At 33.9% G+C, this 60,948-nt stretch overlaps 5 protein-coding genes and 1 long non-coding RNA gene across 11 annotated transcripts; 5 read left to right on the top strand and 1 right to left on the bottom strand.

The window, feature by feature from the left end:
- Positions 1-769: 769 nt before the first annotated feature.
- LOC109175826 (RNA-binding protein 8A-like) lies at positions 770-3,785 on the top strand. Its single transcript, XM_019325186.1, has 4 exons — positions 770-1,153; positions 2,310-2,446; positions 2,750-2,892; positions 3,533-3,785. The coding sequence occupies exons 1-4, from the start codon at positions 895-897 to the stop codon at positions 3,576-3,578; spliced, it is 585 nt and encodes a 194-aa protein (XP_019180731.1). The 5' UTR covers positions 770-894; the 3' UTR covers positions 3,579-3,785.
- A 3,622-nt stretch (positions 3,786-7,407) lies between these two features.
- Positions 7,408-17,244, top strand: LOC109175823. 2 transcript variants are annotated; one of them, XR_002053317.1, is made up of 14 exons: positions 7,408-7,832; positions 8,266-8,857; positions 10,542-10,855; positions 10,936-11,028; positions 11,125-11,215; positions 13,232-13,325; positions 14,103-14,200; positions 14,392-14,461; positions 14,955-15,049; positions 15,263-15,379; positions 15,535-15,611; positions 16,222-16,266; positions 16,349-16,942; positions 16,987-17,244. XR_002053317.1 is itself a non-coding variant. In XM_019325183.1 (13 exons), the coding sequence occupies exons 2-13, from the start codon at positions 8,531-8,533 to the stop codon at positions 16,869-16,871; spliced, it is 1,944 nt and encodes a 647-aa protein (XP_019180728.1). In that variant the 5' UTR covers positions 7,408-7,832; positions 8,266-8,530; the 3' UTR covers positions 16,872-17,244. The 2 variants fall into 2 exon arrangements, 1 of the variants encoding a protein (XP_019180728.1); XM_019325183.1 differs by having other exon boundaries at positions 16,349-17,244.
- A 339-nt stretch (positions 17,245-17,583) lies between these two features.
- Positions 17,584-26,653, bottom strand: LOC109175827. Its single transcript, XR_002053318.1, has 3 exons — positions 26,642-26,653; positions 23,670-23,674; positions 17,584-17,716 (listed from the first exon to the last, which is right to left on the bottom strand). It is a non-coding gene; the product is annotated as an uncharacterized LOC109175827 (long non-coding RNA).
- Positions 26,654-42,135: 15,482 nt separating this feature from the next.
- LOC109176086 (sucrose transport protein-like) lies at positions 42,136-44,784 on the top strand. 2 transcript variants are annotated; one of them, XM_019325508.1, is made up of 6 exons: positions 42,143-42,204; positions 42,235-42,731; positions 43,144-43,920; positions 44,043-44,106; positions 44,229-44,272; positions 44,385-44,784. In XM_019325508.1, exons 2-6 carry the CDS (start codon positions 42,249-42,251, stop codon positions 44,556-44,558), a joined length of 1,542 nt encoding a protein of 513 aa, XP_019181053.1. In that variant the 5' UTR covers positions 42,143-42,204; positions 42,235-42,248; the 3' UTR covers positions 44,559-44,784. The 2 variants fall into 2 exon arrangements, with proteins under 2 accessions (XP_019181052.1, XP_019181053.1); XM_019325507.1 differs by having other exon boundaries at positions 42,136-42,731.
- Positions 44,785-52,593: 7,809 nt separating this feature from the next.
- LOC109175317 (sucrose transport protein-like) lies at positions 52,594-54,999 on the top strand. Of its 4 annotated transcripts, none has more exons than XR_002053274.1 (4): positions 52,594-53,836; positions 53,969-54,027; positions 54,438-54,484; positions 54,631-54,676. XR_002053274.1 is itself a non-coding variant. In XM_019324568.1 (4 exons), the coding sequence occupies exons 1-4, from the start codon at positions 52,613-52,615 to the stop codon at positions 54,787-54,789; spliced, it is 1,500 nt and encodes a 499-aa protein (XP_019180113.1). In that variant the 5' UTR covers positions 52,594-52,612; the 3' UTR covers positions 54,790-54,999. The 4 variants fall into 4 exon arrangements, 2 of the variants coding, with proteins under 2 accessions (XP_019180113.1, XP_019180114.1); XM_019324568.1 differs by having other exon boundaries at positions 53,958-54,027; positions 54,631-54,999; XR_002053275.1 differs by lacking the exon at positions 54,631-54,676 and having other exon boundaries at positions 52,594-53,839; positions 53,926-54,027; positions 54,438-54,467.
- A 3,063-nt stretch (positions 55,000-58,062) lies between these two features.
- Positions 58,063-60,091, top strand: LOC109175316 (sucrose transport protein-like). The gene is made up of 4 exons (XM_019324567.1): positions 58,063-59,334; positions 59,427-59,490; positions 59,582-59,628; positions 59,709-60,091. Exons 1-4 carry the CDS (start codon positions 58,096-58,098, stop codon positions 59,865-59,867), a joined length of 1,509 nt encoding a protein of 502 aa, XP_019180112.1. The 5' UTR covers positions 58,063-58,095; the 3' UTR covers positions 59,868-60,091.
- Positions 60,092-60,948: the final 857 nt, after the last annotated feature.

Below are 60,948 nucleotides of genomic sequence, written 5' to 3'. Positions count from 1 at the left end.
CATTTTTATTAATCCGTATAGATAACTCAGTTGTGAACTTGTATCACAGATTACAAGTAAGGACATAAAATTAAGACAATTACACGATAAGAATCACACTAATGTGACATGCTCTTTTTGAGTACCAGACACTGGTTTTCTTACCTGTTGAGTCGTTAAGTCACTGTGATTTATCATCTCTACAAATTACGTTTAGTCGCCCGAGCAATCGTTATGCTTGGAACCGTGTCCACCTTGCAAGGTGGACACGGTTTTATGTTCATAATTACTGAATTATATCTTCATAATTATAAAGCTATATATTAATAATTTTTGAACTTCATATTCATAATTATTGAACTATATATTCACAATTACAGAACTCTATGTTCATAATTACTGAATTATATGTTCATAATTATAAAGCTATATATTACTAATGATTACAGAACTACATGTTAATAATTATGTTCACAACTCTATGTTCATAATTATAAAACAATATGTTCATAATTTTAAACTATATATTTATAACTATTAACAATTTTGAAACCGTGTCCACATTGCAAGATGGACATGGTTCCACGGCATAATTTGCCTCGTTCGAGTATGAGGGCCTCAAGGACAAAAGATTTCGCATTTTGTGGGGCATTTTCATTATCCAATTCCCAAACACACCCTACACACCCTACATTCCAGTTTCCGGGTTTCCAAGGGAAATAACCCGACCCGGACAATAAATTGACCCAAATCCCAAACCCTTCCTTTCTTCTTGTATGAGTGTGCCCAGCTACAAAATCCTCTTTTTTCGCTGTTTCACCGAATACAAATTGGCCTACTGGTCTCCCTCCCTCCCTCCAACTCTCCCACCTTCAAAAAGCCTAGTCAAAGAAGGGTAGAACGCAGAACTCAGCAATGGCGAACGCGGCGGAGGTGGAGGCGGTGGACTTCGAGCCGGAGGAGGACGATCTGATGGACGAGGATGTCGACGCCTCCTCATCCCCTAGGGCTCCAATTCCGAGGATCAAATCCGCTATCGGCGACTCTTCCTCCGCTCCCAAGAAGACTAAGGGCCGCGGCTTCCGCGAAGACGCTGCCGAGGCTGACCGGAATGCTCGTATGTCTGCTCGCTTCGACTCTCTGGACTCTGACGGTGGCCCCGGTCCTGAACGATGTCAGTTCCTCCCCTTCTCTAGCTCTCTCTAATTTTGCAATTGTACGACTGAGAATTACTTCGTTAGGGTTTTAGATACAGTAATTGGTTGGAGATTTCGTTGAACATTTCTATCTTCTTAACTAAGTAGTTCGAAGAGTGTTAACTAATAACGAGAAAAAAAAAATACTGCTAGTTTCGTTTGTAAGGGTGGTATTTGGTTGTTTAGGTACAGATCTATTTTTTAGCTGAGTATTCGGGCAAATGTGAGTTTTCATCTTTATGACTTTAGTACAGAATTTGAGAATTTGCTATTATGATAAGGGAGGCAACTGAAAAGGTATTAAATAGAAGAGAGAGACTTTTGAATGGATCCACGTAGTGTACGACAAATGCATTGCATCTGTAGAGATGTCCATGCTTTAAACCTGTTATGATAGCTTAACTATACTGTGAATTTTGGTAAGTCTTCTTTCAATCTTTTGTACTCTGAAAAAGGAGTGATGCCATTTGTTTTCTCAAGTAGAAAGCCTTGAGGCAGTTGTTTCTAAAAATGGAGATAGATGTTTATTCACCAATTGCTATATGGAGCTTGAGCATGAGATAGGTTCTATGTAGAAGTGAGATTTGCTTTGGAAGAAATGTCAAATAATTGATGATCATAAACATGTGGGTTCTCTTTCTGAAAGATTTAACTAAAAATGGGATCAAGTGTTCAAGTTTGAACCTTTGAAATAAAACTGAGATAGTTCTGATCATGATTACTCTCAAATTACCAACAAATAAAATAAAATTAATTTCAGCATGGAAAATGATTTAAAAAGAAGAGAGAAACTGAAGTGGAAAGAAAGAAAAATATGCTGGCAGAGTGGTAGGGTGACAAAGAAGATCAGAGGGAAGAGGAGACTATCATAGGATAAGAAAAAAATTTAGATGGAAGAGAGAGAGAGAAAGAAGACTAGGTTATCTAGCTTGTTTATGATCACCCTAAGTAAAGTTATAATAATGCGATTATGTGTAGTTCACTAGTTCCTCTTTGATTGTTTCAGGATTATACCTTTACTCTTATCTTTTTCAACATGTTAGTTTATTGTAGACTGAGTGCTTCAGGTGTTTGGATTTGATAACATTTATAAAGATTTAAAATCATAGATCTAATGGTGATAGATTTGTGCAGCCATTGAAGGATGGATTGTTTTGGTAACTGGAGTTCATGAAGAGGCTCAAGAAGATGATATCCATAACTCTTTTGGTGAGTTTGGAGATATTAAGAACTTGCATCTGAATCTAGATCGCCGCACTGGGTTTGTCAAGGTGAGTAGTGGCATCATAGACTCCATAATGAATATTGTGAACTCCCAAACAATGTCAGTCATTCCTGATTTGTTGCTTAGATTCCAGTAATCTGACTACAACATAGCGTTGTTCATGGCTGGTGCCAATACTGCCAAAGAATTGTACATAAAATGCTAATAATTACACGGTTGACTTTTCTTCTTTTAATGGTTATTGTTTTATGGATCAACTTTGTATTTTTATTTGTTTACTTTTTTTCATTTGGCTGTCTTGTTGCTTCTGTTGTGTTATTGAATAACTTTCCAATGTTTTTTTCTGTAGGGTTATGCTCTGGTTGAATATGAGAACTTTGAAGAAGCACAGAAAGCTATAAATGAGATGGATGGAACTGAACTGCTCACTCAAATCATTCATGTTGATTGGGCATTTAGCAAAGGTTCATTCAAGAGGAGGAATGCAAGGAGGTATCATACAAAATGCTTTGTAATTTGGATATAATTTGCATGTGGGAAGATCTTTTTCTGTTTTAAAATCCTAATGTGTGATGAATAGTGCTATTAAATTTTTTAGCAAATCTGTAAAATAAATTCAAGAAAAAGATGCATGAGCCTAGCAATGACACTGATTTTATCTGCTTTATTGCCCCTTTGATCTTTGGTCATAGTTTCCACTATCAGTAAACAGCCACATAGGTTTATCATTTATATGGAACACAACTGATTTTCTATTATTTTGATTTTATGGAGTATAATGTAATTATGTTTTTATAAATGTGGTTATTTATTAAAAGAATGGGTATAATAGTCAAAGACCACTTGGAGGTGGGGGGCAGGGGGCACATCTCAAATTGAGCGTTTGGCATATGTGACAAAACTTGGGGCTAAATTGGTTTTTCTTTGTTAGGTCAAATTTAAATACCCTTTGCTTTGTAATAGCCATTGGTCAGTGGGAAATGGCATTCAAGCCCTTTGTCTGCAATTACACTACAGTAGAAATAGTGGACAATTATAATCCTTTCTCTGACTCTTGAAAATCTTCTTTATTCACCCCCAGAATGAAAGTGGCAAATACTTCTTCTAATTGAACATTTTCATGTCTATGCAGATCACCTCGAGGTCATCGTTCAAGAAGTCCAAGGAGGAGATACTAGTTGTGTGAAATGTTTCAAGTAATTGTGGCTAATATTATCGGATTTAGAAACTTGATTTTCGAGGAATGCTGGCTGGTTTAGTGGTGTTGTTATATGTGTATGATGATTACTACACAGAATTTCTTCGGTTCTCCCTTTGGGTTTCCATGACTTGCTATTTGAGACTAGTGGTGCTGTTAATGATGGGCTTCCCTTGTATTGTTCTGATTTTTCTTTTTTATCTTTTTGGACAATGATTCCTGTAATGCTAAGTAAATACTCCATAGACCTGCCCAAGAAAAGATGGCAGTCTGGCAAGCCATTTTCTCCGAACCAAATGGAATATTTCTAAGAATGTTGTCATGTTGATTAAATGGAGAGGATTAAATACATTAGGAATCAGAAGAAAATTGTTAAATCCCCCATTGATGATCTTTTCGGGTTCCTTTCTCCTTTTTGATTTTTTTTTTTTTTTTTTGAAAACGATCACAACCAAACTTTCATTCAGTAACAAACAACAAGAAGATTTTTACACAGCATGCATCGCAAGGCCCCATAGGACCCTGCCTCTCTAGTCTCTAGAGACTAGAGCCATTGTGAGTGGCGTCAGATTCTAGTTTTCATCTAGTCTCTAGAGACTAGAGCCATTGTGAGTGGCGTCAAATTCTAGTTTTTATGTGTATACAAGGGATTCAATCCATGCCTTACAACATCATTGAGTCTTTTTCTTGTTCATATCTTTTGTCTACAAAAGGTAAAATTTCCTCGCGTCCAAGGCTTCACACCCCAGCCCGACAAAATAGTATAGTAGTAAATTACGGTGACTCCGCAGCCCATCACATTGGCGTAACTCTCACAGTGTGATTATATATATAACTTATAAGGCTCAATCTACCGTTCAGGAACTAATTGAATGCAGACTTCTTTTTCATATCTCTAATCTATGTCATTGCAACATAATATGAATGTAAAGTTTGAATAAACTCTGATATTAGTTAAAATTACAACTAGTTATATTAAACTAATGTGGGTCAATTCCTATATATGAAAGGGTTCATACTTAATTGGTATGAGGGTATTTACTTATGTGTTCTCTAAACAAATATTCCTAAGGTAGCAATTTTAAATTTTCATATAAAATAAGATAATTTTCTTAGTTTTCTAGAGAATTAAAACATTTGAGAAAAAAAAAACCAAAAAAATGCATTTACCAAGATTACATTTACGTACAATAATTTGAAAATGGAAAACAATTTTCCAATTCGTAAGGAATCAATGATATTGTGAAATCTGTTCTCGGAGTAAATCTAGCTAAAAAAAGAATATTTATGAATATGATATCAATAGAAGATATATTAATTGTGTGATAAAGGTGTTTACAAATGAGTAAAAGTTTTACAATCAACAAATTTTTTGCCTCCTTCACTAATTAATACCTATCGTTTGTCGAACTATTACTTAGTTGAATTTACAAAATCAATTTACAAGATTCCATATGAAATTTTGCCTTTACTAGATTCTCATTCTATGTTTGATTTGCGGACAAAAATAAGTCTACTAATATTAGGGTGTGTTTGATTCATGGGTTTAGGTATTAGGAAATAGAATCAAAATAAGTCTACTAATATTAGGGTGTGTTTGATTCATGGGTTTAGGTATCAAGAAATAGAAATAGAATATTTTTTTTGAAAGTTACAAGCTCTATTAGATTGTAGTATCTGTTTGTATACTTTCTCAACCTACTGAAACACAAAGAATCAATAACGCCTCCATTGAGGCTTGAACTCATAATCTTCCAATTAGAAGTCCAACCCAGATACCATTAGACCACATAGTCCTAGTATGGCCTATGGGATTTGATTACCTCTTAATTAGAAAACTCATTCCCTAATAAAATAAGAGTTTTATTCTATTATTCCCTTCCTAATTGGTAATTTGATTTTTAAGTTTGGATTAGTGCTTTTAGCTGTTTTTAAAATTTATTTTTGGTTCATATTAGTGCTTTTGATGTCTTTATATTAGAATAAATTTTCATGATTTTTATTCTTGTATTTTTAAAATCTTTATTCCCATTATATATAGGATCATACATAACCAAATAGCAATATTGATAATTATTTCAATTCCGCCTTACTATCAAACATGTAAAATATTTTCACCAAAATTTATTATCATTATCAAGTATTTGATTTTTGATTTTGATTTTCATGTACGAACCAAAACATGGATGTAACAAATTTAGAAAAAAATTAGTTTAAATATATGGATTCTCGGTATCCATTGATCTACCCAAATCCTTACCCTTTTGCACCTTAGTCTTATCTTAATGACATTTTGTACATTCACCGAATTCACGCCCCTCAATGAGAAAGATAGTCATTAACCAATCCAAGAAAGCTACAATCACAATTAATTTCAACCTTAGGAAAAATACAATATTTATAGTAAGTGTACACACCATCAGATAATACATTTAACTTTTCAAAATTAGTTTCTTCTGCAACAAAATCTTTTGTATCTTCTAATATTTAATTCCAAAATATTTACTTATTAAGCCACTTTGTCAAATCAACACTCATAAATTCCAACCTTCCATTATGAAACATTAATTAACCTTTCCAAAGCTATATCTTCAAATAATTGCATAAATTTAGTATCTCTAATACGTTTTTGGAAACTACTTTGACCACAAGTTTTTCAAAAAAATATGCGAACTAAATTAATATCATTTACGTTACCAATTATTATTAGGAGTACACATTATAGGAAACTATAGTAACACTAATATCACTTACAATATAACTTTTTCAATACACGTTTATTACATGTGATCACACTAATATCACTTATAATATAACCTTTTGAATACACGTTTATTACATATAATCGCTGATTTTATAAGGTTAAATTCTTTATATGATATCTTTTATATATATATATATATATATATATATATATATATATATATATATATATATATATATATATATATATATATTTTTTTTTTTTTTTTTTTTTTTTGGTTCCTGTAAGAACATGTCTTCTTGTGCGGTCAGTGTAGCATACATCATTAGGTATGCATAAATGCACCATACAGTGTTCGAGAATACACCAGATTGAAATGTCAAAAAATGCATCACCCAAAAAAAAAAATACACCACACATAATGCTGTATTTTCGAACACTGTGTGGTGCATTTATGCATACCTAATGGTGTATACCGCACTGACCACACGGGAAGACCTGTTCTCACAGGAACCTGACCATATATATATATATATATATATATATATATATATATATATATATATATATATATATATATATATATATATATATATATATATATATATATATACACACACACACACACACACACACACACACACACACAAAAGTTAGTGATTTTTTTGTTAACAATTTTTTTTTTAAAAGGATACAAAAATTTATGTGATATCCGTGAGATATGTTGAATCGAGATGAAAATGTAATACTTATATACTAGTCGGAAAATGTAATACTGATTAGGAATAAATCATTTGTTATTTATAAGAAAAAAGTGTAATAAAAAAATATACGAAGTAATATTTTTACATTTTAATTTAAAAATATTATATTTTCTTGATGAGTAACAAATATTTTATTCCTAATTATTATTACATTTTTCAATATAAGTCAGATAAAAATTTGTGAGACGGTTTTACAAAAGAGTCAATTGAGAAGATTGGAGTGGAGTCTAGTTTTGGTAATTGGGGAAGTGTTTAGGACGTCAGAAATGAGAAATATGTGTTGTGAACATAAATGTGTTCACACCTTTTCACGTATTAACTTACGAAAGCTAGTTTAATTTTATCAATATATCTTCTGTATATCTTCTGTATAGTGTAGCATGTCGTATGTGTTGTAACTGGCTGGGCTTGGAGCGAAGCTCTCGTTTCTCGGGGCTTTGACCAGAAGAGAAAGAGAGAGAGAAAGAGAGAGACGGCGGTGCGTCAGCCGCCTAGTCGGTTCGGTTTGGTATTTACAGCCTTACAGACCACGTTAGAGAGAGAGAGAGAGAGAGAGAGAGAGAGAGAGTTGGGCTACTCCTCTCACCGGCGCACCGGACACCGCTACTCAACCCCCAACTCCCAACGCGGACCAGCATTTGGACGCGATCAACAAAGCCTCAATCTGTACATTCATCATATTTATAATCGGCAGCTACTAGAATCCACATAGCAATCTCCTCTTAGATCCAGCTCTTCGTCTTCTTTTCTCCTTCTCTCTATCTTGGTAAACCATTCTCCAATGGAATGCTTAGTGTGTGTGTGTGTGTGCATAATAAGTCGCTCTCTTTTATCTGTATGTGTATGTGGTTGTGTGCTGGTTATTTGGATTTTGAGTTTTTCAAGTGTTCAGCTCAAATTCGAGTAATGATAGTGGAAATTTTTAGCCCCAATCGGGTACTCGATTACACATTTTTTTCTTGATACTTGAATATGATTGTGTTTCTGGGTTGACATATGGTAATAATTGGTTTTGCTCTTTGAGCTGTTTTCTTTTATTTTTTTGTTCTTTTTTTTTTTTTGGGCTCAATCTCTTTGTTCTCTAATTGTTACTATATGTGGCACATTCTTCAGTTTGGGTGGCTATTCATTTGAGCTGATTCTTGAATTTCAATTGTTTGGAGTGAAATTCATCTGTCTTGATGATGGTTTTTTTGCAGTTTGACTTTAATTGACTTGGCTACATCTGCTTAGAGTAGGGAAAGTTTGGTCAAGAACGTAGTCAAGTTCTGGACACAGACTTGAGACTGGTTTACTTGAAATCCAGTTGTTGCGCTGAATTGGTCTTATCATTGACTTCCACAAACAGGGTCTGTTTTGTACTTTGCAGCAGGCAGCTCATTTGGGAACTGTACATATTTTGGTTCTTTTGATTTTTTGATGGAAAGCTTGAGATTGAATTAGGTTAAGCTTAATTACAGCAAGATGGGTGGGCTTTGCTCGAGAAGGGCGACCGCCGAGGGTGCTTCTGCTGGTGGTCTTTCACATGTCAATGGCCACCTTAATTTTGGTGCTGGGGTGGTTTATCAGTCACGAGGATTGCCCACACAAGTGAATGCCAATCCTACACAATCTCGTGCTGTGGAAAGCTTGGATAAGCATCCAAATGATTCACCTTTTTCTTTCCCAGAGATTGATGCTATTTCCCGTGGGGCTGAAATGGATGACATCAATGATGGGATTCCTCGTTTATCTAGAACTCTCTCACAGAAATCTAGATCCACGAGATCCAAACAAGTGGCCATGGCAAAGGTATGCAGTCCCAAATATGTATGGGAAATTTTATTTATTTTTGCATTTTACTCCTCTTATTGTTAATTAATTTATGTTTCTCAAGATAATAGAAATTGTTCAGAGTTGAAAAAATTTATATGAGGGATTAAGTGTGCACATTGTTTTACTGATATTGCCAATTAACTATGCAATTGTTGGACACTATGGGTAATTATACAGTTCTGTTTCTGAAGTGCATATAGGGTTAGAAGAATTCAAGTCCTTCACTTTGACACACACACACACCCATATAGAATTCAATGTAGTGCATTATGGGCAGAAGACTGGATAATTTGGGGAAGACTGTTTTTAGTTCTGTAGTTTTTCTGTCAATGGTAAATTGGTAATGCTATAATCAGTAGATCCATATGACTGAGAATTTATAGGTTCTGACAGGATTTTAACTGCTTTTAAAGTTTTAAGGAATTGGAGAGCTAAGAAAAGATTTTCAATCAGTATTTTATCTCATTTACCAATGCTATGGAGGAAGAACATTAAACAGGCCGTGAAGGAGCTAAATAATATATATACACATATCCTGTGTTTTATTTTTAAATAAATTTTCTACTTTAATAGCAAGATGCAACTATAAGAAATCTCCAATAGAGAAAGAAATATGTAAGCACAAATTTAACCACAAATGTCTTCCAATTTCTTGGGCACATGAAAGAGCTCTTCATTAGTGTAGCTGCTTTATGTTTTCTATATGGAGGTGAAAAATACCATTGTGTTTATATTATTGCAGTTGTACACTGATGATGGGGCATGAAATCATTAAAAAAAAACTGTTTATGCTGTCAGCTAAATTAGTGTAGAAAGTCTATTTATGGTAGTTGTCAATTTGTATTTATTATATTATTACTATTTTCTAAATTAGTGTTCTAATAAATTTTGGCATTTTATTCTCATATCCTAATTTGCTTAGTTTTTTTTTTTTTTAATAAAAAATTCTGATAAGCACTAGGGTATCATTCAAATTCGTAAAGTGTACACCTTGCCAAGTAATGTGACCTTTTGTAGGGAATCTTCTCTAGATGTAACAAATCAGGTACTGTAAGATAACCTATATGTATGCGGAAAGTTACAGGAAATTAAAAAAAAAAAAAAATCATTTCCAGATATCCTTTGCTAAATGGAAGCACAACCATTTCCAGCTTTTAGAATGCTAACAAATCTGCATGTAGAATGCACTTCTGAGACCTTGTGTCATCAACACATGTTCCATCTTCAAAATTTCCAATTCCTGCCCAATCTTTTAAAAGTTTTGATTACATCATTCCTAATGGAGATTGCACTCTAAAAGGAAACCCATAACCAATTTCTTATAAAAGAGGTGTTGTAGAAATTAAAATTGAAGACCCAAACCACCTCCTTCCCTTAAGTGAACATTCCAAGTCTTGGTTAATCATATTACTCTTTTGTTATCTTTCCTTGAAACATTGTTGCATCAGCATAATTTGAAGGATCTGCAATTAATATTCAATACTTAAGTAAGCCTTAATCCCAAACTAGAGTTGTGATTAATGTTTTTAATGTTGCAAGTAATTTTCTGTACCTAATCTAACATAAGAAGTGTATTGATATAATTCTGTGAATGGCATGAAAGGTAGAATCCATTGGAATCAGTTATATGCTTGTTTATATTTTTGTCTGCTCATGACAGGTTTCAGAAGTGAGTTCACTTTTGGGGAGAGCTGGTGGGAAGGCTTATGATGTGTTGGACACACTAGGTAGCAGCATGACAAACTTAAACCTCAGTGGCGGTTTTGCATCCAGCATGGCTACTAAAGGAAATAAAATATCAATTTTGGCGTTTGAAGTTGCGAACACTATTGTCAAGGGTGCAAAACTTATGAACTCCCTTTCAAGTGAGAACATTAAAAACTTGAAGGAGGTTGTGCTACCCTCAGAAGGGGTGCAACGTTTAATATCGAAGGATATGGATGAACTCTTGAGAATTGCTGCAGCAGACAAGAGGTGCCAATAGCAGTAATCAAATAGTAGTAATTATATGCTGCCTAGGTTTTTAATTTATTTAACTTTTGCTAATGTTGCAGAGAAGAATTGAAAATATTTTCTGGAGAGGTGATTCGCTTTGGAAATCGTTGCAAAGATCCTCAGTGGCACAACTTGGACCGTTATTTTGAGAAGTACTTATGACACTCTTGGCTCTAGTTTAACTATACAGCTTCTTGTTAACTGCAAAATATGTTTTATATCGTTTGTTGTGCCTTCTATGGATGCAGGTTGGAATCAGAACTCACACCCAACGCACAACTGAAAGTAGAAGCAGAAGGGGTGATGCAGCAGTTAATGACAATGGTTCAATATACTGCCGTGAGTATTATTTCCTTGATTTCAAGTTCCTTCTACTTTTTGTCCTTTTAAAAGAGCTTGAAGGATAAAACTTGAGCTGTAGAAAAGTGGAATGTAGGATGGTGATTGGCTGAAAAGATAAATGACTATTGAAAAGGGATGCATTGATTGATTGATTTGAAAATGGCATGAATATGGGAGATGTATATTTAGAGTGGTGGGTGCTGAGGGATGCAATTATTATTGCCATTTGAGCAGAGAGTGCTCAAAGCAACTGATAGACTGTAAGGCAGATTTGATGCTAGCAGCAATTTCTGCATTATCTCTAGCAAACTAATGTTTCAAAATCAGAGAAACATGTACTTTGCTTTCTGGGTGGGGTTTTGGGGATGCGTTGTAAGCTGTAATGTATATTGACATTTTTTTTTATTATCCAAATGTCGTACACCAATTGAAGCATATCTGCTTGAAAGTTGTAAGTTTATTCTATGTTTAATATTCTATGGTATTCCTTCTGGTACATAGCAGTAAACTGGCCAATAGGTCCAGCCAGTGTGCAATTGGAATTGAAGAATAGTATCAATTGCAATGATAAATCAATATGAAATGCTATAAATTGCAGAGTATATAGTTATATACCAAAGGAGTACATACGAAATTGACCATTCATGACTAGGTAGATCACCTGAGCTTTTATCAATTATGTAGAAGCATAAAAATTATTAAGTAATGTTAGGTCACTTTTAGAAGCTTAAAGAGTAATAAAGAGAACTCTCATAGTCCAGATGTCCAGGGCTCAATTCCCACTAAATAAGTGATTAAAGGTTGCAGTGCAATGTAGCATAACCACTAGTTATTGTTATTGGCCCTGTTTGGTAAAATGGTTGTTAGCTGATAGCTGTTAGTTATTAGCTGATTGTGTTAATTAGAAGGTATAAATAGGTGATAACATTAGCTGATTGTAGAAAAGTGTTTGGTAAATAAGCTGTTAGCTGATAGCTGTTTGGTATAATTTCTTTTCTCAAAAAGCTAATTGAAAAAGTTGCTTGGAGTAGCTTTTTAAATTTTAGCCTTTTGGAGTTGCAAAAAGCTAATTAACCAAACATTTATATTGATATTTTAACTAAATCAAACAATTAATAATGGTCAAATAAGCCAAAATTGGCCTATAGGCCAATTTTTTACCAAACAGGGCCATTATCATCAGCATGTCACTCAAGATTGTATATTAGATCTAAATTTCAGCACAAGCTGGATGGCTGTGTATTTCTATTTGATGTTAGTTCCAGATTCTTTCTTGTTAACCTTTTGACTCTTTGCCTTCTATTTTGTTTTCTTATGGGTAGTTAGGATTTAGGAAGGTGTGGGGCTCAGGTATATGAAAACTGAAACTCTTTCCAGTCATCTTGTTAATTCCAATTAAGAGATACTACAATATGTGAGTAGTTTTATAATCCAAAGGGTAATATATTGTCAATTCTGCTCCAGTTCACAAAAAGACCCTTACAATATAGAAACAAATAAGCCCATGCAACTCTTATTGATCTTTTTATGGTACAAGGATGTCCAGCAGAAGAGTTGAACAGGAGGAAAAAACACTATACAAGTATGAACATATCGAAAAGAATATAATCCAAATAAAGAGCACTTGGTGTCTTTCCTTGAGTCCAAAAGAAAACAAGAAAAGAGCATGCAGAAAGAAATATGTGAATATTTCCACATATTATTCATGACCTTAAATTGGTGCATATTCTTTCATTCCAAACTAGCCAAAATAAGAACAGGAGCTGGATTCATTCTTTATACTCTTTTCTGTTTAAGATTTCAACCAGCGCTTCAATTTCTTTTGTTTCAATAAATTTTGTGGAAAAGAATTGCTGTAGTTATTGTTTTATGGAAAAGCAATGCTCGTCTCAAAATAGTTGTTTATGCTGACTGCTTGCTCATAGATGGTGTTCTTGTACGATGGTTTTCTTCCAACTAATGAACTTAGTTATTGATTTCAGATCTAATGAAGATATTCATTGTTATTTTTAGGAACTATATCATGAATTGCATGCCTTGGACAGATTTGAGCAGGATTATCGGCGTAAAGCTCAGGAAGATGATAATTCAAGTGCTGCCCAAAGAGGTAATTTATGCAGCTTTTCACTTTACATTAATTGCAATTTTATCTTGTGTTGACTTCCTTGTTGGAAGGGGAAACTGAATTTTCTTTACTATTAACAATAACATTATTATTATTGTTTCATACTACTACTACTATTTTTGTAGGACCAGCTTTATCAAATTTGGATTATAACAATTTCTTCAACCTTGAGTAGTTTTAAACCTTCTGATTAAGTGGCTGTATAGAATTGCATTGAGCTTCCATGTTTTATGGGTTGGAGCAAATTCCTTTTTATCTTTTTCTTTATCTGTAACATTGAGTCAATAAATGGCACCTGTCCGTAGGGGAATATTGCTTCTTACTATTTCATGTACTCTGCTTAATCTTGTGGAATGTGAACTGGAGTAATTTTGTACTCCTTTTTATGTGCAGAAGTGATAATTGCGCAACTTATTTTTTATTTAAATCATTTGTCTGAAACGCTCCGTGCTGGTTGCAGGAGGGAAGAGAGTATTAATTGAATATTTGCTAGGTTCCTCTGATAAAGGCATTTGAATGCTTAATACAGATCAGAATACTCTTTGAATGGTGCCTTTATTTAATTTTTCTCTATGGTCTTGTATGGCTGTTGGTATTCTTATCCATTCTCTTGCTTATTATTGCTTTATTGTCTTCCTTTTGATGATCTGCTGCTTTTCATTTATGTTCTATTGCTATATTCTACTCTATATTTTTCACTATGATTCTTTTCTTATATGTTGCTGACTGCTTTCTGTTCTATTCATTTTCTATGGTTAGGAGATGGCCTTGCAATCTTAAGGGCTGAGTTGAAAAGTCAGAAGAAACATGTAAAAAGTTTGAAAAAGAAGTCTCTTTGGTCAAAAATCTTGGAAGAGGTAGCAAGTCAGTGCTGATTTATGTTCTTTTCTTTAATTATAACTGGTAATTGCACTTTTGCATGCTAAGAACATGGCTTTTTAAAACCATTAATTTGTTTAGTATGTAACCATTCAAAAATGTTTATAATATATAGATGGTTAACCTACTTGCATCTGATGAAAGCTAATTCCTACCCTCTTAATTTAAGGTGATGGAGAAGTTGGTGGATATTGTTCATTTCCTGCATTTGGAGATTCATGCTACCTCTGGCAGTGCTGGTAATGCATTCAGAAACAATAACTTATCGTTCTCTTCTGAAGCTGGCATGCTATTATCTATTCTTTTCACATGAGAGGTGGCAAGGAGCACTTGCTGTTTTACTATCAAATTTTCAAGAGCGCTTGCAACACATATGGGAGGAGCCTTGAGCACTGTCAAGTCAAAACTAGCTTGATGAGAAAACTGTGCCAGGGTGTTAGCTGCTCTATTCTTTCAAAATCCCTTGTTTTTTTAGGGGGGGTGGGGGGGTGGGGGGGTGGTGGTATTATAGGCCTTGAACAATACGCAATAAAAACAAAAATAAAGTTTGCATGAATTCTAGGTATAGCCTGTAGCTTTGTTAATAAGTTTATTTGATGAATACTGCCTGCCCGGTACTTGGATCATGCTTGTCATGTATCATCTCCTATGGAAGTGTTCTATGTGATGGATTGCTGTTTATCTATGAATTTACACTATTCTATCTCTAATGTTTTTGCTGATACCTTGTAGATGGGGGTAAACCAATAAAAAACCACCACCTAAGGTTGGGATCTGCAGGTCTTGCATTGCATTATGCAAATATTATCACTCAGATTGATACACTTGTAAGTATTTAGTTTGTGTTAAGAGTGAATATTTTTCTGAAGATTGAATCTATTACTATTTGACACTCTTAGTTTCCTTTTGTATCATCTCTAACCACTAGCTCTTAGTTTGGGTTAGTTTTAGAAGTTTTTTTGTGTGTGTGTGTGTGTGGTTGAGCTAAATAATTGGAAGAACAAACTTCAAATCAAGTGTTTTAATTTTAATGTCATCAGGTTACTCGATCGGGTTCAGTGCCACCTAATACAAGAGATAATCTTTACCAAGGTCTGCCACCAAACATAAAGTCTGCTTTGCGATTCAAGTTACAGTCATTCCAACTTAAAGAGGAGGTATTTATTTCATCTTTCATACAATCCTGACAAAGTCTATCTTTTGAGGAACAATACTTTTCCTGTTTCATGTGAGTTTTTTGGAAAGCACACATGTTAGTAAAATTATTACTAACTGTGATCACTCTTGGCTCTCATGGATGGTCTTGATGCAGTTGACAGTCTCTCAAATAAAAGCTGAAATGGAGAAAACATTGGAATGGCTTGTACCTATGGCAACCAATACAACCAAGTACAACTTCTCTCTTACACTATATTTCTCATTTCTTATAGTGGCAATTTGTTAATTTCATTGGGTTGTGATTGCATCCATAATATTTATACTTAATCTTCGCCTTAGAGCACGGCAGTAACTGTATGTGTGTGCGCATGTATAGATATTATTATATTTTTCTATACTTAATGAGTTTGTACTAGTTCAATTTGGACTTGATAGGTTGGTTCATATTTCTTAATTTCTTTGGTTAACTATTTGATATTGACCGACAGTTGTAAACGTTCCATTTTGCATTTTGTTATGCTTATTATGATACCATGGCTAAAATTTTTTAAAGATTTGTTTGGGGCTATTTAGAGCCTCTATTTCTCTGTGTGGGGGAGAATTTCGGGATAACCTGGGTTCGATTCCCACAAGTGACGATTTCCTTTGGGCCTCTCGGAGTGAACCGGGTGGACTTGGACCGTTAAACGGACAGAGAAAGACCCGGATCACATTGTGGTTTACATCAAAAAAAAAAAATGGAGAACTTTTGTGCCTCACAAACCTTTTGTTTTGTATAGTTTCATATCTCTTTTTGTGCAAATACTTGTGCTTTCAGTTGATGAAAAAGTTTACATTCCAGGGCACATCACGGCTTTGGATGGGTTGGAGAATGGGCAAATACAGGGTAACCTCATTATATATGTTCACTTATTATTTAAACCAATTGGATTTATTTTTGCTACAACATATGCTTTGTTATATATTAGGCCTGAGATAAATCGGAAATCTGCTGGGCAGACTGATCTACTTCGAATTGAGACACTTTATCACGCAGATAAGGAGAAGACTGAAACCTATATTCTTGAACTTGTGGTGTGGTTACATCATCTTGTTAGTCAGTCAAGATCTTCTCCTAATGGCAGTGCTAGATCTCCTGTAAAATCTCCAATCCGGTCCCCTAATCAGAAGACGATTCAGTTGTCAACCCAGAAGCCAAACTCGCCATCTCCCACATTGACAGTTGAAGACCAAGAGATGCTTCGCGACGTAAGCAAGAGGAAGCTAACGCCAGGAATCAGTAAAAGTCAGGAATTCGATACAGCAAGAACCAGGTTGAGCAAGCAGCACCGCCTGAGCAAGAGCAGCAGCCATTCACCTAGTACAAGCGAGATCAAGAAAGACCCTTTCCCCATCAGGCGACCGTCTTCTGTACCCGTTATAAACTTTGACCTCGACCGAATCAAAGCGATGGACATCATTGACAGAGTGGACACAATTCGCAGCATTTAATTGAACGACGGACAGGGCAGCTTCACTAGCTTCAACAGGCGGGCTTTCGTAAATCATAAGAAACATCATTTGTTTGTTCTCTGCCATCAGATGCCAGATCAACATGAAGTGGAAGATTAGTGATCCTTGCCACCGTTTTGGTGACTGTGATGAGTTAAAACATTAATGTTTCTGCTGTTATATTCCTATTCCGTTAGTTTTTTTCTTCTTTCTTTGGTTGGGATAAAAGGGCGTTGTTAGGTCTTGTTGGGTGAAGAAATCTTACTTTATTTACATGTATAGAATTTTCCCCTTTTTGTAAGCTAGAAGTTAATTTATCTATTACTGTTTTGTTTTGGTCCTCTGTTCATTAATTAATAATTATATTATACAAGGTTTTAGTGTTTTACAATTTGTATTTGTATTTATGTGATAAAACACCATTGGAGATAGTGGGCGACTCCTTTTTTCTCTACACTTTTCTATTTTACACTTGTGGCACTGATACAGTACTCAAGCCAAGATTCTAACTCCACCACAAAAGCTAGCTCATGAGAGCCCTAACTTAAGTACCACTCCATAATCTCTTATGGAGTCGATGTGGGATCGTATCATTGTTCATCCCTTGAGAAGTTGACGTTCGCGGCGGCTTACTCTAGACGGTTCACACTTCGAACTCTTCTCGACACCAGGTAGCCCTTTTTCGCTTTAGATAGCTTCACTCCGGTATCAAGCACCAGGTAGCCCCCTCCGCTAGGCCGGCACCGGATGAGTGGACGGCTTCACTCTGGATAGCTTTCACTCCGGACTCTTCTCGGTTCCCTTTGAACCTTATCAAGCACTGGGTAGCCCTCTTCTAGGTAACCCTTTCCCACCACACTCCAACCTCTCAACAAGAGCACCAAATGATATGGTACTCAAGCCAAGACCCTAACTCTACAAAAGCTAGCTCATGAGTGGAGGTTTAGTCCCAATTTAAGTACCACTTCACAATCTCTTGTGAAGCCGATGTGAGATCGTATCAGGCACCTTCTTAAAATATAAGGATCAATGGGTTATAATTGAAGGCTCTCATTTTGTTGAAGATCATGTTTGCTTTAATTATTTACAAATTAATTCTATTTGTACTACATTTGTATATATTTCACAATGAAACAAACAGAAAATCTAAAAATTGAAATGGGAATGAAGGCACAACGAAATGAATATGAAGGCTAATAGGCATGAACTAGATGCATTCAAAATTGGGGCTACTCTCAGCCAGCTTCGTATTCAATTTGTACATAATACTAAAGATTTGAATTTGAAGAGTAGTGGTAAATTATACTATAGACCATGGTTCACATTGTAACACCACGACGGCGTGATTTGGAGTCGCGGGCGGTGGGCGGAGTTGCTTAAGAAGATGACCATGGTTCCGATCCATGTATTTCTTTGTTCGTCAGAACACTGGCCGACTCGCGAACTGTCGAGGAAATGCAGAATTGCTATACAATCAAACGCAACAAATTGTTGAACCCAGATGAATTATTAGGTAGAGCAAAGTGCTGATAACGTGTTGAAAGAATATACAGAATAGACAAGGGAGAAAGGAGGATCATCTCTTCGTTTATCATCCATCATAGTACAATGATATATATACAAGATACAATAAAGACATACAATAATGAAGAATAAATACATCCGTTATAAACGTTACAAAGCTATTAATATTAATATCCACCATAAATCTATTTATAACACATTCAATATACTAAAAATAAACTTTCAATATACTAATAATGAATTTTATGTCAATGAACTATGATCCTTACTATAATGGTTGATATATTTTTAAGTGAGTATAATTTGATACCATATATTAAATTTGATAGAGCCATACGGCTTGGGTCCAAAGACAGTTGGGCCAAAGGGTGGGGCTTTAGGAACTAATTGATATTGGAGTCTAAAAGGTTGCATGGCTCAAGTTAATAAGCTGATACAAACCTTGGACTTGTAAGATTAGCTACTAGGGTGGCAATCAATTAATCCACTTTATCTGTTGTTGAAGTGAAAACAATAAAGTGAATAAACAATACATATTAGTAAAGTTGTTGAAGTGAAAACAATAAAGTGAATAAACAATACATATTAGTAAAGGGGGTTGGGTAGTGACACGACTTGGGATGATGACAAGTGGGTGAACAATGTTGATTGAGACATGAGAATCACTCATTTTTGGGAGAAAGATACTATAAAAGGGTGTCCTATCTTGTTCCGGCCCCCTTCTAACAACATCCTCATCGAGACTTGTAGTCCAGTGGTCTCTGACTAGTCCATCCTCCCAACCACAAGACCCGTGCTTGAACTCGATCTACAGATTGCTTGTCATTTGGATGGAAAGTCAAGTAAGGGGTCAAAGTCTTGGACCTTTGTGCTTTGCTTACATATTGTAGCCCAATTGTGAATATCATTTGAGCCCAACGTCCGTTAAATATTATTATTATTACCTTTTACCTGTCCAAAATATAATTTTGACAAAGTTTATGATGGGCTTAATCCCGTAAAATCGTTATTGGCTCTGTTTGAAGGAACTGCTATGAAAAGTACGTGTCCCTAAAATCTACCCAACTTTACACTCTTTTCTCAAATTAGCCGCGAAGTATAACTGAATGGTTGGATCAGAAAGCAAACATTCCAAGGACCTATGAGAACACCTCAGCCGACAGGGAAGGAGTCAGCTGTATTCCTGGGGTCTATTTCTCACGTAGAAGAAACTAGAGCTTCAACAGGCACCTTGACTGAAAAAGCACGTGTATCTTGAAAGCAGGATAAAGCCTAAGATTCCGACAAAAAGAAAAACTCAATAATTAAGTTGGACTAGCTCCAGGATCTAATCCAGACATAATAAATAAAAGCTTATGCAAGTAATAAACGGAACCGTGCACCAGGAGATGTTAACGCAGTTCGGAGCCTCACTCCTACCTCTGCGGGGCCGCTCACGTCAACCCAAATCCACTAGACAAATAACAGGAGTACAAAAAGAAGAGATAACATTACACTTGAAGTATAAACTATATCTATTCCAGAACCTACTCCAGCGATTACGTGGACTTGATGTGCAGGCTATCTTCTTCGCATCATGAACCCTTCGTGAGATCTTCTTCACCAGTGCACCACCGATCAGATATCCAACAAGATATATCAGAATAGAGAAAGCAGAAATCTTCTTAAAAAAACGTGAATTGAAATGCTAGACAAAGTAGCATTTTATAGAGGTACTTGAGATGCCTCCTTGATCTAAACTTGCGCATCTTATCACTCCTTATTTTCAGCTGCTCTTTTGATTTAAAGATCCCTGAGAATAGGGTCTTGACTAGAACCTTTTGACCGAGAACATCCTTTGCTGTCTTACCTCCTGGCACTAATCCAGTGAAACAAACCTTAACTAATTTTTTAGCCAATTAACTACTTTAAAAGGACAACTAATTCAAGCCAACATAGTAGGATCCAATGTGTAATATTTTTACACTTACATTGACATTTAGAGAGGACACTCCAGCTACAAAAACTAGCTAACCCGAGCCCCTGGGGAGTTGGGCCTAATGTCCAGTCATTAGCCTAACAGTAGTGGGGGGCACAGCCCAGCCTGACGCAGCAGACGGTCGTTGGCCCCAACGCTCAGGTAAAGTTGCTTCCTAAACAAACTGGGAGGAGGCCAACGAGAGAATGGTTAAGACCCTAGAGCATGGGAAGGCTCTTTGAAGAGACTTCGTAATGAGTCCAATAAGGCTACATGTAGGGAAGGTGGCAAAAGATCCATGACAGACTCGCATACATGGAAGGCGGTCTAAGAAGACTTCAATATTTTCTCCTAACTATCACGCAAGAGGAAATAAGGACTCTTATTACATGCCATGTAAGTAATGTGGTTGAATTATACTAGGAAAAATATCTTAATTATTACACATATTTTACTTATTTGATTGTTCAATTGCCCATATATAATTCAATTAAACAAAAACAATAAATTTCAGTGATTTTTAAATTTAATAGTTTTTGTTTTTTTTTATTACTATTAGTTTTTGTACGTTTTGCATACTACACTGATATTGCATTTTATGGGATTAAATTAATTTAATCTTGGGTACATTTAGGATAGCATACATGTCAAGTTAAATTATTAAATTAAATGTAATTATTTTAAAAATGTAGTGCACCATACTTGATAACCATAGTGCATTATAGTTATTGCTCCAAGTGCAAGGATGATCATATCTCAATATCATACAGCCGCCCTAAAAGAAGAAAGGACAATTAAGGGAAGTAGTGAGAAAATAGAATCACTATATGAAGTGAGGAAAGGTAAGATAAATGGATAATCGAGATGCCAATAAACAATAATGAGTTGTCAAGATAGATGAGTTCGCCTTTTATAAATTCGAATTTTATCTAAACTATTTTCATGAAAAGTATTTTTTAATTTTATATTTAAAGTCATGGATATCAAATTTACTCAGGATATATATATTTTGTTAGTGAAATATTGAAATTTTATAAATTGTAATATAACTATATAACTATATATATATATAGAACTAATTTCACTTTTGGTCCCACGACTTTAGAGGTTCTATCATTTTTGGTGCACAACTTTAAATTTTTTCAATTTTAGTGTCTAACTTTGTTATTTTTATCAATTTTGGTCCTTTCGACCAAATTGACTGCGAAATATTGCCAGATTTTACATTTCAGGGGCAAAATCGTCATCCAAAGGAAAGATATTCAATATCTAAACAAAAGAAAAATCATGTTAAGAGAAATATAAGAGTTTGGCAATCGTCGATGCTATAAATCTCATAGATCTGTGTCTAGCTTCTGTCCGTCTTCCCAATTATTCTCATCGATCAAACACCTATAGATATGATTTTAGAGTGATTTTGTTTAGATATTGAAGATGTTTCCTTGGGATGGCGATTTTACCCCTAAAAATATAAAATCCGGCAATATTTCGTCGTCAATTTGGTTGAAAGGACCAAAATTGATAAAAACAACAAAGTTAGGCACCAAAATTGAAAACTTTTAAAGTTGTGCACCAAAAGTGATAGATACTCTAAAGTCGTGGGACCAAAAGTGAAATTAATTCTATATATATATATATATATATATATATATATATATATATATATATATATATATATATATATATATATATATATATATATATATATATATATGCTTATTATAGAAAATTTTGTAATGTTGAAAAGATATTTCACCTATTACTATAAATTACTATAAATATAAATAGGAAGAGATTGTTACATTTTTGTTAACATGATTATAGTCATTTACAGAAAGTATCGACATTTAATAGGGTGTTTTTAAATTTATTTTGTAAATAGAGATTATTTTTGTCTTGTCATTCATTTGTCACCATTTTTACTGGCATTGCCACCTTATACATTATGTCGGACCATTACCGCAAGTTCTTCAATCTCCTGATGTATAGTATGTCAAATCATTAATCTTATGTCAATTTTCTGACCACATTATAATATATTCTACAAAATAAAATCTTAAAATGTTGTAAAAAATTTGAATTTTACTCATTTATATTACAACATTTAAAGATTTTATTTTATAAAATATGTGATGATGCATGTGGTTGTTAGTAATAATATAGTATATGGTTTATTTATCTGTGACTAGTATTATATTTGACTAGTCAATCCTATTGTACAGGAGCCTTTAGTGGTAGCTTTCTATAGGACTCCTCTGTGTAATATTGTTTCTGATTGAATGAGAATCCTGTTAGTTACCACTTTCGTCTTTTTGGTCTCATGTACCATATAATGTTACATATAAGAAATTGAAATATAAATAATAGTTAATAAAGAAACATATTATGTTACATATAAGAAATTGAAATATAAATATATAGTTAATAAATAAATAAAAGAATAGTCAAATTAATAAATAAAAGAATAGTCAAAGGAAAAGAGTTGTCATATAGATTAGATACAAAATATACAAATACATAGTCGTAAAAAAATGAGCATTTTTCGGAAATGCTCGGTAAGAGGGGGACTGTCTTTTTTTTTTTTTTTTCTGTTTTATGAAAAGGGAAATCTTGTTTACCCGGTCATTGTACATTTTGAATTAGGAATTTAGGAATTCGGTGTGTAATAAGTGGTCCTTACCCACATATGTATCTGATCATATACAAGAAATTGAATTACAATAATAAAAGAAAAAAGGAGGGTTTTCGATGCGAGATTTTAAAACATATCTCTCCGTATAATGTTACAGGAAAGTTGACATGATTGATGATATCATACTATACATTGGCGATTGAGGAATGAAGTGTCATAGTGTGTGAAGTACTGGCAGTGATAATGAGTAAAAAAAAAGGATGACATAGCGATGGCAAGGCTGGTGAAAACAACCCCTATTTGGTAAATAGCTTTAAAATACCCCTATTTCAAAACTAAGATTTAAAACTATTATATGTTTGTACTCTCCCCTACCCACCCCCCCCCCCCCCAAAAAAAAAAAAAAAAAAAAACTATTATGTTTGAAAGAATTTAAAAAAAAAAAACTTATTTTTTTGACATTGTAAAGTTTTCTCAATTATTGATATTATAATATTAAAAAATGTTATATTGCCAAAAGTTATAAGATAATAGTAGAATTCGTCCTTAAGTGTTGGTCATACTCACTTTTTGAGTTTTTGTCCCTAAACTATCATTGGCTTGCACTTTTCTCCCATTTACTAACAAAAGTTATGGACGAAATTTGTAATTATAGTATAGCTTAGGGACGAAAAGTGAACATGACCCAAACTTAGGAACGAATTCTACAATTATCCTATAACTTAGGGACGAAAAGTATAATTTTCTCTTTTATTTACAAAAATACAATATATATTTTTATTTGTAATAGTAGCTACAAGACTTTTTTTTTTTTTTTTTTTTGATATCGTAAAATTAAAATTTCTAATAATATTGTGATAAGGAGAAAGCTATGGTCATTGCGTGGCTACTCTTAGTGCGGTCAAAACTTCAAGTATTTGTTTAGTTCAAAACTAACATCATCCTTTAATTTTTTATTCATAAGAAGATTATATTCCAAATGTCTTCTAAGGAGTCATGGTGTAGTTTTCTTTTGCCGTCATCATGAATCAGTTTGCCGCATGATCGAGAACTTTATCTAATTGTTTTTTTTTTTTTTTTGGTTATATAATATAATATTTTTAAATAAATAAACTTTAGCTAATTTACCAATATAAGGGGAAAAGGGGTATATAATAAATTACTAATGTTTAATTGGAAAAGATAAAAAGAGAAATAAAAATTTCCCAATGACATAATGATCAATACAAATTTTTAAAAGTGATATCATGGTAGGCTTACTCGACATTATTAATTACTAATCTTAAATTATTTGGCCTTAGATGTAGTAGAAAATTATTCAAGAAAAACCTTAGTCACTACTCTTGAGTGTGCACTGAATAACATTCTTGATGGTGATTCTAAAAGTATGTGTATTTTGATATATCGATATAAAAGAGTTATCATTTTAGATTTAATAGTGAACACATTATGAAGAGTACCACTCATGTTTCGAGTAACCATTTTAACTCATGAAGTTTTATCACACTAATATATATGATACCTAAACAAACTAAAATATGTACTCTTTACTACAATGCTACATTTATCTAAAATAATTTTTTAAAAAATGTAAGAGTATTTTTGTCATATCAACTATATTGAGAAATGAAAGAATATAATTTTATTAACAAAAAAAATATTAAAAGTGTTGTAATAATTTTGGTAATATTATTTGATTTTACTTTTAAAAAAGTAATTGAATTTTAGAGGAAATTCACCAACTAATTGTGTGCATGCTTTTTATTTTATTTTATTTTTATTTTAGCACGATATATAACAAGAATATATATTTGCCACTGGAAAAGTAGACAAACGAATTTTATATTGTCCTCTTAATGCATTGCACGTCAAAAGTAGATATTCCATGACTTCCAATGAAAAGTGTGATAATTAGTTGATTAGCCTAAACTTTAAAAAATTGGAAAAACAAAACAGAAAGTGATATCATGTCCATGAATGCTAAAAGAGAATGGATGACATAATAAAAAAGTCGTATTTTAGTTTGTGCTACTTTCTTTTAGTGTTTAATTTGAATTTTGGGTGTGGAGTTTATGGGCTCCTTTCGGTGGGTTAGGATGTTAGGTAGGCTACTAAGAACCACCTTTAAAAAAAATTCAAAATGATAATTATCATATAATTAAGTATAGGCTAATTGTTGAGCATTGACTTGGTGGTCAAATCTAGCATTATATTATATCATTGAAATATGACGTTGATGGCTACATAAGTATAAGAAAATAAATTTATGTTTTTGCTATTAAAACTTTTGACGTAATGGTAAGTGATTGACTTGACAATTCGTATCAGAGTAAGGTCATAGGCAAGTATGTGGTATAGTTGAGGAGGGATGACAATTCAATCTGACCCTAATGAGAAAACTGGGGAAATATGGACGGGGTCGGGGACCGAGGGATGAATTCGGGGGCAGGGACGAGGACTCCATTCCCCACCCATGCACTGCCCTATTGCCATCCCTAGGTGCAGTGTGCAAGTAACAACAATATAAAGTGTGTTGCACCTTTAATACTATAGTGTGCAAGTATGTAATTAATACATTCACATTTGATGCAATTAATAATAACGTTAGGTGCACTTAATATTGTTGTACTCTATGATGTTGTTAAGTGCACTCCATATTGTTATTACTTGCACTTAAAGTTCAAGTTATTTGAGAAAATGTCATCGCGTTTTTTTTCTTTTTCACTACTTTAAAGCCGTTAGATCTTTCTAGATGAACAACTCAACTGGTTCCTAATCCTTTCCTACACGTCCGTTCTTATTTGGGTATTGATGAAATGGTACACCTAATTTATAATATATGTTCAACACATGCAGATTAAAAAAAAAAAAAAAAAACTATGCCTATTATCATTGTCTTTTTGGGAAAGGAAGATTTGGTTCTGTTTTTGAAGGTGCACTGCGCCAATGCACTAAAATTGCAGTGAAGCACACCAAGAGATCAGACTAGATCAAATCAAGAATTCATTTATGACAGATGTGACAACAAGAGGAAGCATGGATCACACCAATTAATAGGTTTTGTGTTACAAAAACTATGCTTAGGGTACTATCCAGTGATGGTACTTCCCTCTAAAATTGTTATTGCATCAGTTAATCCAACATTTATGCCACAGGTCATAGTTATGCATTCTTGAAATATTTACTTTTATGAAAAATTTAATAATCTTGCATTGATATATGTCAGGATACCGAATAATACTTTAATAAATTTTGAAAAACTAATTTAAAAATACATATTGAGCATTGGATTATTCACGCAGTGCACATGTGGTAACTAGTAACATATATATAAGTGAGGTAACTAGTAACATATATAAGTGAGAATAAATAAACATTCTTCCAAAAAAGTGCCTTTATTGCTCTTATATATTAAGAAGAAGAAAAAAAAAAAAAGTACAAAGGATGTGATGCAATAACGTACGACATTTTGAGATGTGTACGTATATATACAACTACAAGGACAAATTTATTTCATACTTCCACTCTCTTTATGACTTTCAGTTTACATACATGTTGACAAATGTAACATGCGTAACATTTTAGAATTTTATTTTTAATACAACATTTTAGAATTTTAGTACCTCTATTATATTCTCCAAGGTGGATTCTCAATACCAAAACATAATTATTGAATCAATCAAGTGTGAAGGGCATTTTGAAGATGAGCCATATATTTTTAGTGCACGCACCATGATATGTACTTATCCAAAATTTTCTTCCCACAAATGCTAGAACAATAATAACTATAATCAAAATTTTCTTCCCACAAACCACTACGTGTGCTTATCCAACTAGCTTATTCTTTACCTAATATTCAGCATTTCAGTGACACCCATTATTTGTACAATAAGGGTCCGTTTGGAAAGCTGGAAAATGACTTCTGGAAAATGTTTTCTGGAAAATGAGTCATTTTCCGGAAAACATTTTCCTTTCCAGTGTTTGGTTGCATTCTGGAAAACTGTTTTTGTGTGTTTGGTTCATTTTCTGGAAAATGAGTAGAATTGTATAATTAAACATTTTAATTATTTTATTTAGAATATTACAACATGTATAATAATATATAATAATATAATAATAATTTTAAATATAATAAAATAATAACTAATAATATATCAAAAATATTATGGTGGTGGTGGTGGTGTAGTGGTAGTGGTGTTATTTGTTATATAATAATAATAATAATAATAATAATAATAATAATAATATAAATAATAATAATAATAATAATAATAATAATAATAATAATAATAATAATAATAATAATAATAATAATAATAACTGGTAGTGGTATGACAGTGGTGGCAGTGGTGGTAGTGTGGTGGCGATGGTTGTAATGGTATGGTGGTGGTGGTGGTGGCGGCGACAGTGGTTGCGGTGGTATGGTGGTGGTGGTGGTGGTGGTGGCGGTGGTATGGTCGTGGTGGTGGCGGCGGTGGTGTGATGGTGGTGGTGGTTGCGGTGGTATGGTGGTGGTGGCGGCAACGGTGGTATGGTGATGGTGGTGGCGGCGACGGTGGTTACGGTGGTATGGTGGTGGTGGTGGCGGCGGCGGTATGGTGGTGGTGGTGGCGGTGACGATGGTTGCGGTGGTATGGTGGTGGCGGTGACGATGGTTGCGGTGGTATGGTGGCGGCGGCGACGGTGGTGGTAGTGGTGGTGGTGGCGGCGACAGTGGTTGCGGTGGTATGGTGGTGGTGGTGGTTGCGGTGGTATGGTGGTGGTGGCGGCAACAGTGGTATGGTGGTGGTGACGACAGCGGTGGTATGGTGTTGGTGGTGGTAGTGGTTGCGGTGGTATGGTGTTGGTGGTGGTAGTGGTTGCGGTGGTATGGTGTTGGTGGTGGTAGTGGTGGTGGTGTGGTGGCGGTGGTTGCGGTGGTATAGTGGTGGTGGCGGCGGCAGTAGTGGTGGTGATGGTGGTAGTGGTATGGTGTTGATGATGTTGGTGGTGGTGTGATGTTGGTGTAAAAGTTGGAAAATGACTTCCCCCCAAAAAAAGGGGAAGTCATTTTCCTCCAAAACAAGCCTATTTTCCAAAGTCAACGGAAAATGATTTCCGTTGACTTGATTTTCCAGGCACATCCAAACACTGAAAACTTGGAAAATGATTTCCAGAACTCATTTTCCAGGTTTCCAAACACACCCTAAGTTTAATAATGCGTTTTAATTAAATCCCCCACAATTACCAATTTTCATATTTGTTGGTATATATATACACTAGAATCCGATGTTACTTAATTTTAGGGACGTTAATTTGGTTCAAGAAAATTACATCATCTTGTATATATCATTTCCAAAAAGGTTGTGGGAAGATGTAAATCATGGTAACTCAACCCCTTATTTGGAGAGGTTGTTCTGACAATGCCGCTGGTGAGACTTGATCTCTGGTTATTCTTCTCAAATTTCACTCCTATGACCAACCGATTCCCAAACATTATCTTGTATATAGTCTTACCCCAAATCTTGTATATATTCTGATGATATTAATTGAAGTGACTTCCATTCATCGTATCACTATAAATTGATTGATCCCACCACTAATTAAAAAAAAGAAATTTAGTTAATAATCAAATACTGAAAAGTTCTATAAGATAATGTCACGTCAAAAAGGAAAGATTAGAAGAGAATGAAATATAAGAATGGTATGTAGCATTACTTTATTGATGTATTACAACTATAATAATGAACATTTGTTATCAAAGTAATGAATACTACTGTGATTTGATGCGCATTGACTCTGTTGGTTTGAGCTTATAGCTTATTTTAAGCTATAAATAAGCTATATAAATTATGTTTGGTAAAACATGGAAAGTTTAAAATAATAATTTATTTTGAAATGCTATACAAGTAGCGTTTCAAAATAAGCTTATGACCCCTTTTAAACCTTTTTTTAATATATATTTATTAATTTACAAAAGTGGCACCATCTACCGTTAATTAATCAAAATTCTAATGTCTTAGTTTATCCTTTTATGTCTTTTTACACTTATTAACTAAATTTAATAATTAATTTTACCAAACACTTTAATTTCAATTAGTTTACTTATTAACTACTAGCTTTTTAGCTTTCAACTAACACGTGTCAAATATAGCTATTATTTCAAATGCTACGTACTAAAGAATATTTTTGTTGCGGATATGTGTTATAGTAGTGATAATATTTGTGCATTATAACCGTGATAAGTAATTGTAACATGCATGGCACCTATCCTAGGAATCCAATATCACTTTTTTAGTACACTTTAATTTATCAATAATACTTTTAGTACACTTTAATTTATCAATATTCAATAATTCTGTCAATCCTAATTGAGATAAGCTAGATTCAAATATGAGACGTAGGGATCCAATAACACTTGTACGTTTAATTAATATATTACATTGTTTGAAAATCTTATATTATTTAATGAAATTTTAAATGCTCTTAATTATTTAAAATAATTTTGTAATTCATATTTTGTTAGATTTTTTAAATATTTCTTTTCACCCAAAATTTTGAGATAACTAGTTATAAACACACACGGTGTGAGATTATTGAGAAATGATCAATGAAAATGAAAATAGTAAAAATATATGATTGAAACACATAAATTTTACAGTTATTAGAAGATGCATGTAATTTTAATTTTTTTATGTTTTGAAATATTATTATTTCACATAAATTTCTAAAAAATATATATATTGAGCTTAGTATGTATTGTGTTTCAAAATGATTATATTTTTGACAAATGCAAATAGTTTTCCTTTGATTTTTTTTTTGTTCTAATTAGAATTTTAACATCGATATCATAATAAATGAAATGAAAGTCAACATAATTTTTTAAATGAATTTTAAACTAAAAAAGGTTAAAATAAAATAAAAGCTAAATTTTTAAATTTTAAATATGAAATTATATTAAAATAGATACACGTTGTTCATTGATTCAAAATTATTAATAAGTTAAACTATCTAAAAACTATGCATGTGTTTGTATATTTTACATTGTGAGGTTACGTTAGAATTGGTAAAAGAGAAAATATTGATGGTATAATTTGTAAGAATATATAAATGTACAACACAAAACACATGAAAGAAAAATATTCAATACCACTTATATCACTACCAAAATCTTCATTTTATTTTGAGTAATACTAACTCTGTTACAATTTAGTATCTATTTATAACTACTTTTTCAATCTACCGAAGCATAAAGAATCAATACTGCCTCGGCGCCTCCACTGGGGATCGAACCCCTGACCTCCCATTTGGGAGAGTCACTTTCAAAATCTTCATTCTAATTAAAGACTAATATTAATGGAAATGTCCAAATAAAAAATGTGAAGAGAAATTTTATTTAAAAAAACTAGTATTTGAACTCGTGCGATGCACGAAATGGATTTGTTGTAATATATTAAGAATATATGAATCGATATGTAATTATTTAAATTAGAACATCAAATATTATATAGTATAATTAAAGATATGGTTTGGATCGTTTATATATTTTGATGTTATCATTGCTTGAATTTGTGCAAATAATTGCTCAAATTAATAGTGCAGTTAATATCTAGATGTACACATGCGGTGCTATAACTTTGAAGATTTTATTTATCATTGTTTAGTATTTTCATACATTAGGCAAATATGCTCGTTCTCTAACAACTCAGTTATAGAAATGAATTGCTATCCTTATTCTTTTGTATGGAAGATATATTTTTTTGTCTAGATATATAGCAATTTTTTTTAACACAAATAACCAAAAAAATGAAAAAGGAAGAAAGACTTTGATGCAATATACTTACAACATATTTTCATTCTAGTTAAGAATTATCATTTTTTTACTCGATCTTATTAAAGTTTAAATTAGTGGTAGAGATTAGAGATATACTATGCAATATTTAAGTGAATAGTGATATAGATTAGAGATATACTCCGTAATATTTATGAGAACTTATTAACTTGGAGAACACATAACATAGCAATGATATTGATATATGACAACTATAATTAACATTTACTTTCAAAGTAATGAATACTACTTGATTTGACGTGCATTAATTCAAATGCAACGAATATAATTATATTGTGATAAATTCATTATTTGTGCATTACAACCACAATAAACCATGACAAATACCATAATTAACTAGAATTGACTTTCAAAAAAACTAGCTAGAATTGACTTTCAAAAAAAAACTAGCTAGAATTGAATTTGGGGAAAATTATAATTTATGCCCCTCACAAATATGTCAATTATAAATGTTACTTTTGAATTATTAGTGGTGTAAATATTGTCCCTCAATATTCAAAAAGTGACATATATTGCCCCTCCCCTAATAGGAAGAAGGAGAAATATTGTTGTCAGCGAAAGGAGAACACACGAAGAAAGAAAAATGGACAAAAAAAAATGTGGTCTTTAAAAAGGAAAAAAGATGGATAACCACATTTACACCATTAATAATTCAGGAGGGGCAATATATGTCACGTTTTAAAAATTGAGGGACAATATTTACACCACTAATAATTCAGGAGCGACAGATAATTGACATATTTGTGAGGGGCATAAATTACAATTTTTCATTGAATTTATGTACATGATTATATGTTCAACAATAAATATTTTAAAATATCACAAGTAATTACTCTTTATATCAATTTGTAAATAATGATTGATGAATAAATTATGATTTTGTTTTTTAAAACACTAGTAGCACGGAAAATATGTTATAAAAATATATCATATATGAGGTTTATTCATATACAAAAATTTTGTTATTTAATAATTATGTGTGAATTGCTATGATAAAATTATGAACATAAATATATTTACAATTAAAATAAGAATTGATATTTAAGGTGGGTGATTACTACAAATCTTAAACTATATTAAAAATTTAGTACATAGTATTTAATATTACAAATTTTTAATAACTTAGTAAACTACAATAGTAATTGAATTACAATTTTCAGAGTCACCACGGATCAAAATTTTTAGACCTTTGAGATTTCTAACTCTAGATGTAACAACATACAATTGACCTCAAAAGACCAAACAATTATTTTATAAATTTAAATGACTATTAATCATCATCACCATTTTCTAAATAATAATATAGAAGATCCAAACAATTAAAGAATACAATAATAATAATAATAATAATAATAATAATAATAATAATAATAATAATAAGGATAGAGATAATAATTATAACAATAATTGCTCACCAAAATAATAATTGTAACAATAATTGCTCACTGATAGTCATATACTTTGTTGTTCACCGAGCTTAGCACGAAGTCTAGCGGTCGGTCTTATCTTGTCTACGCATCAGATATAATACCCGCTCGGTACCGAGCGGGTTGTGTCGGTTGGCACGTACCACTCGATCTGCCCCGGCCATGAACACGTGTAGTATTATCACACCAGGAGTACGTGTAAGCGTTCTTTTGAAGCAGAGTGACATGTGTAAGGTCTTCCTCGGTTAGAACGCCCTTAGTTGCATGAAAACCACTTGTCCAACATGCCGGGGGTTCAGAAGCAGCCCCTTGTCCCTATAAATACCTGCATTTGTTGTGGGTAGAGGGGACTTTTTTAGACTTCGAGATAGGGACGGATCTAGCCGACCCATTGTCCCTCTTCCCGACCTCTGAGAGCTGATTACCTAGCAGTACAACACACAATACCGTATTTACACTATCACTCACCAAACCATATAGTTATATTATAGTTAAGATAAGAGGGGCGTGATTATGTACCCCAAAAAAGCTCATAACCTTACTCTATAATAGTCCTCAACCAGATCTTATCACCGTTATCGTTCTTAAGAGTTAAGAATCTGAATCCTACTGGGTTCTTAAGCACACCAAACCTCTCTCTTGCAAGAGAAAACTTGGCAAGTTTATCTATCATCAATTGCTTTGATTTACGAGAAGGTTCACAATCGCTAGCTGAAATGCACTCTAAGTGAAGTTCGATCGACTTGTGATCCTAACCAGCAAAAGATTGTAAAGAGATAAATCAACCTAGGTTACTCATAATTGAACAGCTCAAATAAAAAAGATCAAAAACAGCTCTCATAAAAAATCGAACTTAAAAGTGTGATTACCAAACTAATTATCTAATTAACTCGATCAACAACTATGTTTTGCTCCAGTGGATGTACTCTAAATAAAACTTCCCACCCGGGATTAATCAAACGGTTACCTTGATGAAGAATATGAGTAAATTATCATTAAATTAATTAAATAGTATGAGTAAGATACCCCATCACAGAGTGGCAGGTGGGAACACAAAGACGTACTGAAGAAACACACTGATATAAATAGCTGAGAGATGGAGCCCATGACCAAATTTGTCAGTGGGAATACTCCCCAAAATGATCTCTCTCATTCCAGTGTTGACTAAAGATTCTCCACTAGCTAAGTCATGGAAAATGATGATGATTTGAAGAATGTAAATGTTGGCAACTAATTAATTTGGAGCCATATGTTTGTTACTTATTTAATTATGAAGAAAGTGATTGCATTCCATCAAAGAAAAATTCCACAAACTATTTTTAAAACCAATTAACAAGTAAAGTGACTTGTAAAAAACTAAAAATACAAGACTCCCTGCGTGGATAGAGACCCCAAAGTGGATGACTGACTCATGGAGTCATCCTTTTTGAATAAACACTGCATTTATATGGTCTCTCTTGGCTTGTGCAACAACTAACTCTAAAATGGAGTGTTTGATAAATAACTATTAGCTGATTGTGTTAGTGAGTTTGACTAGTTGATATCATTAGTTGATTGTAGAAAAGTGTTTGGTAAATTAACTGTTAGTTGATATGTAATTACATGCAAATGACTTTCTTAAAAAGCTGATAAAAAAAGCTACTTTAATTTGGGCAACTTTTTAAATTTTAGCATTTTGAAACAATAAGTTATTGCAAAATGCTAATTAATCAAACACTTATATTGATTGTTTAACCAAGCTAAACAGTTGGTTAAATAAACTAAAATTGACTGATAAACTAATTATGTTACTAAACAGGGTTATGATGTTGCAAAAACTATGATTAAGTTTATCATTTTCATTAATTTTAATTTAATGGGATAATCTAACAGTACCCGGCCCCCTCAAGTCCTTGCTTGGCTAGTTGGCACGTCGTTGCAGTCAAAATCGTCTAATGTGAAGTACGTTTATTTGAAAAATTCAATTCAACTTTATATCAAATGATTTTTCACAGTCTGATGATGAGAATCACAGCTCATTATTTTTACATATGTACAATAAATTATTGGGGGCTTGGGGGTGGGTGGAGGGTGCATTGTTAAATGCACAAGTCTTGCTTTGTTAGTTGTTGTGGTGAAAGCCATCTATCTTGAAGTCTATCTAAAAAGAATAAATGGGTTCTAACTTCTATGTCAACTGATTTATTGTTGAAGTTTAATATTGTTGTAAGACTGACTATATCGTGTAACGGGTCAAGTTAATATGAAAATTTAATATTTATACTGAAAAGTGTAATACTAATCAGGAATATAGTGCTGGTTATTTATAAGAAAAAATGTTATCGGTATAAGTATTATATTTTATCTTAACTCAACTTGTCTTATTGACAAGGATCCATGAGATAGTCCCACACAAGTTTTACTTTGCTTGTTGTATTTGTATAATAAGTTATTGGAATATGGATGAAATGGGCTTTTAAGGCCATCTCCAAGTAGTACCAAAATGGCAAATCCGCAAAGGAATTCCACCATTCCACTAAAAAACTTGCTCCAATTAGCGGTATTTTTTTACGCCAAACGGCAAATAATTTGCTGTTGATGAACAATGTTGCATCATATATCGCACAACACTATTCATCCGCGGCAAAGATAAGAGGGGGAAAAAATTAACCCTTTTGCCCTTACTTCTTATTATAATTCTAAATGTATCATTTATTTGTTTTATATCTATTTTTATATTTTATTAAATATTTATATTTAAAGTTTGTATTATTAAATATAAATTATACCACTTTAAAGATTTCATTGAGACGATTAAAACAAGACTAATATTGAATAAATATTAATTAAAATTTCAAATACATAGAACATAACTCGAACATAATAAAAATTAAAATACATACGAAATAATAATTTCAATAATTAAATATACTAGATGTTTTATGCTATATTATTATTGTGGAATCAACTAAAATTTTAAAAATTTTGTTAAATTCGTTTTTTTTTTAAATTAATGTTATGAAAAAAATAATGTTAATAAAAATTATTATTTACATGTTATATTTTATATTAAACTAATTAAGTTCGAATTAAATTATATTAAACTAATTAAATTCGAACTAATAAGTGAGAAATCAAATTATTTTATTGTAGAAATTTAGTGTTCTGGTGTAATGGGTTAGAGATGAATAAAATTTGGTGTGAGAATATGTTGAGAATATTTATTTTGATGTGACATTTGGTGGAGAAATTTGATGTTTTGGTGTAATGTGGGTTAGAGATGCTCTAAGTTATTCTGGGAACAAATTAAGTCACCAAACTGTAAAAAGTTTCCATTATACACTCAAACTGGTAAAAGCGTGCAATTAAAATGTTTAACGGATAGTAACTTGTTAAACATTTTTTTTTCTTTTATCTTGCGTGGTTGGCCCTGGTTCGAAATGACGCCGTTTTATTTAAGTGTTAATTAGTTATTAGTGTGTCATATTTAATAATATCATTCTATACTATGTTCATAATATTTGTTCTATGTATCTATAAACCTAAACCTTAATGTTTATAAACACTAAACTAAATATACATTATATGTAATTCCATTCAATTTATAATAGGTTCATAATGTTTTTTCTATATGTTAACAAAAACAATATTTAATGTATATAAACATTAACTTGTATTATTCCTATAAGCATGAGGTTGAAGTTTCAATTATACAGAGCACTCAACTTGTAAAATAGTGCAATTAAAATGTTTAACCGATAGTAACCTATATTATTCCTATAAGCATGAGGTTGAAGGTTTGATCCCACCCATGTAAATGGCTAAAACCATTTGGTCAATCCCTTCGTTGAGATGGCGAATTAGTCTTCTAGCTATCGGCTAAGGATACCCTCGGGCAACCAACAAAAAAAAAAAAAAAAGATAGTAACTTATTAAATTTACTTATTGGATGACATTGTCTTCTTTCAGTCATCTTCTTTACCGATAGCTTCATCTCGTCTTCTTTCAGAGCAAGAAGAAGACGAGATTACGAAGAATACAAATCTTTCGCAATGTCTCAACTTTTAACGTTAGAGAAAAAAAATAAAAGGGTTTGGAATTTTGCAGCTTTCATTGTCAAATAAACAAAGGAATATTTTTTTTTAGGAAATTAAAATAAAAAAAGCAAAAAGATTTTAAAATAAGAAATATTGTGCCAAATAATCATCAAATTTAAATGAAAAATAATGACGTTAATGCCATGTCAACATTACATAATATTTATAGAATTATTATAGGTTAAAATTAAGGCAAAAGAATTTTTTTTTTTTTTGAAAATTAAGGCAAAAGAATTTAATTGCAAGTCTTTTTGTGAGTTTGGATATGAAATTTTATATATATATTAATAATTAGGTGCCTAATTAATTATTATTTCGTAATAATTTTAATAATTTATTTGATCTTTATTCCTAAATTATCTAGTGTGCAAACTTCTAATACCAACTGCCTTCATAAATTTGACACGTGCATGTGGAGAAGGGTATTCAATTATTCATAGAGTTCAAAATTTGTATAAATTTATGCGACATTATCTAATTAATTTGTGATAAAATCTTTTAATGCATAAATAATTATTTGATAAGAAAAGTTTACATATATATATATATATATATATATATATATATATATATATATATATATATATATATATATATATATATATATATTTGATTAAAAGGAGGGGTTACCCAAACAACACTAGCTATTGCCATTCCCCCTATCACAAGGGATTCATCTCGGGAACAGAAAAGTTTATATTTAATATTTATTATTACAATTCTCATCATTATTTTATATAATTAAGCTTGGAAAAAAATAACAATTTCCTAATATAATTATCCCAAATGGACTTCTGCTATGGATAATTAAGTTTGACTTCAACTATTTATAATTTAATTTTTTACAGTATTTAATTTTAATCTAATGAATAAAATTTATATATTTAAAAATTACATTAAAATTTATATTAAACACAAAAACTCAAATTTGAAAATGATAAAATCATTAAAGAAAATAAGAAAAACAATAAAAGAGTTATGTGGGCAATAAATATATATACTCTTCCCTCTCCCAAAAGGTTGAATCCCTAACCCCGGCTCGACAGAGCATTTGGGAGGATGTAAATCACGGTGACTCAACGGGCACAAAGAATCATCTACCCACTTTGAACATAATTTCTATACTGTCGCCACCGAAGTTTGAACTTTGATCTCTTCTCCCAAATACTGTCGATGAAACCATTGAACTAAGCCCGTGTGGGCTAAATATATATACTGACATAAAACAGGGATCGAAAGAGAATCATATAAAAAAGAATAAATGCATATGGAAAATGCTTTCCACCCCTATAATTATCGCTCTCGAATTTAACAAAAAAAAAATTATTTTTCTGAATTATTAGTGAGCTGATTGATTTTATTGTGAGTTATTAAAAATTTACATATCTTTTTCATATCTAATAAAAAAATGACACATGAGTAACAAATGGTGCTACATGCATATATATAAATTTGCACAATCATATATAGGCTATGTTTGACAAACCTAGCTGAAAATGTAGCTGAAAGCTGAAAAGTTATAAGCTAGAAGCTGAAAAGTTATAAGCTAGAAGCTGAAAACTGAAGAGTTGTTAACTAGTTCATTATGCTTAAAAGTGTTTGGTAAAAGTAACATTTTAATAAGATGATAAATGTAAAAAGACTAAAAATGACATTTTCATAAAATTTAAATGATGTGATTATTATATTGTGTTTATATTATTAAATATATGAGATATATTTAATTTATATAAAAAAAAGTTTCTGGTTTTATAATATATATGAGATGTATATTAAATTAAAACAAAAGAAAAAAAAATATTAATTGGTAAGGGTAAACAATGTCATTTATTTATGAACGAACGATTAGAGTTAGAATTTTAAGGAGTTGTTAGGTGGTGAAGAGTTACCAAAATATAAGAGAAGAAAAATACCAAAGGGTTTTAATTGGAAGGGATAAAAGATGTCATTTATTTAAAATAATAAGGATAAAGATGAAAAAAAGTTAAGAAGCTCCTAGCTTATTTTTGAAACGCTACCTAAAGTAGTTTTTTAAAATAAACTCTTATTTTAAGCTACTAGCTTATTTTGGAAATATTATCAAACAGAACTTATAGCTTATTAGTAACTTAAAATAAGTTATAAGTTCATAAATAAGCTCTGCGAAACAAAGCCATAGTTTCACTTGATGATGACTACATAGTGATGAAGTTGACATTTTTTATCAAAAAAATTAATAATTTTATATGATTATGTGAGAATAACATTTTTCTAGTCTAAAGAATATATGCCGGAATTATTTAAGTCAAACTTTTCATACTTATTCTAAACATACCTTTTCGTTTTTACCTCGATTATCTGTTATGCTAGGACACTCTTAAGTCTTACGTCTCCTTCTTCGAGTCTTCGATTTTTGTCTCTTTTTCCTATTATTTACTTTTACCACTCCCCTTTTCCCTACTCCAATTCAATAATTGCTTTTCCAATTAATAATTTATTATCGCTTTAGGTGTCTTTAGCTTATACGCATGCTCTCTTTTTAATATTAAAAATTTCCAATTGAACTAAAGTACGGCACGTTGCTTGTAAAATACATAATAATAATATATTAAAATCGACTAACATAAATATTTAATGTTTTCAAAATAAACCTTATTTTTTCAAAAAATGATTTTTTTTAACAATAATAAATATAAATGTATTAAATCTTACTTACTCAATCTTTTTTACTCCTTTAATTTATTAATTACTTATTTTTTACTTGATATTGTTTGATTATGATTTCACATCTTAACATTATTCTCATAACACATAAAATGAAATTTTATAGTTATAATTATAAATTTGTTTATATATTTACATACATTTAATTTCTTCCTTTAAAAAAGAAAAGTCTCATCTTACATTTACACTCTTAATTAAAGTGATTTATTGTTGTGCAGCCAAGTAAGAATATAATGGTCTAATTCCATACTTTTCCAATTAGAAAGCAAGTCCCTGCAAGTGGTCATCACTTGTCATTTATCATCTACTCCAAACATTATGATTTTTGTCATAACCTACCAAAAGTCAAAACACGCACAAATTTCTTCCATACGGAGTAGACTACTTAAATTGTCTATTTATGTCGTCTTTCTCGATATAATTGACATGTATTTATTATTTTATTTTATACAATAGGAGTGAAAAGCATTAATTATATATAAAATATCATAATAATTAACGCACAATCATTTTTATTAAATTTGTATAAGATATAGGAGTGTATAGTATGATATATGCCATGGAAGAGTGAATGTGATGCAATTGTAATGTTACACCATGGACCACCTTTGTCCACCTTGGTCCAAAAATTACGTTGCAGTTAATATATTATCTGGTTAATAAATTATGTGCTTGTAAATAAATTGAAGGCATAAAATTTGTTAAGTATATACACATAATATTTTAATTGCATACACAATTAACTGCTTCAGACATATAATATGTAGTGCAGTTAATATATTATGTGTATGTAGTTAACATATTATGTGCCTTCAATTTATCTGTGAACTGTAGACATAATATGAATATCATTTTGGATCAAGGTTCACAATGTAAAGTGGACCCTGATTTATGATATAACTTGCGGATGTGATGAAAAAGGCCCTACCAAGTCTATACTCTATAATTAATTGAATGGTGTGAGCAGTCAGTATTATTTGAGTAATACTATTCAACCATATACGATTTCGCTTTATGCATTACGTAAGTACTACAATTATTTAAACTCCGTGCTAAAATTCTCAAGCTGTTATATATATATATATATATATATATATATATATATATATATATATAATAAGCATTCAATTCCATTTTGCCAAAAAGTATTACTTTTTTCATTATAAGCAGCACACACACACGCACGCACACGCGCACGCGCACACATACATTAACAATAACATAATGATAGCAATAAATTATAAAAATACTTTAAGGATTAATAAATATCACAATATATAGTTATGCACTTATACATTATTTATATGTAATCAGTTAAAAATAAACAACTAATTACCAAACATCTTTAATAAGCATTATCATATTATCAAACCTGTTAACACAATCAACTAAAGCAATCAACTATCAACTATTAAGATGACTTTCAATTGCCAAACACTCCCTTAATCTATAATTTAACACATACATTTTATTTTCACCAATAATGATGTTTAGATCGGTGTAATGTCGCTTGAACAATATCAACTCTCTTCATGCTATATAGTGCAAAATTACTTCGCTTTTGAGTGTTGGACCCTAGCCAAGAACTCTTATGATCTCTCTAGTAAGTGATGATAGCTCAAGAATGTCGCTTCCTTGTGAATCAAGTTAAAATCTTCCTAAATATTTTCTCCAAAATATGTGCCAAAATCTTCTCCAATATTTTCTAAATTTATGCTAGTCAGATCGATCTCTTATTGGTTCATCTATGTAGATATTCCATATTTCCATGATTCAATTCTCATCCAAGCATAACATCGATCTCTGGAAAGTCCAAAATTATTGTTTCCCTGTTTGAGTCTTCACATATTTGGTAACTTTCAAGATTCTTTACTTTCATATTTAAATCTTCCCATCTTTGACAAATATTTTCTTCTGCTGCATTCTTCAACATCACATAGTAATATTTTCTTCATGATTTTCTTGCTCCTTAAGTAAACAGTCAACACGGAAATCTGATCTTCCTATATCATAATGCTTTCATGTCATTATTATATTGTTTTGAAGTATTCATTACGATGTAGATGGTGGGTGAAATGTATCTAATGAATATAATAATGCCATGCCAATTAAGAAAATAAATGAAATAATTATTTCATTGATTTCCTTATTTAAACCACTACATCAATTAGTTAACTCTTGACGTCTTGCCATAATTTGTGTCTTCAAAGATTTGAAAATGTTACGCGATTTAGTGGGGTGAGTCTAACATTATTATTATTTTTTTTTTATTGAAATGTAACATTGACTGTTATACAAGTTTAAATAAATAAAGCTATGAATTCACTACTAGCTATAACTTTTGGCCCAGTGGTAAGCAATTTATGCTGAAAATATATCCTCAACATCTTCTTTCCAACTTAGCATAATATATACTTAAATATACTAATTCCTATTTTGACTAATTTGCCAAAAACATGTCACTTAATTAACAAAACATAAAAATATAGCATGCACTAAAAGTCTAAAACAATATGAACTAAAAGAAGTTTATATACGATTGATCTATCTTTTGCACCAAAAAGATTTAAAAAAAAAAAAAAAATTAGAACAAACTTTAAAGCAAGATGCTCTTATTTGAAGTATTTTAATTTTAATAGTAAATATCAATTTCATTCTTATTATTAAGAATATATTCTATAAGGTTATGCCCAAAAAGCGGGCAGATTCTTTGTGCGCACCAACATTTTGTCCTGATTTACATTCTATCTGACTGAAGTGTGGAGGGTTTTGTGGTTAGGGATTCAACCTTTTTGACACAAGAATATTCTATAAGATTGATGGTGACCATATCCGATATAATTACATACAATACATAATTATACCAGATATTATTAAAAATTATTAAGCATCCTACCATACAATTATTGCAATATTATTATTATTCACTACCTTCCTACCTATTGGTCTCACTCTTCCACTTTACACCAACCATTTCTGATTTCTAAACCCCAAGCCAGGCCACCAGCCATTTCTCTCAAGTTGAATAGTCATGTACCAACCCACCCTCCCCCCCCCCCCCCCCCACCCCTGTGGCCTGGGGTCATACAATATTCGTTCTCTATATATTTCCTGCCTCAAACATTCAGTTCTCATAAGTACACTAACCCTTAGCTTTTCTAAGGTGAGATTACTAGAATATAATCATTTTCATTGAACTGTAAAAGGTTACAGTTAGTGAAATAGATATGGAGACAAACTCCGTTAACGGAAAATCCTCCCTGCAAGTGGCGAACGCGTTGCCGGCGGAGGAGGAGGCGGCGGCGGCGGGGCAGACGCCGATATGGAAGATAGTAATGGTGGCGTCCATTGCGGCGGGAGTCCAATTCGGGTGGGCCCTGCAGCTCTCCCTCCTCACCCCTTACGTCCAGCTGCTCGGAATCCCGCACAAATTCGCCTCCTTTATGTGGCTTTGTGGGCCCATCTCCGGCATGATTGTTCAGCCCCTGGTCGGCTACTACAGCGACAATTGCACTTGGCGTTTCGGTCGCCGCCGCCCCTTTATTGCTTCCGGCGCCTTGCTCGTCATTTTCGCTGTCTTCCTCATTGGCTTCGCCGCTGATATCGGCCACGCCGCCGGCGACCGCCTCGGCAAAACCTCCAAGCCCCGTGCCATCACTGTTTTTGTCGTCGGTTTTTGGATCCTCGACGTCGCTAATAACATGTTACAGGTATTATAATATTATTACATTATATAACATAATATACTAAACTAGGGTCAGCCCTTCACCCGTCCTCCGCCCAACAATCTCCCTACCCACTATATAGATGTGAGACGGGCCAATTAAGCTCTTGCTGAATTTGAACTCATGATCTGATTTTAATACCAATTATTAAGATAAAGTGCTTATCATTAAGTTAAAAATTTATAGTTTATAGCACAGACTTAATTCTATTTTCTGTCACACAATTTTCAAAATCAAAATACTGAATTTGATCCTTTATTTTTGTCCAATAATCCCTTAACCACATTAAATTGGACTAACTTTTTACTGACCTCTAGATTTCTTATGTCATCCTCGGCCCAAAACACCAAATTTTATACCAAGGATATATTTTAAGGTGGCTTTTTGTTTTTTTCAGGGTCCATGCAGAGCATTATTGGCGGATCTCTCCGGCGGGAGCGCCGACAAAATGCGAGCGTCAAACGCGCTCTTTTCGTTTTTCATGGCCGTCGGAAACATCCTCGGCTACGCGGCGGGCTCCTACTCTCACCTCTACAAAGTCTTCCCCTTTTCAAAGACCAAAGCCTGCGAAGTATACTGCGCCAATCTCAAGAGTTGCTTCTTCATCTCCGTCGCCCTCTTGCTCACCGTGACCACCTTGGCGCTAACTTTCGTGAAAGAGCAAGAGCTGAAAGACGCCGCCGACGGCGGAGAGAGGCAGCTAAAGGGGAAGAAGGCGGTGCCGTTCTTCGGCGAAATCTTCGGCGCCTTGAAGGACCTCCCAAGGCCCATGTGGATTCTCCTGCTGGTCACCGCTCTCAACTGGATCGCGTGGTTCCCTTTCTTCCTCTACGACACCGACTGGATGGCCAAGGAGGTGTTCGGCGGCCAAGTCGGCGACAATCTCTACTCCAGAGGCGTCCATGCCGGCGCGCTGGGGCTCATGCTCCAATCCGTGGTTTTGGGTTTCATGTCAATCGCGGTGGAGCTCCTGGCGCGGCGCCTCGGCGGCGTCAAGAAGCTCTGGGGCGGCGTTAACTTCATCTTGGCGATTTGTTTGGGCATGATGGTTTTGGTCACCAAAATGGCGGAGCATACCCGCCGGATCGACCCCAACGGCAACGTTCTCTCACCCACCTCCGGCGTTAAGGCCGGAGCCTTGCTTGTCTTCTCCGTCCTCGGAATTCCTCTAGCCGTAAGTCTCCATTGATGACAAAATTTTGAAACGTACTAAAAAAATATAGTATGAACTAACTAACATTATGTCGGTCCAAGTTTTCATACACTTATTAATTATTAATTTGTGTATATGTGCAGGTCACTTTTAGTATTCCGTTCGCTCTGGCATCCATCTTTTCCAGTAATGCCGGTGCTGGGCAAGGTAAAAAGAACAAAAAAACCCAAATACAATAATAAATTATTATTATTATTATATATATATATATATACACACGTGATTTCATGTCATGATAGCTGTGTTAATAATGAATATTCCACGTACAGGTCTCTCCTTAGGCGTCCTCAATCTTTCAATCGTCATACCGCAGGTACAACTTCACTGCAATTAAGGATTTTGTTAGAGTTAATTAATATCTAATTTAGTCATAAATATTTTTTTAATGGTTAATTGAATCTTTGATTTCGATGGTTTAATAATAGATGTTCGTGTCGTTCTTGAGTGGGCCTTGGGATGCGGCGTTCGGCGGTGGGAATTTGCCGGCGTTTGTGGTGGGAGCGGTGTCGGCGGCCTTGAGTGGGATATTCGCGATGACGTTGCTGCCGTCTCCGCCGCGTGATGCGAAGGTTGAGCTGTCCGGCGGTGGTTTCCACTGAAACACAAGTTTTCATAATCCTAATTATACGTATGCTGATGATGATATATATATGTATGTATCTTTCTGAAGGCGTTGAAGGGCAAATAGGAAATGTGGGTCATGCATGTTTAATATACTGTTCCCATATTGGTCTCCACATTAACTCTCCACCTTAGTTGAGAGTTGATTATTGTACCTTGTAATTTAATTTCTTAAAAATCAAGAGGGATTTTGAAATTAAATAAGACCATATATGTTTAATTCTTTCTAATAACTAACCAAAAAAATAAAGTTTATTCCATAGAATAATCACCCGGATAAAATGGATCACGATTTTAAGTTTGAACACTACTCAAACGAAAGGTCGGGCGAACTAGAACATCAGGCTGAACACCCTACTTCGTACTTTTACGGAAGTGTTTGACAGAATTTCTTTGTAAGAAAATAGTCGAGGGAGTAAAAATGAAAACAAAGATTTTGCAAGTTCAAAATCAGCAACACAACCAATTCTGCCCAAACACCAATCTTTATAAGAGATGGAGAAATAAATAGCATTAATCCATAGCATTAACATCTGAAATAAATAAGATATGTAACCCCCATAACGTGCAACTTTAATATGAAGTTTAATCTTGAAGGTTACGAGTGGTCAACCATTCGGTTGACACCGGTAAACAACGTTTTACCACTTGGGTAGTTGTTCTAGTGGTCAACCAGTTGGTAAACAACGTCGTACACGAGTCAAACCTTTTCAGACACATTTTGAAATTTGATTTTCACCCTCTCCTATGCTATACAATTCAACATGTATATATAGTGGTTCAAACGCAATGATCAACACGTGGTCATTAACTCATAATTAATCCTGAAGGTTACAAGTACGTAGTCAACCATTCAGTCAAACCGAATAGTAATGTAACTAGTAACTACTCAACCGAATGGTAAACAACGGTTTACCTCTTAGATAGTGGCTTGAGTGGCTAACCATTTGGTTAAACCGAATGGTCAACACCACTAAGTAGTTATAGTCCGAATGCTAACTAGTAACTACTCTACCGAATGGTAAACAACCATTTAATACGAGTCAAGCCTTTTCAGACTCATTTCGTGATTTGATTTGCACCCTCTCGTGCGCACGAGAGAGAGCCTTTTACAATTTAACATGCTTTTAAAAAGGCTCTTATATATATATATATATATATATATATATATATATATATATATATATATATATATATATATATATATATATATATATATATATATATATATATATATATATATATATATAGGGTCCGGATCAGGTGAGGACTTAATCTTAGGTGAGGACGTGAGGACTAATCTAGACCATTAAATCAGAATGATGTATGATTGAGATTAAAAGAAACAAATCACACAGATTAAGAAAACAAATCCCTTTAAAATATTAAAATATATAAATTTAGGATAAATCAGTCTTATTAAAAGATGTGCATTCCTATACAAAATATTGTGCATTCCTATACTGAGTGTTGTGCATCAATAACTTCATTGTTGTGCATCAATAACTTCATTGTTGTGCATTCAAACCCCGCCAAAAAATCATACAGTGAACATCCAATGTTCTACGATGCATTGAACTATGTGCTATAATGCACAACTCCCTAGCCTATAGTGCACAACTTACAACACTAGGTTGCACAATCAGCACACACGAATGCACAATCGTACTACCCAGGCATTTATACATATACACGACAATCCAAATATAGACAATATTATACTCAAAAGAACAAGCGAAAAAAAATAAAAAATACTGATTAGTTTGCATGGGCGAACACTCAATTAATGATGAAGAAATCGCGGCTCCAAATTGCAACGGTGATGATCCAAGAAAATAGGAAACCAATTTGGCCAAGGATTATACATGCGTTCACACTTAAAAAAATAGAAAAAGACACTATTATCCCACTTTAACAAAAAAAATCAATCCATGTCATCTCAAAAACTCAAATCTGGACCATCCAAATAAAAAAACAAACGCACATGATTAGTCCTCACGTCCTCACCTAAGATTAGGTCCTCACCTGATCCGGATTATATATATATATATATATATATATATATATATATATATATATATGTGTGTGTGTGTGTGTGTGTGTGTGTGTGTAAATCTATTTCTCAAACCAATGAGAGTAGTGCTTTTACAAACCCTTTCTACCTTTATTTTTCAACTCAAATAGATCTACATGAAAAATCAATTTCTTATTCACCTATTACTTGAGCGTACAATATATAATCTCTTCGTCTCATTGTGAATAACCTGAATCCTCTTTAACCTGACTCAAATAAAAAATGGACCCTACATATATTTATACCACAAAATAGGCATTCGAATACCATTTTATGCTAAAAATTTCAACAAAGAATCCTTCTACACAAATTTATATTTTCTCTCTCAAATATCGTACTTCTAAGCTGTCTTCACACAATAGTTATGTTGTGCATCCGTATGCACCATGCATGGTGCATACGGATGCCAAAACGACGTTGTTTTATTAAAAAACGCGCGTCTCCCCTTTAAAAAAAATTCAGGTTCTATTCCCTGCAACAACATTATATTGTTCATTCATTCTGAAATTTTAGTTCATAGATTATGGAATTATAGTTCATTGATTATGGAATTATAGTTCATCGATTATGGAATTGTAGTTCATCGATTCTGAAATTTTAGTTTATAGATTATGGAATTTTAGTTCATTCATTCTGGAATTTTTAGTTCATAGATTAGATTATGGAATTATAGTTCATCGATTGTGGAATTATAGTTCATCGATTATGGAATTATAGTTTATCGATTATGAAATTTTAGTTCATATGTTATTGCTGGGAACCAAACTTGATTTTTTTTTTAAGGGGAGACGCGCGTTTTATTAAAACGACGTCGTTTTTGCATGGTGCATACGGATGCACAGCATAATTTGCCGTCTTCACAAGAAAACAAGGAAAATCAACTGGTGGGGCCAATGATTTCAAAGTCTTGACTGAAAGTATGCCCTCAAGGAGTATGTATAGTTGAGGAAGTAAAATGTTTTGCTCCGATCCCTTCAACATGTTCCAATATAAAATGTAAGATTTACATAATTTGAATCTAACATTGTTTCACATCTCACCGCTTTAGTTGAGATTGCACTTGAAAGCCAGTCTAATATTTTACGAGTTGTTTTTTTTTTTTTTTTATAATTCATTTTCGACCTTCCTCACGAATTAAAGGATTCCAGCGATACTGCTCTTTACACTCTAGCGATGACTACTTTTACCATTCATAAATATACGATATTTAAAATTGCTATACGATATTTGTGTATAGGCACATATCATAATTGTTTAACGCTATACGAAGTGCAAATTGTGTTGTTGGACCACAAATTAATCCTCCATTGTATTCTTGCTTGTATATATATACATACATGATGTTAACTCCATTCTTGCTTGTATATATATACATACATGATGTTAACTCCTTCCGGCCACATTGTTTAACCCTAAGTAGTCATCACCCAAAGACTTGATAATTTGGAATGTACAATAATGGTGTGTGCAAGTATATATGCATAATTGTGTGTGGACAAAAAATGATAAATAGAAAGGTTTGGCATGGACGCAAGAGCAGAAGGACAGGACAGGCCAGCTTATCCACAGGATGGGCTACTCCGTCCATACCCAAAACCTCCACCAAAGAACACAAACCAAAATTGTCTATTTCCATGTGCGCCGCCAACCATGACTATATCATAAAAATCAGCTTCGAAAAAGGTGATCGAGTGGGTGACATATAATTTTTATATTAAAAAATTTAAATTTAACTCTTATATATATTTTGTTTTCAGTTTATTGCACATAGTCTTCTTAATATAGTGTTGTTTATCTCTTTATATAATTTACTGGCTATTATATAAGAGCATGGCTAATTTACTCACTACACACTCTCAAATAATAGTTACATATATTTCTCTTTAAAAACTAGAAAATATGAAAAGATCAGAGTATCAATCATCAGTTATCTCGTCTCATTCATGTCATCAATCGTTGACTTGTACGTCTATTCAATGCAGTGTTCTTCTTCATTCAATTCCGTCGTCGGAAAATGTTTATAACCCTCCGCTCACTTATATATCCTAAATAAATATATATAAATTTCACTTCACGTAAATTAAGGTGACTTAATAGCTCAAGAAATCTGTTAATTTTGGACATAATCTCAACCGGCAATATAAATTTCACTTTCTTCTCTCAAAAGGTTAAATCCTCAACTCTAAGAGCCCCCACACCCTGACCCGACATAATATTTGCATATATGGATGTCTATCCAAATTAAAGATAAATCAATTAAAACATGTAATAAACAAAATATCTTCAATATATTTGTTAGATATATATAGTCTAGGTGCAGTTATTTAAAATATCGATCTTTAATTTGATTAAACATTAAAAGGCATGATACGTTATAGAAGAAAAAGATTTAAGGTAGGACATTAAAGATTATGTTGTAATTCATGGAAATTAAAGACGTACTTTTTTTTTTTTTTTGAAAGGAAATTAAAGACGTACTTGATGAAGGGAATTACAATGAAAATCGGAAGCTTATTTTTGAAAATCGGAGGCTTATTATTACCTTGTACTAGGGAGATAATTTAGGAAGTAAAACTATATAATGAGTACTGACATTTTGATAATACAAAGTGCGTTGACCCGTTATATTTTTTTATGTTTTTTTTTTTTGAAAAAATTCATAATTGAAGAAAGAAATGTCTTCGTATTTAATGAAATTTCAATGATTTTTTTGATAAATGACCAAAATTGATCATGTCACAATAATACTAGGACCAAAAAAGAATGTTCTGATAAAAAGGTTTAAAAGTGGGCTGCCACCTATAAATCTAGGACTAAAAATAAGATTAACACAACACAACATAATAAGAATTATATTCTTAATTTTACTTGGTTTTAAAAATTGAAAAAATAAATACATAACGCATACGCCAATGATCTTGTGGTCTAGTGGTCTGAAGTGGCTCTTCTAGATGAGAGGTCATGGGATGGAGCTCACAGATACGTAACACATAAATTGAATTTGTTTATTAATTAGGGAAAAAAAAAGGTTTGGCTATAGCCAAAACTGAGCAAGCTAAGGGATCAATTGTTTGGACAAACCAATTCAAACAAAGGAATTGTATAGTATAATTCCGTTCTCTCTGTTTTCGTTGAGCCAAACATGTCGGAAGGGCCTAACTCAGTAGTTGGTAGGCTGATACAAAACTCAAATTGAAGCAACAACGCACGATGAAGGTGGGATAATTTCATTAATTTCAACCTTGTTTGACTTGAAGAGGGAGCTGAGACTCACATAAATGCAAGGATGCAAAGTAGGACATAGTGTACAATAATACAACTAGATTTTTAATGTCAAATCACTTAAAATAATTTTTTTCTAATAACGAAAAATCATATATATTCTACACATAATTATGCACAACGTTAGACTAATTTTAAATCCCGATCGAGAACCCTTGCCCAAGGGTCAGTTCTCAGTTTCCACTCATGTCTTTAGTGGGTGGAGAAAGACTTTCAGGGTGATGTTTGATCCATTGAGTTAAGTCTTGCAGGGCTATGATGTATATATTATTTAAAAATGAGGAATGGTAGTATTTCATTGTTAAAAAAAAAAAAAATAAGTGTGCATTATATGATTTTAATTAAATCAATTTCACAAAATATGTCCAAATAGTTATATATGATTTATTGTAAGGTCCAATAAATTAATTAATATGTAAGCAGAGAAAATTGAGAGAGGGCCTCCGCTAAGGCATGCATCTAGGCAGAGAGACATAGGGTTGTTTGGTAAATAATTAACTAATTGATTGGGTTAGCGGATTTGACTAATTGATAGTATTAATTAATTGTAAAAAACTGTTTGGTAAATTAATTGTTCTCTAATAGCTGATTACATACAAAATGATTTTATCAAAAAGATGTTTTGAACAACTTTTTGAATTTTAACATTTTGAAACAATAAACTATTATAAAAAGTTCATTAATCAAACACTCATATTGATTGTTTAACTAGGTCAAACAGCTAATAGTAATCAAATAAACTAAAATTAACTATATTATCAAACAGGCCATAGTGTAGGGCATGATTTAGGATTATGCGGTGAGAGATCAGGGATTTGTTGGGCCAAATCATAGGATGCATGCATGTATGGATTAAATTGAACATAGAGAGTGTTATAAGACAGAATTGAAGGAAAAAAAGTTGGCTGTGGAGGCCAGGTGCTCTTTGGGTCTCGAGGGAGCTGAGGGCGAGTGGATTGTGGCAAATTAAACACAACGTGTAGTTTCAGTACAACACAATTGCAGTATAATTTCTATTCAATTACAGTTCTATTTGACAATATACACTCAATATGTGAAACATATTATTCAGTTTCATTTTATACATACTGTATACAGTTTCATTTCAACACAACTAAAGTATCATTTCAATTCAAATACAGTTTCATTTAATAATATAAACACAATATGCGAGACAGTTTCATTTTAGATATACTGTAGTTTCATTTTGTTATGAATACACAAAAAATACGGAATCTGTTAAAATGTAACGGCTGCCGTTTTCGAATTATGGTCCAAAAAGAACTGTGGACTATGGTTCACTGTAACCGTTGGATTGTGGGGTTCATATACAACATTGGATTACATATGTCGTGCTGCGGAAGCGAAAGATGGGCTTTTCCATATGGTCTTCAGATTTAAGGGTTATCGTGGAGTGATATATTGTTGAGTCTAACTCTCCTCTAATTTGGTGGTTAAGTAGTTAAAATATTGAATTGAGTAGCCAAACACCTTGTGTTCAGATAGCATGTTGTAACATCTCCCATATAGAAAGTCATGAGATCAAATCTCAGTAAAAATGAATAACAAGGTTTGCGTGATGCATATATACAAAACACCAAAATTCCCCAATTTCCTAATTTTAATTTCGTAGAGTGGAAGGAGTACAGTAACTCAAAATTTTGACCAAACTCTTGTTAGTAGCCAAAAATTTTCCAAAAAGTATGCAAATAAATGTTGTACACAAAACACTAACAAATATATACAAACATAATTTTTTCATAAACTTAATAACTCTAGGTAGACAAAATCCCCTTTATGCAATAATCAAGAATATAACATCTAGATTGATAATACAACCCTAACCTAAGTCCATAAACTACTTACTCACACATTTTATTAAGTATAAACTTCATAAAAACACAAGAATAAATCATGAATAACATAAATGAAACATATATATGAAAAGAAATTAAAGAGAACTTTATCTATTAAAATGAAAGTGATATGATGAAAATTATACTTCAAATCCAAGATTACAAGCTTTCAAAATGTTAAAGAATATAAATCTAAGTCTATTCTAATCTAAAAAAAAAAAAGAGAAGAAATGCTAGAAAATGGTTAGGGTTCTTCTAAAGGTCGGAAAGTAGAAATAGCTCAAATCATGCTTAAATACAAAGCTGTCAAAACCGGCTTAGCCCGCAGAATGGGACGAACTTTGAATTTTATCGCCCGTATTATTGACGAGGTAGATTCGAGTTATTTACAAAGATGTAATGTATTTTTTTTTTTCTAAAATTACATCTGATTCATTGATTCTTTCAGATGGACGACTCAAACTAATTCCTAATTTCTCTCATGAGCAGCGGTTCATACTTGAGTGCGCCTATAATTAATATTTTTTCTTCGTCATTCAGATAGCATTTGATATATACATGTAGATGCCACTTGTATATATATTCGAACATGTCTCCGGGAAATTGGTCATGTGTAAGGAAGACTTCAAAACAAATAACTGACTATATGCTTTGTAGGCGATCTTCGCGTAGAATGTTTTATATAAACCCTCCCCGGCCCCATTTTCTCTTACATAGCACACAATATGTGATGATAAAAAAGAAATAAAAAACAAAAAAAAAAATATATGAAAAAAATAAAAATATTCTATTATTAAAAAAAAAATTTAAAAAAAATATAATGGAGAAGACCAGTTCATCAGCGTTTCAAGTGCAGAACGGTGATTCTGCGCCGGCGGCGGAGACACCGGTATGGAATATGGTAGTGGTGTCGGCGTTAGCCGCCGGCATCCAATTCGGATGGGCGCTGCAGCTTTCCCTCCTCACTCCTTATGTGCAGCTGCTGGGAATCCCACACAAGTACTCCTCCCTCATTTGGCTTTGCGGTCCAATCTCCGGCATGATTGTTCAGCCGCTGGTGGGATATTACAGCGACAATTGCACCAGTCGGTTTGGGCGGCGGCGACCCTTTATTGTCGGCGGCTCATTCCTGGTGATCCTCGCCGTCATCCTCATAGGATTCGCCGCCGATATAGGCCACGCCACGGGTGACCCCCTGGGGAAGGAATCCAAGACTCGCGCCATTGTTATTTTCATAGTGGGGTTTTGGATCCTGGACGTGGCTAACAATATGTTACAAGGGCCCTGCAGGGCGCTGCTGTCGGATCTCTCCGGCGGGGATGCCGGGAAGACGCGAATGGCGAACACGCTCTTCTCGTTTTTCATGGCGGTTGGGAACATTGGAGGCTATTCCGCCGGCGCCCAGCCCAGTCTCTATAAAAGCTTCCCTTTTTCCCTCACCAATGCCTGCGACGTCTACTGCGCCAACCTCAAGAGCTGCTTCATCATCTCCGCGATCCTGTTGTTTGTCACAACCATTGTGGCCGTAACCTGCGCGAACGAGATTCCGTACACGAAGAAGGCGGTGGAAGGAGGGGGGGAGAGGGTGCCATTCTTCGGGGAACTTTTGGGGGCCTTTAGGAATCTCCCCAGGCCCATGCTCATCCTGCTCTTAGTCACGGCTCTCAACTGGATCGCGTGGTTCCCCTTCCTCCTCTACGACACGGATTGGATGGCGAGGGAGGTTTTCGGCGGGGAAGTGAACGATAATGGATTGTACGACAAAGGTGTGCGGGCAGGAGCGTTGGGGCTGATGCTCCAGTCGGTGGTTTTGGGATTCATGTCCATTGCAGTGGAGCTTCTGGCACGTCAGCTGGGCGACGTGAAAATGCTGTGGGGTGGTGTTAACTTTATTTTGGCCATTGGTTTAGCCTCTACAGTAGCCGTCACCAAAGCCGCATCACACTCTAGAAGATTTGACGTTCAAGGCCACGCCCTTCCGCCAAATTCCAGCGTCAAGGCCGGAGCTTTGGCTATCTTTTGCATTCTGGGTATCCCTCTAGCAGTAAGCCTGATTTTCTGATCCGGTCCATCTTAATTTCTCAGATCATATATATATATGATAAAGAGCGATGATTAGGTTATTACCTCTTTCATATATATATCTATCTTCTTTGATCGAGTAGGTGACTTTCAGCATTCCGTTTGCTCTAGCATGCATCTATTCAAGTGAGGGTGATGCTGGTTCTGAGCAAGGTAAAACGTACAATTCTTATATATATGCCATTTAAACACTACCCATGCATGCATGGGCAGCTCAACTGATTATAGAGGTAAAGTTTGGGAAGAATGACCAGGATAGAGTCTTTGGGAGGTTAGCAACCTCTCATAGTGAGGGGCTCCTTGTGCGCCTCTGTGGTTCAGTTGGCAGTGGGGGAGGTTAGCAACCTCTCAAAGTGAGGGACTCCTTGTGCACCTCTATGGTTCAGTTGGTAGTGTGGAAGGTTAGCAACTTCTTTCAAAGTGAGGGGACTCCTTGTACACCTCTATGGTTCAGTTGGCAGTGTGGGAGATTAGCAACCTCTCTCAAAGTGAGGGGCTCGTGCCTTTGTGGTTTAGTTGATTTTTGGAAACAACTAAACTAAAATAATACATTTTATTTGCAGCTGGTCTCTCCCTGGGTGTCCTCAATCTTGCAATTGTTCTACCACAGGTATTATATACATCTGAATAAGTTGTATGTTAGACCGTCCTATAGTGAAAAAGTATTATATTATGTGTTCTTAATACACAAGATTGTGTCTTTTTTTGATTTTGTCTAAATTAAAGTTATATATGATGAATTGCCCCCATGTATAGATGTTCGTATCGTTCCTAAGTGGGCCCTGGGATGCACTGTTCGGAGGAGGAAATTTGCCGGCATTCATAGTGGGTGCATTATCTGCGGCGGCGAGTGGAATATTATCAATCACTCTGCTTCCCAAACCTCAATCAGATGCCAAGCTTGTCATACCGTAGTAATGCATGCATGCATGGCTACTATATACGAAGAGAGCAATTCAAGCACTGCACGCGTGATATACTGTTGTTTGTTGACTGGAAAGAATTCTCCAGATAGCATTGAGATCAGAGGCTAGCTTTTGCCGATCATTATTGTCTGAAACATGGTCCACACAAGTTGTATGGACTATATTTTGTATACGGTAAAACAATGTACATTCGATACAAAAGTAATATATATTCAGTACAGAAATAATGTACATTGTATTCAAGGAATGTACATTATTTTTGTACTGAGTGTACATTATATTGTATAATGTACATACAATATAAAAATAATATACATTTAGTATATTAAAAATGTACTTTTTGTTATGGTTCACATAACATTGTATAGGCCATGGGCCAGCTTTTGCTTCTTGAACTTAATGGAAACCTGAAAGGCTTTTGCTTACTGCACTTAATGGCCCACTTAATTTGGAACGTAACTTTGAGTGGAGTTTTTGTTACTAATTACTTTCCTTTCAAAGTTTGGCACATTATCCTTAATTGGTCTTAAGTAAAATTATTTAAATAGTGTAATAGCCTGCAAATTATTTACATAGGATAAGTAAATTGGTGCAATAATAAGCTCCACCAAGAGGATGCTAGTAATTAAGAATCAAAGACTTAACATTCAAATATGAAAATCATGTTTTACCAACTTGGTTATAATTGTGGGGACGTCAATTGTTGCTATGGGATGATGTTGCCATACCGGTGTCTCATGCAAGAAAATACTCCGTATAGTGTGATGGGGACTCGTTGTACTCTGTCGGGTTGGGGTTCGGATGGCCTTCCTATCCCTCATGCAGGGATGGCGGAGGTTCCGACGCCCGAAACTGAGACACAAACTGTTGTTTAGCAGACTTTCAGGAGACAACATTAGAACCAAAGAATACACGAATGGTCACCAATTTTACCACTAGACTAAAAATCAACTAAGAGCTAGAATAGAGTGTGTTTATTCACCTCAAAGCATCATAATAAATAGAGTACAATCCCAGAGAAAAAAAAAAAAAAAAAAACTAGTTACAATAAAACTACTACTGATAATACACTAAGTCTTAACATGGGCGGCAAGAAACAATCATATTCCAATCTTTCATGTTGTTACAAAAGCAATGAGAGAGCTGAGAGCTTGGCAGTTGGCGCAAGAAAGCAAGCGCAGCGGTTTCACCACCGGCAGTGCTGTCACCCCCGTCCAGGGGTTCCGTCACCTGCGGCGTCAACGCAGCAATTACTCTGGAAGCTGGCCGGTGGCGACATACGGGTTCTAATCCGGAATGTATAACGACGGAGTCTTCGTGGCGGCGTGTATTGGTCCGTTGAACTGTAGCCTTGATTCGATTCTAGCGAAGTCTTAACCTAGAAGGTGGCGCTCTCTTGGATCAATAACAAAGGGGTTAGCAACATCCAGGTGGCCGGTGACCGACTGCCAAAATTGACAATCTATATCATGAACCAGGGTCCATATAACATTATGAATTATGGATTAAAACAACTAGATATAAAATTTAAACTGGTAAGGTACAAATTTTCACACAAAAATTACAACTCAAGACACATAGCATAGCATAGCATAGCATTATGGACCAGTTGGATTGAAAGGACGAGATAGAGAATTCATACTTGTAAGTTACAAAATTTTATAACACAAAGACACATAAATTTATAACATAAAAGACACAATTACTAATTTGTTTTAGTACAAAATTCATACTCATAAAGCACAGAATCTCATAATGCAAAACGTAAAAAGTCGTAACACAAAACACGTACAAACACATGAACCAAGGTACATAGTGCAGTATGAATCCTGATCCATGATTGGCCAAAATGTCTCTTGAGCTATTTCAGCAAAATTCAAGTTTCTCTCTTATGTAGGTTTTGTGCTAAATCATTGTATTAGTCTGATTAATTAACTCTGTTAGTTCTTGCTCTCTTAGCTACGTTAGCAAATAGCAATCATTATATTGAACCAGCAAGCCCATGCTCTAACAAAGCGCAAATTATGCTGTGCAACCGAATGCACCTTGCAAGGTGCATACGATTGCGAAACGGCGCCGTTTTAGTTAAAAAAACGCGCGTCCCACTTAAAAAAGAAATCAGGTTCGATTTTCGGCAATAGCATTTTTATATATCCAGAAATTCATAACTATATAACCACAATTTCATAACTATATATCCACAATTTCATAACTATATATCCACAGTGAATGAATGAAGTAAAAATCCACAATGAATGAATGAATGAAGTAAAAATCCACAATGAATGAACTAAATATCCACAATATATGATTGAACTAAATATCCACAATGAATGAACTAAATATCCATAAATTCATAACTATATAACCACAATTTCATAACTATATATCCACAATTTCATAACTATATATCCACAGTGAATGAATGAAGTAAAAATCCACAATGAATGAATGAATGAAGTAAAAATCCACAATAAATGAATGAATGAAGTAAAAATCCACAATGAATGAACTAAATATCTATAATATATGATTGAACTAAATATCCACAACGAATGAACTAAATATCCATAAATTCATAACTATATAACCACAATTTCATAACTATATATCCACAATTTCATAACTATATATCCACAATAATGCTATTGCTGAGAGTCGAACCTGATTTTTCTTTTTTAAGTGGGATGCGCGTTTTTAATCAAAACGACGTCGTTTTGAACCGTATGCACCATACGCATGGTACATTCGGTTGCACAGCATAACTATTGCTAACAAAGGCAATTTACACTTAGTCTGGTCCCATGGTTTTGTGAGTTTTCTCTGATTGCATTCTGTACCTCATTTAACAATATATTCTTCCTGCTTGTTCGTTTTGAGAAAAAGAATTATTTAACTAATTAATTTTTCTTACGTATTAAGAAATTAACTTCATTTATATGTGATCATATATATTCTGACAGATCAAAGAAGGAATCATTGCGATTTGGCAGGTTTAACGTAACCAATCTAGTTGAAGAAAAATTCAAAAGAAATAATAACAAACCATAGGGTTTGTAGGCGAGGTTGGTGGAGTGTAAGGAGGAAAGGTATATATATTTGGTTGTGCAGGAGTGAGTACTAAACTGCGTGCTTACGAAGTACGATGATAAAAAGAAGAAACATAAATATATCCAAAAAAAAAAAAAAGTAAATAATACCCCAAAATTTTGATTTTATCTATCAAATATCAAATATAAAAAATTATCAGTTTATCATCGATCAGTGGTAAAAAAAAAAAAAAAAAAAAAAAAAAATGGAGGTTGGTACGAGTTCATCATCCGGTGGTGGCGCGTTTGAAGTGGAGCAAGATTTGGAGGCTCTTCCGGAGGAGACACCGTTATGGAAGCTGACAGTGGTGTCGGCGATAGCCGCCGGAGTCCAATTCGGATGGGCCCTACAGCTATCCCTCCTCACTCCATACGTGCAGCTGCTGGGAATCCCCCACAAGTTCTCCTCCCTCATTTGGCTATGCGGTCCAATCTCCGGCCTCATCGTCCAGCCTCTAGTAGGCTACTACAGCGACAACTGCACCAACCGCTTCGGCCGCCGTCGACCCTTTATTTTCAGCGGCGCACTCCTGGTGATCTTCGCCGTCATCCTCATAGGATTCGCCGCGGATATAGGCCACTCTACGGGAGACCCTCTGGGGAAAGTAACCAAACCCCGCGCCACCGTTATATTCATCGTGGGTTTCTGGATCCTGGACGTGGCCAATAACATGTTACAAGGGCCGTGCAGAGCGCTGCTGGCGGATCTTTCCGGCGGGGATGGGAGTAAAACACGATTGGCAAACACTCTCTTCTCGTTTTTCATGGCGGTTGGGAATATTGGCGGCTATGCCGCCGGCGCCCAATCTACCCTCTATAAAAGTTTCTCTTTCACACTCACCGACGCATGCGACGTCTACTGCGCCAACCTGAAAAGCTGTTTCATTATCTCCGCGATCCTGTTGTTGATCGTAACCGCGGTGGCCGTGACCTGCGTGAGCGAGGTCCAGTACACAAGGAAGGCGGTGGAAGGAGAGGAGGGGAAGGTGCCATTCGTCGGGGAACTTTTGGGGGCCTTCAAGAATCTCCCCAGGCCCATGCTCATCTTACTCGTAGTCACCGCTCTCAACTGGATCGCGTGGTTCCCCTTCCTCCTCTACGACACGGATTGGATGGCCAGGGAGGTTTACGGCGGAGAAGTGAACGACAATGGATTGTACGACAAAGGTGTGCGCGCAGGAGCATTGGGTCTGATGCTCCAGTCGGTGGTTTTGGGATTCATGTCCATTGGAGTGGAGCTGGTGGCACGTCAGCTTGGTGACGTCAAAATGCTGTGGGGTGGTGTTAACTTTATTTTAGCCATCGGTTTAGCCCTCACAGTGGCCGTCACCAAAGCCGCAACACATTCCAGGAAATTCGACGCTCATGGCAACCCCCTTCTGCCAAATTCCAGCGTCAAGGCCGGAGCTTTGGCTATATTTTGCGTTCTGGGTATCCCTCTAGCAGTAAGTATATATATAGTAGTTCATCTTAAATTTCACTTCAATTCATCTATCTCATACCTATTTAATTACCTTCTAATCCATCCATCGAGTAGGTGACTTTCAGTATTCCGTTCGCCCTTGCGTGCATCTATTCAAGTGATGCTGGTTCTGGGCAAGGTACGTAGTAAATCATACATACATATATTGCATATACACATTATATTATCAATGTAACTAAACTAAAAGACATACATATTATTGAATGCAGCTGGTCTCTCCCTTGGTGTTCTCAATCTTGCAATTGTTGTGCCACAGGTAGGTATTATATATACACACCATTATATTATATTGTTAGTGTACTATATTTGATTGATCTGATGAAATGAAATGTACAGATGTTTGTATCGTTTTTAAGTGGACCCTGGGATGCATTGTTCGGAGGAGGAAATTTGCCGGCGTTCATAGTGGGTGCAGTATCTGCGGCGGCGAGTGGGATATTAGCAATCACTATGCTTCCCAAACCTCAATCAGATGGCAAGCTTATGATACCCTAGATTGTAGTGTAGTAGCAAATATGAATATGAATATGCATATGCTTCTTCTTCATGGCATGTTCTGTCAGCAGTTCCACATACTGTTGTCATCTATTGTCCGGAAATTAAACCCCAAAATAACTCCTCTCCGGCGGATAGCGTTGAGACGATGATGCTGCTTTTGCTTATTGTACTTGATCACTTTAAAACGTTGATGATGATGAGTGGATTTTTGTTGTTGTTAATTTCCTTTAATGTGGAATTTAATTTTGTATCATCTTCTTTAATTTATATTTGCTTTCGTATTACACAATTTTAATTCAAACATCAATCTCCTTATTAAATCAATTTAAGCTTAATACTGGACCAAGGATCGAGTCTCAACAGCGGCAATGTGGGAGCACCCTCTCAAAGTGAGGGGGTTCCTTGTGCGCAGTAAGCAAAGGTCTAGGTGTAGCCTCTGAGTTACCATGATTTACATCCTTCCAGATGCTTTGTTGGGCCGGGGTGTGGGGAGCCTTTAGGGTTGAGGTTCAACCTTTTGGAAGAATAAAAAGTGAATTAACAACAATAGGACCGGAGGAATTGAAGTAATGGCAGCTTTAGAAACGTAACAATCCGTCTGTCATGGAACAAGTAAAAAACCTCTATTATATGAACAACAATAATTACAAGAAGAATCATAGGAATGTGACTCAAATACAAAGATTCCAATATCACATTAAATTATGTAAGCTCTGATCTATAAAAATATTATTGTTCATTGTATAAATTATTAAGTGAAGGTGTGGCATTCACTTGGGCATTAGGAACATGTTGAAGGGTGTGCTAAGGTAGTCTGCTCTTAGACAAAGCGAGTATTGTTACCGTACTTGACGTAAGGCTGCTAATGCGGGTCTTGATTTGTTAGGTTTTTTTTTTTTTTTTTTTTTTTTTTTTTTTTTTTTTTTTTTTTAAATAAATTTTATATTATGAATAATCCTTAACCACTATGAGGAAATGTTAAGAAATTCTTTTGGAGTACTATTTGTAAAAGATTTAGAATTTCAAAAATTCTAGTGTGTCTGGAAATTGTATACTTTAGATTGAGATTTTTGTATTC

This window comes from Ipomoea nil, unplaced genomic scaffold, assembly GCF_001879475.1.
Source record: "Ipomoea nil cultivar Tokyo-kokei standard unplaced genomic scaffold, Asagao_1.1 scaffold0688, whole genome shotgun sequence".
Taxonomy (NCBI): domain Eukaryota; kingdom Viridiplantae; phylum Streptophyta; class Magnoliopsida; order Solanales; family Convolvulaceae; genus Ipomoea; species Ipomoea nil.
This window is presented reverse-complemented; position numbering and strand designations above follow the sequence as displayed.

Coding starts and splice junctions, on each gene's coding strand:
- LOC109175826 (XM_019325186.1), top strand. CDS start 895: ATGGCGAACGCGGCGGAGGTGGAGGCGGTGGACTTCGAGCCGGAGGAG. Junction 2,447..2,749: donor GCCGCACTGGGTTTGTCAAG/GTGAGTAGTGGC, acceptor TTTTTTCTGTAG/GGTTATGCTCTGGTTGAATA. Junction 2,893..3,532: donor AAGAGGAGGAATGCAAGGAG/GTATCATACAAA, acceptor ATGTCTATGCAG/ATCACCTCGAGGTCATCGTT.
- LOC109175823 (XM_019325183.1), top strand. CDS start 8,531: ATGGGTGGGCTTTGCTCGAGAAGGGCGACCGCCGAGGGTGCTTCTGCT. Junction 10,856..10,935: donor ATTGCTGCAGCAGACAAGAG/GTGCCAATAGCA, acceptor CTAATGTTGCAG/AGAAGAATTGAAAATATTTT. Junction 11,216..13,231: donor CAATGGTTCAATATACTGCC/GTGAGTATTATT, acceptor TGTTATTTTTAG/GAACTATATCATGAATTGCA.
- LOC109176086 (XM_019325507.1), top strand. CDS start 42,249: ATGGAGACAAACTCCGTTAACGGAAAATCCTCCCTGCAAGTGGCGAAC. Junction 42,732..43,143: donor TCGCTAATAACATGTTACAG/GTATTATAATAT, acceptor TGTTTTTTTCAG/GGTCCATGCAGAGCATTATT. Junction 44,273..44,384: donor TTTCAATCGTCATACCGCAG/GTACAACTTCAC, acceptor GTTTAATAATAG/ATGTTCGTGTCGTTCTTGAG.
- LOC109175317 (XM_019324568.1), top strand. CDS start 52,613: ATGGAGAAGACCAGTTCATCAGCGTTTCAAGTGCAGAACGGTGATTCT. Junction 53,837..53,957: donor TTCTGGGTATCCCTCTAGCA/GTAAGCCTGATT, acceptor TTGATCGAGTAG/GTGACTTTCAGCATTCCGTT. Junction 54,485..54,630: donor TTGCAATTGTTCTACCACAG/GTATTATATACA, acceptor CCCCATGTATAG/ATGTTCGTATCGTTCCTAAG.
- LOC109175316 (XM_019324567.1), top strand. CDS start 58,096: ATGGAGGTTGGTACGAGTTCATCATCCGGTGGTGGCGCGTTTGAAGTG. Junction 59,491..59,581: donor TGATGCTGGTTCTGGGCAAG/GTACGTAGTAAA, acceptor TATTGAATGCAG/CTGGTCTCTCCCTTGGTGTT. Junction 59,629..59,708: donor TTGCAATTGTTGTGCCACAG/GTAGGTATTATA, acceptor TGAAATGTACAG/ATGTTTGTATCGTTTTTAAG.